General features: G+C 38.1%; 1 long non-coding RNA gene, 1 other non-coding gene and 1 pseudogene across 2 annotated transcripts; 2 read left to right on the top strand and 1 right to left on the bottom strand.

The window, feature by feature from the left end:
• Positions 1-17,442: 17,442 nt before the first annotated feature.
• Positions 17,443-23,176, top strand: LOC132141934 (uncharacterized). The gene is made up of 2 exons (XR_009433972.1): positions 17,443-17,844; positions 22,782-23,176. It is a non-coding gene; the product is annotated as an uncharacterized LOC132141934 (long non-coding RNA).
• Positions 23,177-30,533: 7,357 nt separating this feature from the next.
• trnar-ucu (transfer RNA arginine (anticodon UCU)) lies at positions 30,534-30,625 on the top strand. The gene is given in 2 exon segments: positions 30,534-30,570; positions 30,590-30,625. It is a non-coding gene; the product is annotated as a tRNA-Arg (tRNA).
• A 17,285-nt stretch (positions 30,626-47,910) lies between these two features.
• LOC132142519 (matrix-remodeling-associated protein 5-like) lies at positions 47,911-59,407 on the bottom strand (annotated as a pseudogene).
• Between the last annotated feature and the right edge of the window lie 12,682 nt (positions 59,408-72,089).

The raw sequence follows: 72,089 nt of genomic DNA, 5'->3' as shown, positions 1-72,089 counted from the left end.
CCCTGAACCTACCCCTAAACCTAACCCTACCCCATGCAGTTACCTTGTATTACCAGAACTTTCTTAGATAAATACACTGTAAGTACACTATAAGTACATGTAAGTACACGTACTGTAAAATAAAGTGCAACCGAAGTAATAATAATTAAAATAAAAGGGAAAAAAGAAAAGCAAATATTTTACTTCACATAAATCAAGTTTTCAACACTTTTTAAATACATATAACAGGTTTTCACATTTCAGCATTTAGGCCATTACAATGTGTCCTACTCATTGCAGAGGGGTATGCTGCATACCAAAAGATCTTCTCAGCCATGCCTTCAAAAATGTCAGACCTTTGTTTTGATGGTGGAAGAAGTAGCATTCCACTTTTGTTGAACTCTGTTTTCGCTCTCTGCAGCTGAATTTAAGCAGAACATGAAAATTAGAAAAGACTACAACGAGGCTAAGAACTGTAACCCGAGACAGTCTCAACGCTACTGGAAAACGAGTTATCTAAAAAGTTGACTTCCTGGACTCAATAGCAATAGAAGTAACATCTCCTGTATCAAAAGTTTCAGAGCTACAGGAAGCAGGAAAGTGCAGTCTCTTGCATGCTGGAGTTAGTGTCATCAGTTTGTAGAGGGCATTCTTGTCTAAATGTTTTCAATGTTCCTCCAGTTGTTGGAAATATGTAGGCAACCAGTCACAGAAACATTTTAATTTTAAGTGCTTGAACCTTTGGGGAAAGCTTGCTGCCCACAACTCCAACATCACCAGGCTCATCCTCAGCACCAGCACCTTCTTTGCAAATCACAAAAAGCCCCAGAGTGGTCTCAGAAATGTATTTTTCTGCTTCTTCAGGGTTGCAGTCCTAAGGCAAAAGTAAGTAAATAAATATTAAATAATTTAATAATAATAAATAAATAAATAAAGAACACATTTTCAGTTTCACTGAAATATTTGCAACATACAGGCTGGCAATGTAAGTTAGGTCCTTAAAAAGGGCATACGTATACAAACCTGGAATTCTTTGATGACTGTTGTCACGTCCTCACTGAGGTACACACATAGACTCTGGATGACAATCTCGTTTGATGTGTATGTCACCACACTGAAAATTTGACACAAAATTAAACAATCAGAAATGGCACTATAATAAATACTTATTATAGTTTGATATTTTTTATTGCTTCTTAAGAAATTAAATGCAAACAATATATATATATATATAACAACACTTACTGTAATTGAGTGATTGCCCCAAACTGAAGATAATGTGGAATTATGTCACAATGATGAGGTCTCGGAAATAGTAAAGATGCATATAACTTCAGTTTTGTAATGAAAACTCTGCACTAAAAGAATGCGTGATCAACTCAATGTACAAAATTAGTTTTAAATGGAAATCCTATAAACTTTTACATGTATCTACATATACTCATATAACTTAATGTCTAAAAAAGAGAGAAAAGATCAACACTTTTACAAAGAAATGAAACTAGTACAGTTTACAAAACACATAAACATATTACAAAAAACAAACTATACATACCGTAAGTGAGTGATTGACTTTAATCCGATTCAATGTGGAATTATGTCACAACGAAGTCTCTGGAATATTAAAAACGACATGATTAGATTTTTATAATGAAAGTACAACTCAGCATGAAAAGAATGAATGTTCCACTTCATGGAAATATTTTTTTTTAACAGAACATCTTAAAAAATGTTACATGCAACTTTCATATTATGTCGAGGATGTTTGTACAACGCTTTAGCGTAGTTGCAAAGTATATTTATAGAAAAGCAAAATGGAAGGTTACATAGAGATGGCTAATCTATTATTTTAAAAAAAAGGGAAAAAAAGAAAGAAAAGTCAAGGCAAGTAACGTTAATCTGCCTAAAAAGATGCACACAGTCGACTATATACCTTAAAATGGTTCAATTTGCATGTATTTGATAACATATTTGTTTTTACCCGAGATCCTAACGTTAACAGTCAACTTAACGTACATGTTCTAACATATTTGCAAAGTGAATGTAAATTACGTCTAACGTTAGATGACAGTTAAAAAACATGCCTAATCTGCTTAAGTGCAAAAAATAAAAAGTAAAATAAAATAAAAAAAACAATGTTACGTTAGCCTTAGTAAGCCTACACGACGTTACTAAAACGGTATGGGCCGTAAGGTTTAAAATCATCAAGAAAAAGTTAGCAGGGAAGGCCGAAAATATCTAAAGTTAGTTCATTCACTAAAAAGTGCAGTTGGCAGCTACGGTAAATCAAGATCGATCATATAATACAAAATAGCTTATATGTAAAAGTCTACATCAATTATACATGAAGAAAATATCTTACCTTTTATAATCTCCTCAACCGTTCTTCATTAATCTTCTCACCGCTGAATCACCGTCGTCACGTGCCCTGGTTGAAATCCTGCCTTCAGGGTTTTTTTTTTTATGCGCATGCGCAACATTCGCATTCGCGCTTTACTGCAACGAATTAGGCATGGTTTATGTAACTTGATCAGGTTGGTTTCGGATCCATTACGTTCATGTTGAGAAAGCGTAATTCAGAATAATAAAAATTATTTCATACTTTTTTAAATATACTTTATTTAAATAGTTTACTTCATTTCAATTACTGGCAAGAATCATTTTTTTGAGTGTAGAATCAGCTGCAGGGCGGGATTTGCACCGAAAGCCCTGTACCGAAACGGTCCGGTACGAATACACGTACCGTTACACCCCTAGTTTTTACTGTTGATTTACATCGCATTTTATTGCTTTTACAATATTTGACAATAAATATAATTCTTAATCTGATTATGCATATTGCTCGGAATATTTTAATCTATATTTCACTATGTTTATTTTGGAAATTATGAGTTTAGTAGTTCTCCTGTACATTACTTACCCTGTTAGTAAATGTTCAAATGTTAATGATAAATCCCCTGTTATGTTTGTACTGGCTAATGTATACAGGCCACCAGGGCACCATACGGACTTTATTAAAGAGTTTGGTGATTTTACATCCGAGTTAGTTCTGGCTGCAGATAAAGTTTTAATAGTTGGTGATTTTAATATCCATGTTGATAATGAAAACGATGTATTGGGATCAGCATTTATAGACATTCTGAACTCTATTGGTGTTAGACAACACGTTTCAGGACCTACTCATTGTCGAAATCATACTCTAGATTTAATACTGTCACATGGAATTGATGTTGATGGTGTTGAAATTATTCAGCCAAGTGATGATATCTCAGATCATTATTTAGTTTTTTGCAAAATTCATATAGCCAAAATTGTAAATTCTACTTCTTGTTACAAGTATGGAAGAACCATCACTTCTAACACAAAAGACTGCTTTTTAAGTTATCTTCCTGATGTATCCAAATTCCTTAGCATATCCAAAACCTCAGAACAACTTGATGATGTAACAGAAACTATGGACTCTCTCTTTTCTAGCACTTTAAATAAAGTTGCTCCTTTACGCTTAAGGAAGGTTAAGGAAAACAGTTTGACACCATGGTATAATGAGCATACTCGCACCCTAAAGAGAGCAGCCCGAAAAATGGAGCGCAGTTGGAGGAAAACAAAACTAGAGGTATTTCGTATTGCTTGGCGGGAAAGAAACATATCCTACAGAAAAGCATTAAAAACTGCTAGATCCGATTACTTTTCTTCTCTTTTAGAAGAAAACAAACATAACCCCAGGTATTTATTCAATACAGTGGCTAAATTAACGGAAAATAAAGCCTCAACAAGTGTTGACATTTCCCAACACCACAGCAGTAATGACTTTATGAACTACTTTACTTCTAAAATCGATACTAATAGAGATAAAATTGCAACCATTCGGCCGTCAGCTACAGTATCACATCAGACAGTGCACTATAGACCCCCTGAGGAACAGTTCCACTCATTCTCTACTATAGGAGAGGAAGAATTGTATAAACTTGTTAAATCATCTAAACCAACAACATGTATGTTAGACCCTATACCATCTAAGCTCCTGAAAGAGGTGCTTCCAGAAGTCATAGATCCTCTTCTGACTTTTATTAATTCCTCATTGTCATTAGGACATGTCCCCAAAACCTTCAAACTGGCTGTTATTAAGCCTCTCATCAAAAAACCACAACTTGACCCCAAAGAACTAGTTAATTATAGACCAATCTCGAATCTCCCTTTTCTGTCCAAGATACTAGAAAAGGTGGTATCCACACAATTATATTCCTTCTTAGAGAAAAATGGTATATGTGAGGATTTCCAGTCAGGATTTAGACCGTATCATAGTACTGAGACTGCTCTTCTTAGAGTTACAAATGATCTGCTCTTATCATCTGATCGTGGGTGTATCTCTCTATTAGTTTTATTGGATCTTAGTGCTGCGTTTGACACAATTGACCACAACATTCTTTTGCATAGACTTGAATACTTTGTTGGCATCAGTGGAAGTGCATTAGCATGGTTTAAATCGTACTTATATGACCGCCATCAGTTAGTAGCAGTGAATGAAGATGTATCCTATCGATCACAAGTGCAGTATGGAGTACCTCAAGGCTCAGTACTAGGGCCGCTACTCTTCACGCTTTATATGTTACCCTTGGGAGATATCATCAGGAAACATGGTGTTAGCTTTCACTGTTATGCTGATGATACTCAGCTCTATATTTCTTCGCAGCCCGGTGAAACACACCAATTTGAAAAACTAATGGATTGCATAGTCGATATAAAAAACTGGATGACGAGTAATTTCTTACTGCTAAATTCTGAAAAAACAGAGGTGTTAATTATAGGACCTAAAAACTCTGCTTGTAATAACCTAGAACACTGTCTAAGACTTGATGGTTGCTCTGTCAATTCTTCGTCATCAGTTAGGAACCTAGGTGTGCTATTTGATCGCAATCTTTCCTTAGAAAGCCACGTTTCTAGCATTTGTAAAACTGCATTTTTCCATCTCAAAAATATATCTAAATTACGGCCTATGCTCTCAATGTCAAATGCAGAAATGTTAATCCATGCATTTATGACCTCAAGGTTAGATTATTGTAATGCTTTATTGGGTGGTTGTTCTGCACGCTTAGTAAACAAACTACAGCTAGTCCAAAATGCAGCAGCAAGAGTTCTTACTAGAACCAGGAAGTATGACCATATTAGCCCGGTCCTGTCAACACTGCCTTGGCTCCCTATCAAGCATCGCATAGATTTTAAAATATTGCTTATTACTTATAAAGCCCTGAATGGTTTAGCACCTCAGTATTTGAATGAGCTCCTTTTACATTATAATCCTCTACGTCCGCTACGTTCTCAAAACTCAGGCAATTTTAAAATACCTAGAATATCAAAATCAACTGCAGGCGGCAGATCCTTTTCCTATTTGGTGCCCAAACTCTGGAATAACCTACCTAACATTGTTCGGGAGGCAGACACACTCTTGCAGTTTAAATCTAGATTAAAGACCCATCTCTTTAACCTGGCATACACATAACATACTAATATGCTTTTATTATCCAAATCCGTTAAAGGATTTTTAGGCTGCATTAATTAGGTAAACCGGAACCGGAAACACTTCCCATAACAACCTATGTACTTGCTACATTATTAGAAGAATGCCATCTACGCTAATATTTGTCTGTTTCTCTCTTGTTCCGAGGTCACCGTGGCCACCAGACCCAGTCTGTGTCCAGATCAGAGGGTCACTGCAGTCACCCGGATCCAGTACGTATCCAGACCAGATGGTGGATCAGCACCTAGAAAGGACCTCTACATCCCTGAAAGACAGCGGAGACCAGGACAACTAGAGCCCCAGATACAGATCCCCTGTAAAGACCTTGTCTCAGAGGAGCACCAGGACAAGACCACAGGAAACAGATGATTCTTCTGCACAATCTGACTTTGCTGCAGCCTGGAATTGAACTACTGGTTTCGTCTGGTCAGAGGAGAACTGGCCCCCCAACTGAGCCTGGTTTCTCCCAAGGTTTTTTTCTCCATTCTGTCACCGATGGAGTTTCGGTTCCTTGCCGCTGTCGCCTCTGGTTTGCTTAGTTGGGGACACTTCATCTACAGCGATATCATTGACTTGATTGCAAATAAATGCACACTATTTAACTGAACAGAGATGACATCACTGAATCCAATGATGAACTGCCTTTAACTATCATTTTTGCATTATTGACACTGTTTTCCTAATGAATGTTGTTCAGTTGCTTTGACGCAATGTATTTTGTTTAAAGCGCTATATAAATAAAGGTGACATTGACATTGTTAACTACTCAAAACAATGACTTTAAACTCTAGCAAAATTGCTGAATGATAGTTTTAAAACGTGTTTTAAAACTGTTTCAAAGACATGCCAAACAGTGCAGTGGTCAGAGAGTCAATCCGTTTACTGTGCATGTGCTGATCATGCAAGCAAACAGCCAATCAGGACCCGGCATCAGGTGCGATGATCATACAGGTAGGCAGTTTTATATTGCAGGTCTAAAGTTTATAAAACATATGAAAATATGGATTCAGTACCGTATATAAAAACAATAAAGGCATAATTTGAAATCCCAAACCCTGTGCATTATAGGGAATAATATTCTGAATATTTGACAGTTGGTTTGATTTCTTTATCTCAAATAGTGTCAGAGTTTAATTAATTTAAGTGGGTAAAGTTTATAAAACATATGAAAATATGGATTCAGTACTGTATATTCAGTACTGTACTATACCTTTATCCTTTATCTCAAATAGTGTCAGTTTAATTCATTTAAGCGGATACAGTATATAAAACATATGAAAAACATTGTTTCATCATGTTTTATTATTGTTTTAATAGGGAATAATATTCAGAATATTTTACAGTTGGTTTGATTGCTTTATCTCAAATAGTGTCAGAGTTTAAGTCATTTAATTGGGTAGTATATAAAACATGAAAAACATGAATTCAGTACTGTATATAAAAACAATAAAGGTATAATCTGAAGAAAAAAAACAAGCCTTGTGCATCATAGGGAATAATATTCTGAATATTTAACAGTTGGTTTAATACCTTTAGATCAAATAGTGTTGTCATTTAATGGATGTATATTATTGCATTAAAAGTTCTAAATTATTATAAAACACATAAAATGGTAATTCCCAAAATGGAACTTTGTGCAATAACAGGTATGTTTTTCTGAACATTTTATTATTGTTGAATTAAAAGTATTAAACATCCATCCCAGTTACTTAACATTTTGTGTTATGGAAAATTTTTTTTTGAATGTCCAAAAATGGTACATTGTTTAAGATCTTGGAATAGATTTTTTTTTTTTTCCACATACAAGCTGCTTGACTCACCAACCCATGGGAAGAATGGAAAAATAATTGTAGCACCAATCATGTTTCTATAGCTTGGTATTGCTAACATTATTTTTAAAAGCATGACCAAAAGACGCATGACAAATTAGTGATCTTTCAATGTATTCCCAACTCTATTTAGCTTTATTCACAACTTCATTTAGTTGAAAATACAGCAACATACAGAGTTTACATTTTAATATGCATATTTTGGATGTGATGGTTCCCTTTTTTTTCAATTATACTTATAAAACAAACCATCAGTAGCACACTGTGTACTTATGTTTTTGTTTTGCTCTCGTAGGATTTGATCTTTCAGATGTCTTTGATTTGGGTAAGTCTATTTGGGCTCAGAAATATTCACAAAAACAGTTGAAATGAATTGTGGTCATGTTAGTTTTTCATTTTGAATTACTCAAAATAACAAATAATAGTAATAATAATAATAATGTTGTTCAGAAAACATGGACTAATCTAATTCTGCGGTTGCATGCAGTTGCATTTCTTGCAGTTCAGTAAATTTCTGTTATACCAATTCAAACTCCACCATCCCTTCGTTTTCAGTGTAATAACTAAACTTGAATTACCCAAACCTCAAAATGAGTTTATTTATGACCATTGATTGTTATACACAGACCCGAAAAAAAACTGTAGTGGTTCCCCCCAAATCAGAAGATGGTAAGAGAACATTATACTGAGGTGTTTATGTAATTATGTATAATGTTTGTGGGTTACACTTTTATTTTAAGGTGTCCTTCATGTAGTGTAATCATATACAGAAGTAATATTAATTATAATTAGCAACATAGGTTATTATTAGGGTTAGAGCCCTATCATGTTTTTGCTAGTTTCAGCACGTTGCTATTTTGAGGAACTAAAAAATAAACTGTGATATAGACCAACTCAAACCCGGTCTAAAGTCTGCTTTAATAAAATTTTTCCTTTTTTATTGTATTTTCAGACAAAAATAAACCATCAGGTAAAACATATACTGTATATGGATCAGAATCAGAACCAGATCAGGTTGGATCAGAAAACCAGTAATAAGAGTACATTGAAATTGAGATTTATACGCCATCTGAAAGCTAAATAAATAAAGCTTTCCATTGATGTATGGTTTGTTATGATAGGACAATATACAAAGGCAGAGATACAACTATTTGAATGTTTGGAATTTGAAGGGTGCAAAAAAAAAAAAAAAATGGATAAAATTGCCTTCAAAGTTGTCCAAATTAAGTTCTTAGTAATGCATATTACTAATCAAAAATTAAGTTTGAATATATTTACAGTAGGACATTTTTCAAAATATCTTCATGGAACATTAACTTAATATCCTAATGATTTTTGGCATAAAAGAAAAGCTTTTTATTAATTTTTTCTTCCCCATACAATGTATTTTTGGCTATTGCTAAAAGTATACCTAAGCGACTTAAGACTTTTGTGGTCCAGGGTTACATATGCATACACATCATTGTAGGTAAATTCTGATTCTACTAATCGGGTGTTACATTATTTTTGTACGGTGAGGGAAACAGGTCAATTTAGCTCAAAGGGGATCATTTAAGATTTTAAAGGGAATTTGAACAGAATCACTGTTTCACGGCTGATCACTGAGATGCTCTGCGATTCACTGAACGAGCTGTTTAACATCAAATCTGCGCTGGATATTAATATCCAAAGTATAGTGAAAACACTATCAATTAGCACAGTCACAAGATCAGCAGTTTAAGACATTAACTTGTAAGCACAAAACACAAGTTACTTCTCTTTTCAATATGAATTAGGCTTTATTAGATAAATCTAAGACATATAAACTAATCTAACACATAAGCACACGCACTCACACATTCACACAAGTTACAGGAAGATAGAACGTTAGGGAAGAATGAGTTTAAGAGAATGAAAATGTGAAGTCCCAAGTTTACAGCAATACTTGAAATTGCATAGACATGAACAACCATCAATCACTTAATTAGCCCTCGCATTGAGTTCCTCAATGAGGTTAAAATTATATTAGATACACCAGTATAGATCAGTCTGGAGGTACATTGCCTGTGTAAAGGTGTTCCCTTTGTTGTCGTCGAAAGGGGGAAGTTCAGTAGTCGTTGTAGTGACGTCTTGGAAAGCCCGAGGTTGGGCGTTGGCTGAAGATGCAGAGTTGTGTGGACTGGTTGAAGTTGAACGGGCAGTGGAGGTCAGACACGGCGTTACAAAACTTAACTCAGAACACGAAACTCTCAAACGAAAAAAAAAGAAGTAAAGTTTTGACGAGACTAGGTGGTGTTTCTTCTCATCGTGGCTAAGTAGCAGCAGGCGTGCAAGCCGACGCACGCTGGAACCGCGCTCAAAGAACAGTGATGACTAAAAGCATGGCTAAAAGCTAAAGCTAAGAAGCAAAGCTAAAAGCTAAAAGCAGGCATGACTAATAGCAAAAGCTAAGAAGCAAAGCTAGAAGCTAAAAGCTAGATTTTATGGTGTCCTAAGTATTTAAACTGGCCTGTTGGCCACACCTCAAATGTTGTCTTGACCAATCAGATATTGTCTTGGCTCGGGAGTATCATAAATCATATGTTATCTTATTAAGCACGTGGTCCGAATTTTCCCGCTCTTGCAGGGGATAATTTTGGACATGATTCCTATAACAAGAATATGATACATTTGACAAATAACTGATGGTCAGGAATGTCTCAAGCAAGCAGATTGAAGCACAAACATACTAAACATGGATATGAATCCTTAAGCTATCCAATAGTTATTAAAAGACATACACAATAAGTGATTATAACATGATAGTCAAATGTGTGGGTTGATGGCACAGTTTCTGTGCCATTCTCTGACATAAAGATTTCTGTGGAGACCAGAGGTTAAAATGCCCCCCTTAGGAATTTCAGTCTGGTTCTGCTAGTTGGTGGAAGTCAATCAAAGGATCTTGTTTATTACTCTCATGGGTTTACATGAGATGTCCGGCGTTGCATCTCAATTACTTGCCCCAAATTTGACAATCTCTTCTCGAATTGAAATTGTCAATAATTGTTCTAGTGGTGTTAATGTTGAAAGCTGTTCTGTGAAAGAGCTGGTTGGTTGGTTATCTTGCTTTGGACTTTTGGCACTAGGACTGATTTATGACCTCCTGTTGCCTTCCTGAGGAATTTGGCTCATGTTTCAACCACAGTCCTGATCGACTCTTTAATTTGTCTGGTTCGGGTCAGATACGGTGATCAACTTAACATTGCAAAAATTAACATATTTTCATTTTTAGGTGTCCCCGATCTGTCTGATGCATTTGGTTCAGGTAAAAATGAGAGCTGTACTTTTTTCCTTAACTTCTGCACTGTGTATAGTTCCATCCTTCCTGACTGACAGACTTTATCTGTGGAACACAAAAGAGGATATTTTGAAGAACTATACTTTTAAAAATAATTGATAATAGGTATTAAATGTCATTAAATATTAATGTATCAATTAGTGTGACATCATATACCTACACACAAAATAAGTGAAAAATATATACGGAGTGCAACAGAAAAAATAGTGAAAATGATCTTTATGAACTACAGCATATAAGAATTATTTACATAATATATATTATTATCTATAAAAAGATATTATAAATGATCGATCTGCTGGTTGTACTCTGCGTCGGAATTGATTGTACCGGGACATTGCCTAGTGACGTGAAGACATAAATTCCAGTGCTTTATCTGATATGTACTGCTGTTTCATCCTTGTTTTTGTTTTAATGTCAAAGTAGTCAGTTGTGTGTTTTTCCAGAGAGTACTCATGCAAATGTGTTATTTTGTGTTTGTATTCCTGCACACACAACAGACTTTACTTTCACTTTGCATTTGTTCAAATTTACAATGAAAATCCTAAATGGTGGTTCAAAAGTCCAAAACCTATGTTTATTGGTTGAATATGGGACAGTTTAAACCAATCTGGGCATGGGGGTGGGACTAAGCATCAACAATTGTTCCTGTTTGGCTCAAATGAACAAAATGCATTGGTTTCTTTTGACAAATCAACGTTGTCAAAATGTAATGACATAATCACGTACACTAAGGAGCCTCTGAATATCCAAATAAGATAAAATGAGATATCTCTGAAAATCGGATATTGTCTGCTTTACAACACATTCTAAAGCATTCAGATAGGATTGGCAGTATTAAACATGTAATAACAATAGTTATTTTTATACGCGGGTGGCTGTCTCAGTCTTTGAGGGCTTCAATTTCTGGTCATAATTTGGCAACAATAGTAGTAGTAGTAGCTTTATTTGAACATATCATTGTCACATAAACCACTGTGCCATGGCGCTTATATTTATCACGCAGTAAAAATACCCCTCCTGCACTCAAACCAGTTGTCTATGAATGAGGATCCAAAACAATGACTGGTGGGACGTTGTCCTGCACCACCTCACAGACGCTGAGTGAGAGGAGAGTTTTACAGTAGTGGGACACTCATGTATACAACACTTTATTCAACAGGAAGAACAGCTCGTTCTGTGCATCATATGTCATATGCCATTTCTGAATCATTGCACATGCGCAGTCCTTTCGGTTTTCAATCCAATCGAGTGTTTACATGCACTCTAGATCATATTAGAAAAGGAATAAACCACCCCTTTCAATCTGATCAAATGTAATTCAGATCAAACTCATTCAGATCATTTTAAGGTGTTTACATGAAGGCTTTTCGGTCTGATTGAGCCATCAATCCGATTACTAACTGATTACTAACTAATGATTACTAACATGTAAACATTGCCATCGTGTCTAAGGAGGAGGGAGAGACAGACATTTTGGAGACAGGGGAACGAGTTAAATAGTATATTGCATGAGTACAATTAAACAAACAAATATCACAATAGGATATTGTGTCCTTGTTCTTCCAGAGGGTGGGGGAGCACAGGGTGGTGAGGAAACTCCCAGCCCGGAGTCTGCAGCGGCTGTGGCGTGTCCAAAGGTGCCCAGCACGAGTGCGTCCCGAACGCATGGCACGGGTGGAAGTGGCCGTGTGCTGACTGATGGTGTTCCTGAGACACAGAGGGACACAACTGATGCATTAACAGTCATAGCAGATGAGCTTAAGAAAATAAGGGTTTTGTTGTGTGACATTGGATCTACATTAAAAGACTTTGTTAAAAAATGAACCTTCGCGTTGCTGTCCCTTCACATATGACACATTACTTCCTAACGGACATCATTGGGCATCATTGTACTGCATTTACTCTGCACTCTGATGGTCTGGGAATCTGGGCAGAAGCCAACATCTGAGGGGGTAACTACTGTCACTTTCACAGTATAACAGATTATTTGTACACTAAGCTTGATCTGTTAGGAAACAGACATTGTCATTTTATCTTACCAAGAAGCCAGCCACAGCGCATGGCACCTGGCCCAAGTCTATTCCATACACTGCTGTGTTCTAGAATAAACAAGTCATGTTGATCCAGGCCATCGTGCCATGACATTTGTCAGGATCAAGTTTGGCTCACAAATAACTTGCACATTTATGGAATGCACGTTTTTGATTCACATGAACTCATTCTCATGTGGAGCCTTTATAGCAATATGAGTGCAGTTAATTGCAACGATTACATTTGGGAATATGGGCATTGCTATAAATTGCCTTTTGATATTTGCCTGTTCTCCAACAGTGTAAGAAAACCTTACGTATCAACAAATCCCTTTTAAAACAGAAGGTATCAAGGAACTCAGGGATGGCTGGGAAATCCCAGACCTATGACAAATGGAACAGAATTATGCTTTTCCAAAATAAGCTTTGCACAGAAACAAAATCACATCATGATATTTGTAAACTTACATATCAACTATCTCCCACTGGGTAACTCACGGTTGCCAAAAATCCTGAAACTGAAAGGATTTGGGTTGATTCAAGGACAGGGATGGCATGATTTTGCCTAGTTTGCCTTTGTAATGTTGGGCCCGATTCAGCACACAGATCCAAGATCATGGCTCTAGGGAACCAAAATTTGCTCATTTGCCAGTGATCATCGTGGGCCAGGAATTCTTAATGGTCTCTCCTAAGTCTGCTACTGACATAGTCATCCAGCAATGCCTGTGCAACCATCATGCAATGATATATGCAGAAGTGTCACTGCACCAGTTATATTTTTACAGCGATCAGATAATTCTTTACACCAGCAGTTCCCAATCCCAGTCCTCGTGCCCCCCTGCTCTGCATATTTTGCATGTCTCCTAATTAACACACCTGGCTCAGATAACAAACTTGTTAGGAGCTTTGTTCTAATTGATATGATCCCTACAGTGTTCATTGCTCCCTATTCCCTGAGTTGGGAAAATCAGAGTTTTCTTCTCTTTGGAACAATAATTAATGGATATGCACTGTGCAGCTGCCTACAGTGTCTTCACACACAGATGAGTGTGACATCATATACCTCTTTAAATAGATAAACTTTTTATTTTAAATTTACGTTTATTTTAATATGTAAGGTAATGCATTACATTACTTTTGTGTTACTTTTTTTAAATATGAGCAGGGCTTGATTGTTTTTAATATAAGAAGTTCTATTTATAGCAAATGTAAAAGCCCTTTCACACCAAAAAGTTTAATGAATAAACCTCTGACTGTAGGAAAAGTAAATTCACGTCTGTACAGTAGAACACAGGAGAAGAAGGTTCAACACTCTTCAGCAATAAAATGACAATGAAGCACAATTGTTAGTTTATCTAAAGTCATTTTTGCTCATTAGTATGGTTGAACTGGATCATCAAATGTCAGCAGCAAAGATATTAGTTAATAAAATGGGATTAGATACGTTTGTGTTATTTAAAATAATTATTGCAGGTTTGCGTCATAATTCTGAGTTTTAATTCATTTTGATGGATACTTAATGTTTTTTTTTTTGGGAGTGGGATGAATTAATGCACATTCACATTTAGTCTAGAACTACATCATGTTCACACAGCGCACACAATGCTTCTGTACTTCCGATTTCTCCCAATATGGGGACTTGAGACTTGTCAGTCAATAAATACGAAAACAAAGTAACTAGTGTTACTGTTTTGAAAATATATTTTCTTGTCAATTAAAAATTGTTGTTACTTTACTAGTTACTTGAAAAACGTAATCTGATTATGTAACTCACGTTACTTGTAATGTGTTACCCTTTTATCTGCTGTTAAAAACAAACCATGTAGGAGTGTGGTTATTATGTGCAAACAGAGAGATAAATATATTATCTATATATTATCTATATCTATATTATCTATCACTTTTCACTTTCACTATTTGTGCAGTGTGCTCATGTCAAAAAAAAATCTAATCCGATTTGAAGCTTGTGACATATAAACACGCACATCAACCAGACAGCAACATAGTGTTGGCCCAGATCAGGCCCACATCTGGCCCATGTGAAATCCATGTTGGCCAGATGTGGGCCAGATCTGGGCCAAAACTGTTTGCTGTCTGATCACTTTATTTAGCGTTTATGTAAACACTACATTCCGATTCATCAACTGTAATGAATTGAGTCCATTTGAACCAAATTGTGCATATAAATGTAGCCAGTGAGCGGTAAACCCATACATCTTGAGATCATTAGAAAATGATAGTTGAGGAAATCCAATTGATGTACTTTTATTATTTATTGCATTTTATTTATTTAAATTGGCATTGTGAACATGCATGTAGTTATGATTAGGATGCATAATGAGGATTAAAAGTGATTTGTCGGTTTATGGTAATAGGGATCTATAAACAACTTCTCAAGTTTAATGCGTTTCATTTCCATCATCTTCTGTCAGTCCCTCTACTCACCATGTCACCAAACTGCTCTATGTCTCCAAAAAGTCTGTACACATGGGTCAGAGTTTTCATGCAGGTTCACAAATTTTCCTGTCAAGTTAGTTTTTATAAATCCCACCTTGTGCTAGGAAGTAATGTTAGCCTCTTTCAAGGCAGGATTTGTGCATAAGCAATGGTATTAAATAGTGTTGTCAAAAGACCCGGTACTTCGGTACCAAGTCGGTACTAAAAAAATGTAAATGTGACGGTACCAGGTTTCTTTAAGTACCGGTAGTACCGAGGACCCGTTCAAACCCGGTTCAGCGCTATGATTTCCGCGAAGCAGAAAATGAGGACGGAATCTCAAAATCCAGTCATGAAAATGAAACTTACATTTTAATATGGACAGTCATAGAATTTTTCAAAGTTAGCATAAATTAATCAAATCTCCATATGGACCAGTATCTGTAAATGTTAAGCCGCAAATGTTGCTTGAAATATGAATACAGGTTCTGCACGTCTCTGTGTGAATTAATGAATGGCAGAGACGTGCGGGTTTGTTTACTACATAGATTGAAGCGCATAATGCTTGTATTAATTTCAGCATCTGAGCTTCAGAGTTCTCTCTCCATCAAGCGATCTTTTCAGTTTCTCACACATGCAAAAGAGAGAGAGAGCGAGAGACTTACCACGCTGAATCGACACGCTATATGTAAACTATTCTTTGTTGTCTTTTCCTGTAATGGAGTTCATTTAGAATTATTCATATTCATTTTTGAACAAGCAGAAGACATACCGGTTTCTCCGTTAGTGGACGGAGCTAATGCGCAAATGGCAATTTCATTGGCTGGACGCTGATTTAGTACCGTCCCTGTTTTGATTTCAGCAAATCAGTTTGACCGAACGCAGACAAGGTGATTAATATTCATGAACCCAGCAGCTCATCAATTCATAGTGCATTGGATATACATTAGTATGATAGTAGAATTAGTAGTAGTATTATGTTTTAATAATAATTAATATGAATAATAATTAATATGATCTATTACTATTTTTTTTACAGAAACTATCAATGACCAAAAATATCTTAAGCATCACCACCAGTTTTAAGTTCAGTTAAAATGACAAATATGCATTCATTAGGCCTAAAAGTTCATTTTTACATGAAGGCATTGTGCTAGAAATATTACTATTATTTAGTAAAATGTATGTGATACTGCTACTACTGTTGAAAAAATTTATAAAACTTTATTTTTTAAAGAAATAAATCACAATATTTCTTACATGTTTTAATTTTAACAGAAAATCCCCTTTATTTACCAGAAATAAAATGTGTTTAAATTTCATAAATTAAAAGACAAATTAAATTTGGGTGAAACTGGTTTACTGTTTTTCATAATTATATAACTTGTAGAAAAACTTGAAACACAATTGTAAATAAGTATAAAGAATGGCATTGGTTTTATTTTTAGTGCTAAAAGGGTTTTTTTTAATTAGCATATTTTTGTGTTTTGCTTTGGTACCGAAATTGGTACCGAGAACCGTGGATTTTCACTGGTATCGGTACCGCATACTGAAATTTTGGTACCGTGACAACACTAGTATTAAATGAGACCCCTGGCCTGAAGACATCTGCATGCTCATATTCAGTTATAATTTATTATAATTTAATTTATACCACCTGTTGGCAACAAGACATTTCTTGTTTTAGACTAACTAAAAACATACAGTGTCCATCTGCCATAAATTTAGTTTGATTAGAGTCCTGGTCCAAAGACAACTAAAGGCCAATATTCAGTTATAATGATAGCGCCATCTGTTAACAACATGATATTTCATCTATTACACTAACTACATACCATATTTGATCTGGACCAAACTCCACATTTGATAAAAGTCCTGGCTTGAAGACATCTGCATGTAAATATTCAGTTATAGTCATAGCACCATCAACTGGAAACAGGAACTTTGGCACATATAAATAACTTATTATTTATTCCTCCTATATTTACCACTTTAAATGCATAATGCCCACAGTTCACTGTTTTCCTAAGGTCACCAGGTGGAGGTGGATTCCGGTGCATGCAGCTTTAATATGAAACCGCAAACAGTAAACATTTTTAGCAATAATTATGATGTTTAGCTTGAAACACATGTAATTTATGTTGGTGATGATACTGGTGTTTTCTCCTCTTTTGTCTACTCTTCAGTGCTCTTTATAATGCAAAGGCTGACTAACCTTTTGAGATTTTCGATCTCCAATGGAAAGCATATTTACATTGTGAATTGTTCTGTATTCTGTGCATTCTCTGTTCTCTATAGTGCACGGTTCTGTTTAAAAATTCTGAATTAATAAATATAATAACTAGGGATGGGCATTCGATTAAATTTTCTTAGTCGATCGTCGGGAGAATTAACGATCAACTATCGATTAATCATTAATATTTTTAAAATATAATTAATTATTTAATTTTTATAATTAAAAAATGCAATGAATACAAAAATACAGCGCGTTTTTCTTCGGTGAGACCTTTATTACAAGATCAACTTGTGGCAGAAAGTTAAACTACGTTCAGGCAAACCGAACATATATGCGCGTGCATATGCGGTGCTCTAAAGCAGCGGAACCTGCAGCTGCGAGCTGGCGTTCACAAACAGAGACCTCATTTGTCCCAAAATAATAATAATAATAAAAGAATCATGTTAAACAATAACATAAAAAACATAATAATACTTAGATCTGACAGGTTTTGTCAAAATGTAACGTCTCGGTTACGTATGGTAACCCTCGTTCCCTGAAGGAGGGAACGCAGATGTATGGTAATATGGGATATCGCTTCGATAGACCAATCTACTTTGAGTGTAAACTAAACGAGCCAATGCACATTGGCATGCAATTATTGCATCCAGCTGCCGCTGATCACTGCGTGAGTATAAGAGAGCAGCAGGTGCAATGCATACCAGTTTTTCGCTGAGGAGCCGAGCCAGGACCCGGCAGCTCAGCGGCGGTACAGCAACCATGGCGACGGGACGTAGCGTCTCCGTTCCCTCCTTCAGGGAACGAGGGTTACCATACGTAACCGAGACGTTCCCTTTCAGTCGGTCACTCTCGACGCCACGTCGGTGACCGACGAATATGGGATACCTATCAAAGCGCCATGGGTGCTGCCCCTTCCAGTGCCCTGTGCGAGCCGCCTGCGCCACCTATTAGGTGTAGGCCGGGGCTCAGAACAAGTAGCTCCACTCACCATTGTCAAAGCACTACCTCACTGGGTGAGATTGGATAACACTGGGAAAACGTACCCGGTCCGCTGGGAGCCGGGACGCTGCGGAAGCCCCATCCTTCCCGAAGGAGGTCTCGGAGGCAAATACACATATAGCATCCGTTTAGGAGTATACGGAGAAATTTGAGGTGATTAAAACCCTCTTGGGAAGGCAGAAGTCTGCCGGGGAAACACGGGCTCTAAGGCTATACCGTGGACTATACACATATGAGTACCGCTTAGGTCTCAATATGGAACCCACCCTTCCATGGTTCTCACGGATTCATCATGAAGGTCTGGCGCCGGATGTTCCGCCGCGTCCAGCTACTTAGGGTGATGGGGGATCTCAACAGGGTCTACAATACGGACACTCTGAAGCAGTCTAAGCAAGCCGACACTAACCGGGGCCTCTCAGTGCCACTACCCGTTTGAGGTGAGAACACAGGAGGATACCGGCTCTACACGAAGGCTATAGAACCTAGCGAACGCGTTAGAGGTCGCCCAGCCCGTAGCTCTACAAATATCTGTCAGCGAGGCGCCACGAGCCAGCGCCCAGGAGGATGCAACACTTCTAGTTGAGTGAGCTCGCAACCTGAACGGGCAGGGCACACCCTGAGCCTGATAAGCCAGGGTTATGGCATCCACAATCCAGTGGGCCATCCTCTGCTTAGAGACGACACTCCCCTTCTGCCGGCCTCCGTAACAGACAAAGAGCTGGTCTGAGGTCCTGAAGCTTTGTGTCCGGTCTACGTAGCATCTTAATGCTCGGACGGGACAAAGCAAAGCCAGGGCTGGGTCTGCCTCCTCCAGGGGCAGCGCTTGCAGGTTCACCACTTGGTCTTTGAAGGGTGTAGTGGGAACCTTGGGCACGTAGCCAGGCCGGGGCCTCAGGATTACCTGGGAGTCAGCCGGCCCGAACTGTAGGCACGAATCGTCGTCCGAAAATGCATGCAGGTCCCCTACCCTCTTGATGGAGGCCAGTGCAAGCAGGAGCAGAGTTTTCAATGAAAGAAACTTTAGCTCAACTGAATGCAAAGGCTCAAATGGGCCCTGCTGTAGTGATTTAAGCAGTAGAGACAGGTCCCAAGAGGGTATACAGGGGGGCCGGGAAGGATTTAACCTCCTGGCCCCTCTAAGGAACCTGACGATGAGGTCATGCTTACCCAGAGACTTCCCATTCACGGGGTCATGATACGCAGCAATAGCGGCAACCTGGACTTTGAGGGTGGAGGGAGACAGCCTTCGCTCCAACCCTTGCTGCAGAAAGGATAGCACGACCGCAATCGGGCATCTTCGGGGGTCTTCTCGGCGAGAAGAACACCACTCAACGAACAGGTTCCACTTCAAGGCGTAAGCGTGTCTCGTAGACGGCGCTCTCGCCGAAGTGATGGTGTTCACTACCTCTTGGGGTAGGTCACCTAGAACCTCCGCGTCCCGTCCAGGGACCAGACATGGAGTTTCCAGAGGTCTGGACGCGGGTGCCAGATGGTGCCCCGTCTCTGAATCAGTAAATCCCTCCTCAGAGGAACCGGCCAAGGAGGGGCTGTCGAGAGGAGCACTAGTTCGGGGAACCAGGTCCGAGTAGGCCAGTATGGCGCTACTAGCAAGACTTGCTCCTCGTCCTCCCGGAATTTGCACAATGTCTGTGCGAGAAGGCTCACTGGGGGAAACGCATACTTGCGTAGGTCCCGCGGCCAGCTGTGTGCCAGTGCGTCCGTGCCGAGAGTTCCCTCGGTCAGGGAGTAGAACAACTGGCAGTGAGAGGTCTCTGGAGAAGCAAACAGGTCGACCTGAGCGACTCCGAACCGTCTCCAAATCAGCTGGACCGTCAGGGGATGGAGTCGCCATTCTCCCGGGAGCATTGCTCGAGACAGCTCGTCGGCTGTACGATTGAGCAGGCCTGGAATGTGAATGGCACGAAGTGACCTCAGAACCTTCTGACTCCAAAGGAGGAGGTGGCGAGCGAGTTGCGACATGCGACGGGAGCGCAGACCACCTTGTCGGTTGATGTACGCAACGGTCGCAGTGTTGTCCGTTCGGACCAGCACATGCTTGCCTCGTAAGAGACCTTTGAGACGGTTCAAGGCAAGTTGTACTGCTAGCAACTCTAGGCAATTGATGTGCCAATGCAGCTGCGGGCCCGTCCAAACCCCTCAGACTGCATGCCCGTTGTACGTGGCCCCCCAGCCGGTGGTGGAGACATCCGTGTAAACCACAGCATGCCTGGAGATCTGCTCTAGTTGCACCCCCGCCCGGAGAAATGCAAGATCTGACCACGGGCTGAGGGTTTGGCGACAGGCCGGTGTAACTTGGACCCGGTGAGTGCCACGCTTCCACGCCCACCTCGGGACTCGGCCATAAAGCCAGTGCTGGAGCGGTCTCATATGTAACAGGCCGAGCGGTGTAAGTGCCGCCACGGCCGCCATATGCCCCAGGAGCCTCTGAAAAAGTTTCAGTGGAACCGCTGTCCTGCCCTTGAACGTATTCAAGCAGGCTAGCACCAACCGCGCATGTTCCTCTGTGAGGCGTGCTGTCTGTTCGACCGAATCCAACTCCATACCAAGAAAAGAGATCCTCTGCCTCGGCGAGAGTTTGCTCTTCTCCCAGTTGACCCGAAAGCCCAGCAGGCTCAGGTGCCGGAGCACCACATCCCTGTGCTCGCACAACTGATCTCGAGACTGTGCTAGTATCAGCCAATCATCTAAGTAGTTGAGTATGCGAACACCTTGCTCTCTGAGGGAACGAGAGCTGCCTCCGTGATCTTCGTAAAGACACGGGGAGACAGGGACAGCCCAAAGGGCAGGACCTTCTACTGATATGCCCGTCCTTCGAACGCAAACCGCAGAAAAGGTCTGTGGCGCGGAAGGATGGACACATGAAAGTACGCGTCCTTCAGGTCGATCGCTGCAAACCAATCTCGGGGACGGACGCACCCGAAAATGCGTTTCTGTGTCAACATTTTGAACGGTAGCCGATGGAGGGCCCGATTCAAAACTCGCAGATCCGAGATCGGTCGTAACCCACCGCCTTTCTTGGGTACAATGAAGTAGGGGCTGTAAAACCCTGTCATCATATCGGCTGGAGGGACCGGCTCTATTGCGTCCTTCGCCAGTAGGACTGCGATCTCTTCCCACAAGACAGGGGCATCGGACGCTTTCACTGCAGTGAAGCGGATACCACGGAACTTGGGGGGACGCCGGGCGAACTGAATCGCATAGCCGAGGCTGATGGTTCGTAGAAGCCAGCGAGACGGGCTGGGTAGCGCTGACCAGGCGCTTAGAAACCGTACAAGCGGGACCAGCGGAACCACAGCCGTACCCGCGGTGGGGCAGCGAGGTGGAACACAGGGACCCAACTCGGGCGGCTTGTGAGCAGGCCGGAGTGTGGTGCGAGTGTGGGGTGCAGGGCTCACCTGGTTCCACGGGTTGGCAGAGGGAGCGTGAGTAGGGCCTTTGTTGACGCTCTTGAACCGCCCGCTGCTGCCATCTGGCGAAGGAGGATGAGTGGGGTCCGGAGCTTGGTCGTCCGCAACTCTCCGTGCCCCCCTGGGACCCAGAGATAAGGGAAATTGCTATTTTATCGAGTATTTGGGTACCGTCGGCCGTGAGGCCAACGGCGGGAATAAATGAAACAAAAGATTCTCCACCCGGCCCTCCACCCCGAGAAACCAATCATCCAGCCGCGAGGGCTCGGGACGCGGTGGAGGATTCCACTCGAGCCCTACCCTCTCGGCGGCCCGGGAAAGCATAGCTGACATTTCGGGGTCAACTAACCCTCTGGGGAGCCTGGTTCGCAACTCCGAGATGGTCATCTTCCGGCAATGGGAACAGGACTCATCCACGAAAGCCACCTCAGCATGCTTGACGCCCAGACACGTGAGGCAGCGATCATGCCCATCACCCGGTGCCAGGAAACGACCGCACCCAGAAACGCACAGGTGAAACGGCATCCTTAAAAGGACGACCCGTCGTCTTTAAAAAGACGCACCCGTGAAGCTCTTTTAGAGAAAATTTGCTCTTTTAGGAAAATGCTCTTTCAGTGCTGAGGCGCACAGGGGAGATGGCCGCTTGCCACACGACAGGGGATAGTGCAGCCTGAAGTGTGCAACCCACTCGATACTGGAACGACCGCCACTGTAGCGCCGTCCCGCCAACACAGGAAGCTTCCCAGAGCATGCTGAACTCGCAGTTCACCGTAGACACAGTTCAAGGTAAGCAGAACGACACTGTCGCTCGGCTTCGAAGCGAAAAGCTGGTATGCATTGCACCTGCTGCTCTCTTATACTCACGCAGTGATCAGCGGCAGCTGGATGCAATAATTGCATGCCAATGTGCATTGGCTCGTTTAGTTTACACTCAAAGTAGATTGGTCTATCGAAGCGATATCCCACATTCGTCGGTCACCGACGTGCTGTCGAGAGTGACCGACTGAAAGGGAACTCAAAACTATCCAAGCCAGAAGAAAAGGCCAGATATTAGCCTTCCTAACAATTACGCTAACTTAACAAATTATGCTACTTAAAGCCTAGTGAAAAATAACTAACTTTAGTAACTAGCATACAACTTCTGCACGAGTCTACGGATTTTTGTTGAGAAATATAAGCATGTTGACATGATTTGGGGTCAGACGCGACTGCAACCTGGTGTCCATCAGCCGCCGAAAACACCCGCTCTGAGGGAACTGACGTTGCCAAGATGCACAGGTACATCATTTGAGTCGTGGCCATGTTGTACTTATACACGGCATCGCAATGTTTGCAGTTAACTATTTCGCTTTTTAAATCAAAATGGTCCCACGCCACACTTCGCCGTGACCTCTTCATGATTATTCTTTTGAAATCAAAACAGAAGATCACAGATAACCGAGTAGGGTGTCAAATATTGCACCCTGGTGGTAAAATATTTAATTGCTGCCACACAGTGAAATTCATTTAATTGCTTCAAGACTCACACTACGCAACTCAACCTGCATTAGATAAAAAAAATGCATTAGATAAAAAAAATGCATTCGATTAATCGATAACAAATTAATGTGATCGAAGAAATTCTTAACGATCAATTATCGATCGTTGATTAATCATGCCCATCCCTAATAATAACATGTGACTGATTTTAGACAAGAACATGGCACTTGGGATTTTAGAGAGCTATTAATTGGACAAAAATTCTGACATGAAGCACAATTATGCATATACAAGAATGCATATCCTCATAAAGTCAAATTTAAAAGCATACTAGCTTACAGCTAAACTTTAACACATTCATCCTAAAACCCACAAATTAAACATGATTTTTATGGTTTTTATTGAAAAAAAAAACATGGATTATGTACACATTTTATCAGTCATTTTCAAATTCAGTGAAGTCCATCAAGAAAGAATTGTGTAAATTAAAAACAGTATATTATTTACACTTTAAAAAGTCAGAGGGCCTGAGAGATGAAGAGAGAAGAATGATCACTGAACCTAATCTGATTCTTATGTGTATTACACATTAAAGGGGCGGTCACACTAGCCTTTGAACGTGCAAAACTATTTTGGATGCCGCTGCGAATATGGGCAGGAGCAATATATAATGGTTTCCCCTCAGTTATCACAACATGGATTAATCTGTGCTTGTACGGTGTCTTTTGTGACGGCATCGAATAGGGTCTTATTATATTGTACTCTCTGTCTCTCTCTCTCTATAAATATATACACACTAAACAATAAAAAACTTATAGAACATGTCCTCATTCAAATGTACCATCTGTTCATGTTTCCATTGACACTGCGAACCATGCAGCTTCTTTTTTTTATTATCTTTAATATGTATCTAAATATGTATTATATAAAATAGGATGCTGCGCTACGGCTAAAATTAGCACTTCCTTCATTTTTTAATTTCTGTACAGAGAGGTCACGCAGTGACGTATCGATCATCTACTGGTCACACGACTTCACGTGATGCGAATTCGTAGGTCAGATTTCACCAAACTTGAACTTTCGAACGCAAAAACTTTTCGCATGAGCCTGCGCTTCTGGTCTGACGCATTGGCATGCGTATGAATGGAAGTCAATGGAACGGAAAGTGCAGTGTGACCGCCCCTTAAGGTGGTTGAACTTCTGATGACAAAGACCTATTTGATGTAAACGAAGGGGGTGAATACAAGCCCGATGGAGGCCGAAGTGGAGGTTTGTTTCATAATTTTTCTTAGTTTTGGGTTTTCTCAGGTTTTTATAACTAAAATATAGCAATGTTTCATGTCCAACGCGTACGCAAGCCCCGAATGCAATCACAATTGCCTAAACTTGAAAGCATTTATTTAATGTGCTTTCTATGACGTACATCAGTGTTGTGAATGAATCTGACTGTGGACGTTTGTTCTGGTCTAAGGGCGAGGAGCAGACATTCCTGATTATGATCAAAATGGTAATTATTTCCTTACAATATACTTGCCAATACTTGCTATTTGGTTCATAACTTTTAATTTGTATGTAGTAATCTTGAATAGTAAAATATTTCTTTGTTTTTCCTGTAGTTAATTTGTTTGTTTCTCATTAGGTGGTGCCTCTGAACAACCTCATGGTGAATATTCATAAATTTAATTCAAATTGTACTATTACTGTAAGTTTTTCACTCAATCGATCTGTAATTGTTTTGGAAAAAGTCACATGGCCACATAGTGTGGATTATTATGGAATCCAATGAAATAGAACGTTGTTCACAAACGCAGACATGAATGAGTGCCTCTGGGAAGTGTCTTTGCTTTAGCTCTCCGTTTCTGACTCTCTGTTCCTCACTTCACTTCTAGCTGTTTGACCTTTTTGAAGCTCGGTTTACTTGCCAGCGTTGACTTTCCCAGTGGAATTAGCCTGTCCTCTTTCAGATTATTTTTAAATCAAGAATATGACAGTTAAAGAGTCTGACCACAAAGCTAAAACTTCTTAGCCTAAATACTGTGCGAGACCATGGAAACTGCACTAGACTGCTGACTGACTGTCACACAGTTCTATAAGGAAAGGGCAGTTCACCAGAAAAATAAATAAATAAATAAATAAAAAACAATTATTGTGGGTAGGACATGTTGAGGTTTTCCACCAACAGATGTTTTCTTCTGTGTTGGAATAGTAAATAGTTGGTGAATAGTCATACGCTGTATTTTTAGTGTATCTGAAGACTGATTGTTTTGACTGTCCGTTCTGCCAGTGGCTGTGCCCTAAATCTCTGCTTGGATTGCCTGTTGTTGCAGATCTAAACCAGCAGTGGCTCTAGATTATCAAGATGCTAATTAATAATATACCAGAAAGCCTCAGTGTTTGGATCTCCCAGTTTAATCAAGTAGTAGAGCCCCTGTTAGAGCAGATATGGGAGTTTCTGAATGTAACGGGGGGAAAGGCAGAGCCCTAACTGTTCTGGATAGCTACCTTCTTTGCTTGTATCTGTTTTTTAAAAGGTTTTAACCATTGTTTACATGGTTTGAAAGTTATACTTGGTTGTAAGTCTGTAACTGCTGGTGTTTATGGTCTTTTGGGGATGAGATGCATGTTTGGTAATGATCAAGTGATAAGTGATCGTATTGATTAATTTGGTAGTGAGGAATTAATCTCATTGTATTACTGACTGGTTTTACTGGTTTATTTGTGTGTTGGTAAAGATTATTATAAGCCTATACACCTTATGTTAAAATGTTTGGGGTTGGTAATGTTTGTAAAAGCATTTTGAAAGATATTGCTACTTTTTAATTGATCAAAAAATACAGTGACTGATTAGTGTTGTTAAAGATTTCTATTACTTGCTGTTCTTTTGAAATTTCTAGTAATCAAATAATACTAAGAAAAATTTCCAAAAAATATTCATAATATGGAAATATTGGCGTTGATAAATAGCGATGTTGAGCTTCAAATCAGTATATTACAATGATTTCTGAAGGGTCACACATTTTAAAATATATAAAGATGGAAATTTGTTTTAAATTGTAATAACATTTCATAATGCAACCCCATTTGTACTTTTTTTTTTGCTAATAAATTCAGACTTCATATAACATTGAAGAACTAAAAAAAAATAATAACCTTACCAGCTTATATATACCAACAATATATTTTTATATATATTCTATATAATAAAACAGTAGGTGGAAGCCATACTGTGTAATGTATCTGATAAAGTATACAAATGAATGACGATTATGGCTGTGAACTTAAAAGGGGGAGTTCACCCAAAAATTTAAATTCGATGTTTATCTGCTTACCCCCAGGACATCCAAGCAGAGGTGGGTAGAGTTCCCAAAAACTGTACTCAAGTAAAAGTAAAAGTACTTCTAGAAATATTTACTCAAGTAAAAGTAAAAGTACTAGTCTTGAATAGTTACTTGAGTAAGAGTAAAAGAGTATCGGATAAAAAATCTACTCAAGTAGTTAGTTACTAGTTACTTTGGGTCATATATACTGTACTGAGCCTATTTTTATTTAGATATATAGATAAAATGTATGTAATGTATGTGTGCGTGTATAAATGTATATATTTCATCAGCCTTTACTCCAATTTATGTAATTTATTATAAAACCCTGTCTGTTTACTTAAGTAACAGATATAGGTGTCATGCCATAACATATTTTTAATACGACTGACTTTATATTAAATGTGAATTTAACATTGAAAGTTAATGTGATATAAATATTGCTACTAATCTTTCATTGTTCAGAAAGAGAGCAAATAACATTTACATTATTAAAGATCATTTTCACTGACAGTCTACATTTCAATCACTCTCAGAAACTCCCATTAAAATCACTGAAACTGTTAACACTGTGAAATCAATATCTTAATTAAAGATTCGTACACACATCTGCACTTTGTTGTTCCTGCGAGAGAATTCGCCAGAAAGAGGTATCCAGTCAGCGAGCGATTGAAGGAAGCACCGGCATTTCAGCGATGACTCATCTGAACGCCTCTGATTGGCCAATGCTTTAATAAGCTCAAAAGAATCATGTGTGATTTGTTATTGTGCGCAGCGCTGTATAAACGCATCTATCTCTGGCTAAGCGCCAGCAAGCAATCACAGATCTGAATTTAGCAGCTGATAATATGACTCGCTGAACGTACTTGCACCAGTGTGATTGTATTAAAATTAATAAAATCTTAATCGGCTATTTTTTGTCTTTTGGAAGCTGCATTCAACTTGACTCCCCTCTGTTATAAGCCACACACGTACAACAAACTAATGTCACAGTGGTATCGTGTACTGTAATCGAATGTAGCCCAAGTTAAACAGTAGACGGCACACGCGGTGTTCATCTAATAAGGATCTCCATCGCTAGCAAATAATAGCCTTTGCAGATTTCAATTCAGTGCAGTTCCAGCCACGTTTTCAATGCTCTTTCTGTTCTTAAACGTTACAACTCCGAGTGAACCACTTCAGACGCTCAGCGCGTGCGGCAGGGAACTGAACGACTCATTCAAACTGATTCATGAACCAATTCACTCGTTTGCCAATTGGTATGATCAAGCCTTTGAACAGAATTGACTCAAAAGAATGAATCATTTGCGAATGTGCATCGCTCATTGCCCAGAGAAAAGTAGACGGCGCGTTTGGAATAAACTGAATCATTATAACATTTATTGCATTAAGATAAAGTAACGAGAGGAGCGTCGCCCACAGTAACGAAGTAAAAGTACAGATTTTTCCCCAAAGATTTACTCAAGTAAGAGTATAAAGTACCCATCTTTAAAGTGAGTGAGTGAGTGAGTGAAGTGACATTCAGCCAAGTATGGTGACCCATACTCAGAATTTGTGCTCTGCATTTAACCCATCCGAAATGCACACACACAGAGCAGTGAACACACACACACACACTGTGAGCACACACCCGGAGCAGTGGGCAGCCATTTATGCTGCGGCGCCCGGGGAGCAGTTTGGGGTTCGATGCCTTGCTCAAGGGCACCTAAGTCGTGGTATTGAGGGTGGTATTAAATATACTCCGAAAAGTATTCGTTACCTCAAAAAATTACTCAAGTAAATGTAACGAAGTAAATGTAACTCGTTACTACCCACCTCTGCATCCAAGATGTAGGTGACTGTGTTTCTTCAGTAGAACACAAACAGAGATCAAAAAAATGTTGCAGTCTGTAAGTCATATAATGAATAAGAATCACGGCTAAAACATACAAAAAAAAAACATAAACATAAACAAAACCAAATTAAACCCTGCGGCTCATGACAATACATTGATGGGTAAAGACAAAAAACGATCCCTCTGTGTAAGAAACTGAACAGTATAATTATACTTTTATCCCTCTGAAAAAAACACAGCCTGCGATGAGTCTTCTTCTTCTGCTTTACGGCAGATCACAGACTTATAAGTGCATTTACCGCCCCCTATCTCTCAATTGGACCATTGACATTCCTAAATGAGATTGTAGATAGAGTGTCAATGGTTCACTTGAGAGATAGGTTTTGTTCAGTTTCTTGCACAGTGCATGACCGATTCTGTCGAGTCATGGTGCAGAACTCCTCTGTTGCATAAGAAAATGCAATGGTTGGAGACTGGGATATATTGTGATGTTTTGTGCAGCCTGCTTTGGCTTTGTTTGAATACTGTATGAATACTTCTTGCATTTCTGTCACCAGTTGTGATGTTGTCAATGTGTGTTCCATTAAGACTATTTGAAATCCTATTTAAGCAGACAGAGCAACCAAGCTTTTTTTTTTTTTTTTGCTGTCCATCCATTCATAAACCTGGATATGCAAAAAAAATAAACATTTCTGACCATCTGAACAAAAGCCATATATCCTTTCCATCGATCATAATGTTCTTTATAGTGGTACAAGGTTCATAAAATTTTCTTAATGTTCTTCATACTATTGTTTACTGGGGAATCCAGTTGGAAGCAAATAGTATTTTGCATATACCATTGTTAATCTTTTGAATATTTCCATGATGGCTGGTTTTGTTTTTAATCAAAAAGACTCTTTAATTGTCAGCAATTATCACTGTGTAAATACCATCAACAATGGCACAGTGAGAATGTATTGAGCATGTTAAAGAGCACTGGCCTGCTAGCTAATTAGCAGTTGCCTCTTATCTAGCCACCTAAAGTTTATGGAGGTAAATCTGCGTAGCTTCAGATCTAAAATTATTTTGCAGGAGATTTTCTGAAGTCATTAGTTTATATAAGTACTTTGAAAGCTTTTTAGTCAGGTGACTTCCTGCATGTGTAGTTGGATACAAAAAAATGGGTTTAGCAGGTAACGCCAAGCATGTTTTCACTGAATAACATGCACCAGTGGTATCACAGCAACTTAGTTTAGTAATCTGCACAATGTCAAATATGTAGTGACTCACTTTTAGTATTATGGATCTCTCTCTTTCTGGCCTATAGTACAATTAAATCATTTCATTTAGTGACTAGATGATTTAGAATGAGGCAATACCATAAATAATTCTGCATGCATGCTTTAAACTGTACTTGTCACTATATCTGCTCAGTTAAAAACAGGTCTAATTGAAGAACAATATGTACAGTAATATTTGCCAAGTTTTCTGTGGAAAATAGGAAACTCCTGTAGCACCCCCTAATGGCAAAAACTATTACTATTTGCTTGCCTTCCTGTTATATTGCCATGTTACTGTAGTTTTGCTATCAAGATGTAATTAGTAACTGATGAAGCCTTTTAAGAACACACTAGCACAAACACTAACAAACTAGTCCTTGTCCTTCTTTTTTTCTTGTGTGTTCTGTCCCTTTAATTGTGTCCCACAGGCGGAGCCCTGGCTGCCATCATCAGTTCCGTGGGTGTTGCTGTCCTCAAGTTACTTTGCTTACCAGAAAAAGAAACTCTGTTTCAAAATACAAGGAGGTGAGTTCCATACTTTGTCCAGTGAAAGGAACACAATCCTTACATAAGCGCTACCTTGGTTTTGGAATATGAAAGTTGCTTACTTTTTTGAGCAGTTCAGATTGGAGAAAAAGAAAACCCCTCTTTAGAGTTCTCCAGCTTTTGTTATTCTTTAGTCTTACAGCCTTTTAATAATTTGCTCAACAACTCTTTATAAAACTTGTGGGAGCCACAGTACTTGGTTTATTGTAAAAGTAGCTCAACTAATGCAGCAGCTCTTGTAGAGGAAGTGGGGGTTGGGCGCATGACGTGTCGGGGGTTAAACTGCTTTGGTTGTATTACAAAGCCCTGGGGTTCTCAACAGGTGGCTCTGTGGCGCAATGGATAGCGCATTGGACTTCTAAGCTACACTTGGAGAAGTGATTCAAAGGTTGTGGGTTCGAGTCCCACCAGAGTCGTATTTTTTCAGAGTGTTTTAAAAAAAGGCTAACAACACAAATAGTACAGTGTTGTTCAAGTGTAAGTTATGTTATCATATAACTATAGAAAGAGGATTTATGAAAATGGCTTTAACAAAAATAAGTCACGAGATAAGCTAAATATACTCTTTTTGGGGGGGGGGGGGATGCAGAGAGTGACAAAAACCATGGTTCTCAGTCTGATCCTCAAGGTAATCTTTTAAATTTCAAGGCTGCATTCTAAAATGCAGATTTGCTGCTCAAGAAACATTCCTTATCATCAACGATGAAAATGGCTGTTCTGCTTAATATTTTTTATGGATATTTTGATATTTTTCATGGTTTTTAAAAAATAGAAAGTTCAAAAGAACAGCATTTAATTGAAATAAAAATCTTTTTTGACAATTATAATTGTTTTTACTGTTACTTTTGGTCAATTTAATGCATTGTTGTTTTTTGGGTGGTGTATTCGAGTTGAGTTTAGTTTAAATTAAATATTGAGAGAAGTTTATTTGACCAATTTTATTTTATGTGGATTATATGCTTTCTGATACAATTTCTAAAGTCTCACCTAGTAGAAAACATAATTTACTATTTTCTCTCCCAAAGTTCTCAGCAAGCTGCTCCGTTCATCATAACTGCATTGGATCTGCACATTGAAAGAATATATGCATACTGAGCATGTACAGCCCTATGAGAAACATCAGTTACATGAAAGACAAAATGAAAACAAAATCAAAAGTGTGTTTTTGTTTTATTTTCAGTTTTTTATTTGGATAATCTAAGTTGTATTGACACTGATCTTTATTATAAGGATGTATTTTTTTCTGTATTCTATATTTTTTTTTAACTAATTGTTCATCTTTAGAGGAAGTAGAGTAATATGTCCCTAAATGGCTTAGAGTTCTTTAAGTTTTTCAAATGGTGCCAATGTAAGATACTGCACTTAAAAATGACATTTTTACTATTTTTGTAGAAGTACAGCAGTTATGCTTTTGTACATTTTTGCATTACTCACAATCTGAATTAGAGACTGCCTTCTGTCCAAATCAAACAGAAGACTATGAGGAAGAATAGGATGATGTTGCTGATCATGTATGTTGTTGAGAATGAGCTACAAGTGGCAAAATGTGACATTAATAAAATAAAAATAACATGGAATGAGTTTAAAGTTATGGGATATCAACTCACACACACATTTTAAATAGAATGGAATAGTTTGAAAAAATAAAATGAGTCTTGATAAATGTATATATCTGACCATAATACACACACAAGGCAAATGCACTGAATGTGGGTGCAATGCACCTCTTGAATCATGAGCCACAGAAATTATGATTGATGATTTATTGTATGTATTTTCTTCACAAAATAAATCGATTGTCCACTCCTGAATTAAGAACATTATTGGTCAATTGTGATGATGCTGAAATGCAACGAAATACAGCGCAGCAAATGTTTTCCTTTTTCCAGTGTAAACAGTAGTCACTTGTCAGTTAGCATTGAGCCTGCTACTATTTCAAGATAGTACGACTATCGTTTTGTTGACTTACTTGCCATTTATTTTAAACCCTGCTGTTTACTTTAGGCTATACTATACTGTATACAGGGCTGGACTGGGACAAAAAAAGGGCCCCGGCATTTTTGCTCAGACCAGCCCACCACAATCGGTCGGACATAACCAACCAGTACCGCATCCTTGCGGTCCCTGTAGATATGCATATCTACCGTTCCATTCCCAAAACCCCCCACAAAGCTGAGAACTAAGTGCCATGGACCAGTGTCCCAGTGCAAGTGGACCAGTGTACTCACTCTCTCTTGACTGGCCATCTGACTTGACTCCCTGGTGATCAAATATGCTCTCCTCCACTGCTAACTCATCCTGGCTTGACTATACATAAGGACAGAGAGAGAGAGAGATGATTAAAATTATTTGGAAGAGTTATTAAAAGTACACTTAGTAAGGATCCATTCTGGATCATGGATCAATAATTAAAATAATCAAATGGCATCATTTTAAGTTTTTCTAGAGAAGGGCCGTACAGCCATAATGGGTTTTAAAGGGTTAACATTAGAGTAGTCAGCCTAAGTTGCAATGAATAAGTTAACTCTGCTAACCTAGCTACAAAAACAATGCAAAATAAATAGCTTATGCTGTGTTATTTGACTTTAGCTAACTGAGTGGCTAGTGCAGTAGGTGACAATCTGACAGACTTTATAATAGCGACAACTATTATGTTGTCTTATTATAATATTCATTAATTTAGGTAACGTTAAATCATCACACTATACTCCTGCAACCGCCCTGATTAACACTCCCTCCCTGTTAATCATGTAGCTACCATGCTTACCGTTTCTATTACACTCTCCTGCTCACTCTGTCCCTCTTTGACTTCACTATCAGACACCTGCTCATCTGCCTGGGTGCCGCCATGGCTAACTTAGTCACCTCTCCTCCATGTGCTATGTTCACCTGTTTTTCCAAAATGTCGTCAGCTACGCTTGGAAACTGAAGCTACAGCACTAAACATGTCGGTTATTTTTGCACATGTTGAGGCATCAACATCTAGAATTTTAATTTGTTTTGGCCCGCAACCCTTTTGCGCGTTTGTTTCTCCATCCTAAATCCACAGACTGCATCTGACACGAGAAACAGAGGGGGAGGGGTGGAGCATGTTAAGAGTTGATTGGGCCAGCCCAGTGTCAGTATGGAAAATAAACCAATGGGCCGCTGTCCCTGCTTTATGGGCCGGTCGTTGGCCAATTAAAAAATAATTATAATAAAAAATAAAAAATGTATTTTATATCGACCGGCCCCCAAGGGCTTCGGCCCACCCGGAATTTGAACTTGTCCGGTATGCCAGATTACCAGTCCAGCCCTGGGCTATAGCACTTGTTCCATACGGACATCCCTCAGAAGAGTGATATATAAATAAGACTGAGGTGTCGGGTAAGTTCACCCTTTTTACAGTAGGCTAACGTTGTCGTCCAAATGTAAAAAAAAAACAAAACAAATATAATCAAACACTCTTAAATTATTGACTGGGTAGGACGGTGTGATGGGTTTTCACCTATTCCAGCTAATGTAAATGAGTTATTTGAATGAAAGTAGCATTTTGAAAGAAATTCTTTATTCCATGTGCTGTCAACAAGTATAAGTAAGCACTCTGTTTGCATAAAGCCTATTGATTCATTTCCAAGTTCAAACACTGGCCATCCAGTCAAGTGTCATTGTGCCACCTGCTTCCTTTGTCTGCAAATGAAAGGGGGTCAGAAAGACAACTGCGCTTGTGTATATTGGTAACCAGTGCACATTGGTGGATGAATGTGAAGGGTCATTGAGTTAAACTTGAGACCTTGTGTGCAATGTATTTTGAAACTTATCTCGATAATACAAGTCAAAAATTGGACAAAATTATATATATTTTTTTAAACTGTTAGATAATGTTTCATTACTAATGCATTAACATGAGCAATATACTTGTTATAATATTGATTAATCTTTGTTAAAAAATGAATACAAATAAGAGTATCGTTAGTTCATATTAGTGCTGGTCCATTAAATAATATTAACAACAATACATTTTATTGTTATTATTTAGTAATGTACTAGTAAATGTTGAAATGAACCTTAAAAAAGTTAAAAGGGGCATGCACTGAGAAATCAAAATTCCATTGATCTTTTGACATATTAGAAAGAGGTCATACTATAAAAACATCCTGTAATTTTCAGAACTCAAAACGTTCTTGTTAGTCTAAAAACAGCTTATTTTTAAGTCTGCCAAAATTAGCCCCGCCCACCGATTCGCACACGTAGTGTAAATAACGAGAGAGACAAATACAGGTCTGTGGAGAAACCAAACGATACAGATTACTCCAAAGACAAGCAGATGCAGTGCCAAGTTGTGGGAAAAAACAGGCTTTGCATTGCCTTCCTCCTGCAACCTAACATTAGGAAAGAGTGGATGAACTTTATTTTTAATGAAGCTCCAGACCGTGTCAGTAAGAACTTGGTCCTTTGTTCACTTAATTTTACCGTGGATTCATTTACAAACAAGGCACAATTTAGCACAGGATTTTCAGAAGGATTGAATCTAAAGGACGATGCTATGCGACTATATTGGATCCGACAGTAATGTCACACCACACATGTGAGATTAACTGTTTTTTTTTTTATTATTATTACGTGGTCACTATTGCTTTTTTCTGTTATCACAGATATGTACTGAGTATTTACATGTTTTTAACCTAAATCACAGCAGTGTCCATCTATGAAGGATGTAGGCTGTCAAAGATAAAAAACCAATGTAGCCAATCATAGCAGTGGGTGTTTACTTCTGAGTCTACAATTTGCCACGCCTCTTCAAACAGAGCGTTCTGATAAGAGAGTCAAAACAGGACAGAACATAGCATATTGCTTCTAAATTATGTTTTTCTTTTTCTTTTTTTTGATGGAAAAATCTTATAAACATTATAATTGGACTTCAACAGTGCAAAATAATAAAAAGGCAGTTCCCCTTTAAGTAATGCAGTTAACTAATGTTAATTGGCTGCTTTTCATTCACTATCTTCTATTTTGTCTACAAAATTAATTTAATGCATTTAAGCATTGTGCTCTGTTTTTACCATTTCTGGTATTTTGTCTGTCTCTTTCCCTCAGAGGCTCAGGTCTTTGTGACTCTGGCCATTTTTTAATAAAAGATGACTTTCAATAAATAACCAAAGTTTCATGTGAGCCATTCTGATACAGATATGACACAGATACTACAGATGAAGATCAATGCCCCTCTGTGCAGAATTATTCATATTGATGTCACAAAAAAAACTTGTGAAATCGGAGTGGAAAACAGAAAAAAATTTTGATCCAACAACAAAAAACATAGCACGTGGAAGGTCAAATAATCCTTATTGGATTCGATTATGACTTTGAAACAGCTTATGGCAGCACTGTTTACTTCATGGTACATATCTACCAAATCGTGACACACAGCAGAGGTAATGACAAATTTTGAGAGTGCTAAACTGTTCAAACGAGGCATAGTGAAAGACTTTTTGTCCAGAGACACACGTTGATGGATGTAAAAAATATATGGTTTGTATAAATGTCAGCAATCACTTAAGCCATGATTGAAATGGCAACATGTTCACCTACTGTATTGCATGATTAAAAGATTTTTGTTCAAATAAACAGCTCAAGGAAGGAAATGCTAGCTGCTCTCTCTCCCTCACTGTTGGAGCAAGTGGGAATGCAAAAGTGATATATAAAAATGTATTCTGCCAAGCATTCACAAACCAAACCTTGGTATGTGAAAACGGCTGCTGTATTGTGAAAACGTTTACTGGCATCCACTAGCAGTTTCTTAGTTAGAATATTGTTTAATTAAAAACTAATATCATATTTACATATTAATAAAAAAATCTGAAAATATTATTAATGGTAATGATAATGAAAATCCATATTAATGAAAAAAAGGCATAGTTCACCAAAAATCTATGAATAAATGCATTTATAAATAAACTAATAAATAATATAATAAATAAAAAGTGAGAGAAAAAAATCTTTCTACAGCTACTTTTTATAATGTCTATACTTTTGTAATGTGCATTTTTTATGCAATACAACAATGGCTTTAAATGATTTTATTGTCAATTTCCCAGTCAAATTTGATGCACAGATTTTAAAGTTTAAAGGCTTTCTATTTGGCAAATGTTTATGTGAAAGGACTAGGGAATCAAACATGCATATTCAATTTAAATAAATATTGAAAATGCTCAAAAGCAATAATAAAGAGAATACCCACCACGGAATAACCACATCCAAATATTGGAACAATCCGCAGAGCACGGCAGCTTTGATGGTGAATCACACGGTTATATTTAGCTGATATTACATTCAAATATTTTCAGTTCAGTCTAAATTTGAATGAGCTCAAAGCCTGTTGGAACTTGAATTAGCCTCAAATGCCGTTTTGTCACATTTGTATTTTTTAATCTTTAAAAGCAAGAACACCACACATTACCATTCAAAAGTTTCACTAAGATTTCATTTGCAAGCATTAAATACTTTTATTCAGTAAGCAGGTATTAAATTGATCAAAAGTGACAGTAAAGACATTTATACTATTTTAAAAGGTTTCAAATAAATGCTGTTCTTTAGAACTCTCTATTCATAGAGATTACTATGTCATGTCTTGTCAAGTTTAGGAGGAGACCAGGGTGTTTTAAACAATTTCTGTATTTGTGTACTGTTTAGTAACTAATCCCATATCACATTAAACACATATAGCCTACATGTGTGACAGAGGCATTCTGGTTTTGTACAGGTATGGCCACCATGCAAAAATTGTCCACTTCTTGGGTGAGACCAAGCCCTGGCACCTTATATGACCTTCATATGACCCACAAGCTGCCAATGAGTCATCTTTTAGGGATTCCATCAAGAACGTTCAGCAGTTTATACTTTTATGCTGGGTGGAGTTCTACAGTCAAAGACAGATAACAGTTAAAAAGGATGACAAGAATGAAGACTATAAGACTGCACTCACATCAGATATCTGGTTTTCATTTTGTGCATATGCTACCTACTGTACATGGCCCAATTGACTGAATATATTTATGCATTTTGCATACTGTACACTTTTATCAAAAGTGACCTAGGATGTTTTCAAGGAATACATTTGATCAGTTTATTCATTCCTGGGAATCACTTACCAAAGTTATTGCAAATAATCATTAGCATAATTATCTAATTTAATGGACCTATTTTATTTAAACTACCAGTAATCTCTAATCTTTCTCTTGGTTTGTAGTCAGTACAGCATTTGGTTTCTCCGCAGACACATAAGACTCCAGCACAAAGCCAAAAGAGCAGCACTGAAGCCCACCACAGAGAGATGAAGAGCATGTTTCTTAAATATCTGCAAACACTTTATGGTATTTTTATGTTTTAGAAGTTAAATCTTACATACCTTTAAATTGAGCCAGAACCTTTTGATTTAAGTAAGGGGTAAAACTGTTGTCAGTTTGTTGTCCGTTCAATAAATGCATTTCCTGTATACTCAAGTGCAGATTTTGTTTGATCCAGTATACACATTCCATTGCCTCGCGTGCGTGTACATGCTTAATGAATTCAAATTCATTACATTAAGTATTTATACTGGATTTATGCTTGTTTGATTTCCAACTCATTTTTATGAATAAATGGACACAACAACAACAAAACAATACCAAGTTACCTTCAGCTGAAGCAAAGTTAACAAGCTAAAATTTATTTCATATCTTGCCCTCCAAATCTTAGTCCCCTCCCCCCACTTCAAATCCAGATTTTCTATTGATAATTTAATGCATATATGGGAAGTGAATGTGCATGTATTCTGTATTTTGTTTTTACTTCATATCATCTTAGAATATTGTCTTTGATGTCCTGTCTGGTGGGGAGACTGGAGAGACCCCTGTAGTCAGCCCTCCATCTGAGAACCAGAGACTGTCGCAGCCACCGGAGAAGCTGTATGTAGAAAAATATTGCTTATAGGGAAACTGACTGATTTTGTTGTTGTACAAACAAAATGTAATGTTGTGCTCATTACATATTTCCAATATACTTTAGTATCTGAGTTTCTTAAAAAAAACAAAAAAAACAAAAACAAATCAGCTTTACTAGAACTAAAACTAGACAAATACCTGTGTGAAGTTTAAATAAAAAACTTTAATTGAAGTAAAATATAAAAATACTTGCAATTATATTATTTCAGCTAGTTAGGCAACATATCATTTAGTTAAACTTGATTTACCAAATACAAATGACTAAAAAATAACAACAAAATTCAAATATAAAACTAAATTATAAATATAAAATGCAAAAAAATAAATAAAAACGAATTAAAATACATATATTTATATATACTGCGTCACAAAATGAAGATTGAGATTGGTCTGTTTTTGCAAATAGTGCCATCTAATGGGGGCTCATTAATGTTTTTTTAGACTTTAATTTGCAGGCAGGAATCTCGGCAGTCATGAATCCAACAGTGGATTTTTTTAGCAATATTGTAACTAAAGTTAGATTTTGTGATAATAGTCCCTTAAATTGCAGGCAGCTGCTGAGACAGCCGTGTTCGACCAGGAGCATCGACGCATGTGGGAGGAGGTCCCGTTGATTATATGGGCAAAGACGCTTTTAACAACATCATGAGGAAACTTGACCTGTTCATTGATTAATTTGTGTGTATGTGCTGGATGTGTTTATGAGATTATGGTTATATATTGTTCCGTTTATACTGTATGTCCATCATCATCTCAACTGTTATATTTTCACCTCCTCAGATATGTCACTAGAGGTCAGGCTATAAACACTTTCTAGCTTTCACACCCCCCACAAACTCCACTGGTAGAGGCAAAATTGTCATCTATCAAAAGATAATAGAAGGTATTAGTCCTCTGAGTTTAAGAAAACATATTTATCTCTCTCCAAAGATGCTTAACAAAACCCTGTCTCCAAATCTTATCTGCCAGACACAACAAACTTTTAAGGTAAGCAAACTTAGTGGCCAGACAAAGTCAAAGTCAGCATGTTCTATGATGGAACCTTATTTTTTTAACACTTGTTTCCCATCTTTTAATATTAGATCTATTTATTTACCTTCTGGATCTGCCCTGTTAACATGACAGCTTTTTGAAGTCATTAACTATTTAAACTTATGTTACTCGGTCAATTAGAGAGCATATTTCATTTCATTTAATAAATCATCCCAGTCACACTGAGGTCTTCCCTACTGAATGATCTTTTTCTCTTCATATGTTCTCAGCTGAACACAAGAGAGATCTGATTGCATTCTGATTGACTGTAAATATATGTATTTTAACCATTACTGTAGTAAAACAATATCAACAAAAATAATAATATCATATATAAATTATGTATAAGTTCACAATACAGCAGCCGTTTTCACATACCAAAGTTTGGTTTGTGAATGCATGGCAGAATACATTTTTATATATCACTTTTGCATTCCCACTTGCTCCAACAGTGAGGGAGAGAGAGAGCAGCTAGCATTTCCGTCCTTGAGCTGTTTATTTGAACAAAAATCTTTTAATCATGCAATAGGTGAACATGTTGCCATTTCAATCATGGCTTAAGTTATTGCTGACATTTATACAAACCATATGTTTTTACATCCATCAACGTGTGTCTCTGGACAAAAAGTCTTTCACTATGCCTCGTTTGAACAGTTTAGCACTCTCAAAATTTGTCATTACCTCTGCTGTTTGTCACGATTTGGTAGATATGTACCATGAAGTAAACAGTGCTGCCATAAGCTGTTTCAAAGTCATAATCGAATCCAATAAGGATTATTTGACCTTCCACGTGCTATGTTTTTTGTTGTTGGATCAAAGTTTTTTTTGTTTTCCACTCCGATTTATCTTCTTTTTTTTTTTGTGACATCAATATGAATAATTCTGCTGTGGTAAGTAAGTGTGAATTTAAGGATTTTAAGCTATGCATGGTAACAAATGAAGGTGTACTACACAGTGTGACCATGACAGATGTAATTTGTAAAAAAGTTTTCAGTTACAAATGTTCATCCACAGAGAACATGTATACAGAGGACATTTAGTGACTAGCTTCTCAAAATATGCAGAGGTGGGTAGAGTACCCAAAAACTGTACTCAAGTAAAAGTAAAAGTACTTCTAGAAATATTTACTCAAGTAAAAGTAAAAGTACTAGTCTTGAATAGTTACTTGAGTAAGAGTAAAAGAGTATCGGATAAAAAATCTACTCAAGTAGTTAGTTACTAGTTACTTTGGGTCATATATACTGAGCCTATTTTTATTTAGATATATAGATAAAATGTATGTAATGTATGTGTGCGTGTATAAATGTATATATTTCATCAGCCTTTACTCCAATTTATGTAATTTATTATAAAACCCTGTCTGTTTACTTAAGTAACAGATATAGGTGTCATGCCATAACATATTTTTAATACGACTGACTTTATATTAAATGTGAATTTAACATTGAAAGTTAATGTGATATAAATATTGCTACTAATCTTTCATTGTTCAGAAAGAGAGCAAATAACATTTACATTATTAAAGATAATTTTCACAGACAGTCTAGATTTCAATCACTCTCAGAAACTCCCATTAAAATCACTGAAACTGTTAACAATGTGAAATCAATATTTAATTAAAGATTCGTACAAACATCTGCACTTTGTTGTTTCTGACGAGAGAATTCACCAGAAAGAGGTCTCCAGTCAGTGAGCGAGTGAAGGAAGAACCGGAATTTTAGCGATGACTCATCGGAACACCTCTGATTGGCCAATGCTTTAATAAGCTCAAAAGAATCATGTGTGATTGGTTATAATGCGCAGCGCTGCATGAACGCATCTATCTCTGGCTCAGCGCCAGCAAGAAATCACAGATCTGAATTTAGCAGCTGATTATATGACTTGCTGAACGTACTCACGCCGGTGTGATTGTATTAAAATTAATAAAATCTTAATCGGCTATTTTTTGTCTTTTGGAAGCTGCATTCAACTTGACTCCCCTCTGTTATAAGCCACACACGTACAACAAACTAATGTCAGTGGTATCGTGTACTGTAATCGAATGTAGCCCAAGTTATTACCTGTTAAACAGTAGACAGCACACGCGGTGTTCATCTAATAAGGATCTCCATCGCTAGCAAATAATAGCCTTTGCAGATTTCAATTCAGTGCAGTTCCAGCCACGTTTTCAACGCTCTTTCTGTTCTTAAACGTTACAACTCCGAGTGAACCACTTCAGACGCTCAGCGCGTGCGGCAGGGAACTGAACGACTCATTCAAACTGATTCATGAACCAATTCACTCGTTTGCCAATTGGTTTGATCAAGCCTTTGAACAGAATTGACTCAAAAGAATGAATCATTCGCGAAAGGGCATCGCTCATTGCCCAGAGAAAAGTAGACGGCGCGTTTGGAATAAACTGAAGCACCTAACATTTATTGCATTAAGATAAAGTAACGACCCAGATAGCAAACAGTCATTGAAACTATGCTGAATCAACATTCCGTTGTCAACATTAAGTAATTGAATCAACATCTAACTCTGATGTTGATTCAACATCATTTTGCACCCTGATTTAATATTGAAACAATGTTGAAATTCTGTCCATAGATCAACGGAATTTCAATGGTATTTCAATTATCAGGAATATTGAAACAATTTTGAAATTTCAACTGAACTAAGGATCAACGTGATTTCAATGGAATATCAATCGTTTTTAAATGTTAATTTTAAATGTAATGCCATAAATTAAATAGCCTGCTTTATCTACAGCCAGGATGTTAAAAAGTAATGGAACATTTGAAATCTTGTATAAAACACAGAACACACCACACTATTTAAAATCAAATTCATGTTTATTAGCCTCTCTGCTCTTTATTTACACTTCATTGTCATCTGATGCCTGCATAAGTTGTCGTCCAGTTTCTCCTGCCCGGTCTGGCGCATAGCGCAGCCACTTTTGCACAGCTTGTGCAAAAGAAAATTGGGTGATGGTGCTGTCCCCATCTGCTGAGTAAGAGCATCTAAAACAGAAGATAAAATCACAATGCAAAATAGCATTTAAGTTAAACAGAACATATATTTGAACACTTGGAACAAATTTAGTAGCCTAGGCCTATGATTTTTCAATGATCGGATAAGGCAATAAGTCCTCGTGTTGTAGGCTAGATCATATCTCCCCTATATTCAAAGCACTTTTCAAAACTGCCTGTTCATGGATGTATTCGATTTAAAGGAGGCAAAAGGATTAGCTTGCAGTGACCTCTTTCATAAGGAAAATGTATGAGGCCAAGTGACTCTAAAAATTTTATGTTTATTATTTTATTAGTTCAGAAGTAGTTGTTAACTCCACAAATGTAATAAAAATAACTGGATACTAATTAAATAGTTAATGTAGATTAGAGTTACCATAGACAAAAGATGTTTTGACAAAATAAGCATGGACAAAAACCGTTGCATTCAGTTTTTGACGAGGTTTTGGCCTGGAAAACCTTGCTGGCATCTGGCAACCCTGCGATGTCGACAGCTGACATTAGGGCTGCTTCACGATTGACACACCTCTCTGGCTACCAACCAAAGGTAAGTTAACGTTACTGTTATATATAACGTTACACATTAGACATTATATTGCTAACGTCACTTGGACTGTAAGATTTTGCTGTGGTCTAGTTCCCAAATTTTCTAAATAATAATAATAAAAACCAATATGGTAAGGTAGGCAACACATGCTCCAATTCCTGTCAGAAAATGCACGTTGGCTACCTAACCATAATGCTGACCTATCGCAGGGTGGTAGTTTGTATGGTATTATTTATACCTTTGGGATGAAAATATTAACATGATTAACACGTGCAGGCGTGGCGTTTCAGCTGCGTCGCGTGCCTGACGCGTATCACTTTCTTTTCCTGTCAAATGTCAAGAGCGCATTATTGTAGCGCGAAAGTACATTGCACTGAACACGTTTTAAGTGCAGGCATATACTCTGAGCGAGCCCAGAGACAATTCTTACAAGAGCAGCGTGTATCTGAGAGCGCGCGCCCAGTTCCAGTGCGCAAGCAGAGATGTTCGCGCTTGGCACTTTAAATTCCACGCGTGAGCAGAGAGATTCGCACTCGCGCATTACAATAATGCGCTCTCTACATTTGAAAGGAAAATAACGCCATAGACGCTGTGCTACTGCTGTTAGGTCAGAGCCAGAGGGAGGGCCGCCAATAGACAAGTCTACATTTGGATTAGCGGTGTGTTGCTCTTATCTTTACGGCAACATTTCAACTGTTTCTCATTTTGAGGTGAACTAATCCTTTAACAATTATAGATCACTGTTACAAGTCACTGAATGCTGAGGTTTATTTTTGGATTATTGTGTTAACTTCGTGCTAAGATTCCTGGTGCTGCATGGGGTGAGTTGGGGTGTGCATTAAGGCCCTTTGGCTTGCAGCCTAGGATTGATAATATAATGGTGATTGAAAATGGAGCAGGACTTACCAAACAAAGATCGGCAGAGTGCCAACTCTTTAAAGGGACGTTTTTATTTGGTAGGCTCCTTGTTCTTTTTTCCAGCCCAGTTCAGTCTTGAAGCCAGTTCATTCGACAACTGGTGTGCCATCATACGGCGGACCCTCACCTCTAGGGTAGTCCCTCCAATGGTGGCGAGATGAGCAGTCTAGCAAAGTATTACAAATTTGAAGCGTTAAAGGGATACTCCACTTTTTTAGGCTCATTTTACAACTCCCCCAAAGTTAAACAGTTGAGTTTTATCGTTTTCGAATCCATTCAGCGGATCTCTTAATCCTTCTTTAGAAGAATGTCAGTAACCAGACAGTTTCTGGTCCCATTGACTTCCATAGTATAGATTTTTTCCTACTATGGAAGTCAATGGGACCAAAAACTGTCTGTTTACTGACATTCTTCTTCTTCCTCACCAATCTCGTATATTTTAGCAGTAAACGCAATGTATTTGTCCCTTAATGTCTGTCCCTCCCCTGCCACAGCGTACTCTCCCGTCATCTACAGACTGTAGCTGGATGGTTAAAGCATGCAAAAATAAGGCATCAGGAGACCAAAAAGTATTTGTTGATCACGGCAAATATGTATTGCCATTACTGTCAACAGCTCATAATATCTCAGATGTAGGCTAATGCACAATCTGCTTATGACTCCCTTTCTTATAGTCATGTAGCACAGCCATAGGAAATGAATGGTGTTGGCATTCAACAGTGCAAAGCTAGCTACAGTGACCTTATGTATCTCCCGAGTAAAAACAGCTCAAGGTCTTGGATTTCTTGATTCCGCTTTGGTGAAACACCCCTCTATACAGTGCTTCAAGATCGAACATAATTTTCAGCCAATTTGGTCTGTGCAGAATTATTTTTTTCAGTCTGAATGTAACTTGGATTGATAAAGGCATACTGAAAAAACAGCAGTTTTAAGGAGATATTGAAATGTGAAATGTGAAATTAACCCATGAGTCTACTGTCATAAAGGTCAGGCAGTTTAAGGAAGTTGTGCATATCAGTGAAGTTCTCTGACAGAATAATGATGTAACTAAAACTACCATTGCCTGTCGGTTTGTGCCATTTAACAGTGTCTCTTCTGCATGGTCCAGGGCCTCCATGGTGTGGAAGGGCAGCTCCAAGGGCTCCGACAGTGGCTGTACCACAGACTCCAATTGTCCACACCTGCAGGACTGGCGGAATTGCCTAAACTCCTCCCGCAGGTCCTTCACCTCCTTGGACAGCTATTGCAAGTGGTGCAAGTTGTTTGCAGAAATAAAATAAAATGAAATAAAAAATGTTGTTTTGCTTACTTTGTGTGCAATAGTGTTCTGTAAAAGAACAGAAAAGTCAAAAATCTCTGTTAAAAACAGCAATTAAAATTCACAATCATACAGTGAAACTGTACTTTATACATATGTACTCAGGTAACCAATCTGTTATTAAAAATATAAAAACAAAGAAAGTTTCATATAAACAACATAATATACAATTTAAATATACAGTGGTTTATTTTTTTCAGCTACAGTTAATGTAATAGTAGCATTCAAGAAATAAATGTAAAATATAAAAAACGAAATAAACTTTAATGTAGGCCAATAAAATATACAATTCTCATTAAAGCTAATGAATTACGCCTCATTAACTGGACTCCCCCGCCCCCTCAGATCACCATAAATGTTAAAGGGATTTTAATGCTAAAATATGCTATTTTTTTATGCTGCACTTTCTTCCTATAGTGAATATCAAGCTACAATATATCTGTCAGCCCAAATGTTTCAGTGGTAACTTTTGCCTATAGCGTGTCAGAGGTCCGGGTTTGGGTTTTAACCCACACTCGTATGTTTTTTTTTTTTTTTTTTTTTATCAAAACTTATGTTTATCAGTTGTTGTATATCAGACAGGGATACGTTTGTGTATATTTATGTTTAGTAATTTCACCGGAACGAATAGACCTCTCCACAACGGATTGAAGCGCGTGTCCGAGTGCAGACCTGATACAGTGCAGACTGTACACAGCATCCGGGCCACTGATCGCAGCGACAACAAACACGTTGATCACTTGATAAAAATAATAAAAAATAAAACATTTCAACTCTAGATCGCCTCTTATTAAATTAAACTTATTGTATTAACGTACAATTGACGCTCAGCTAAATAACTGGAGATGTTATATTTATTTGTATTGGTACATTCGTGCCGCAAGATGTTTCTATTATGAAGTACCGGTATGTGGACTATGCCAAAAATCTATTTCAGTGACTGCAGCACTGCGTCGGTTACTACACTAACCATCAAGTTAAAAATCAGCCTAGTATTTGATTTGGTACGATTTATTAATATCGAATATTAAGCAAGCTTACCTGTACGCTTGTGCCAAGGGTCCAGAAATGAGCTGTGTCCGGTGCAGTACGTTGGGTATACTACCCGTTGATCTCCCGGTCAACCAAAAATCGATGGATTTTCAATCATATTTCCCGGTCAACTATATTTCGATGCATTTTCTATCATATTTCCCGGTCAACTATATTTCGATGCATTTTCAATCATATTTCCCGGTCAACTATATTTCGATGCATTTTCAATCATATTTCCCGGTCAACTATATTTCGATGACTTTTCAACAACCGCGTCGTTTCTCTGTCCACTATAAATCAATGACTTTTCAAAACATTCAGGGATCACCTGGTAACCAAATGTCAATGCTTAATCAATCATAAAGATAACTATCGATCAATGTTGTTCCAATATTGTTGCCCTCAACATTAATAACATCAGGTTTTCATCGATATTGTAATGGTGATTCAACATTTATTTTGCATTGACATTTCAATATCAACCATAATGATGATTCAGATGGAAAAACAATGTTTATTCAATGTTGGCTTGCTGTCTGGGGAGAGGAGCGTCGCCCAAAGTAACGAAGTAAAAGTACAGATTTCCCCCCAAAAATTTACTCAAGTAAGAGTATAAAGTACCCATCTTTAAATATACTCCGAAAAGTATTCGTTACCCCAAAAAATTACTCAAGTAAATGTAACGAAGTAAATGTAACTCGTTACTACCCACCTCTGAAAATGTGTTGTTAAAATCTAAAAACCATAAATCACATGGTAGCTCAGTTTAGTCTGTGCTTTCATCGTGTTTGGGAAAACCTCAATTACATTATAGTTTCCAAAATGCCTATTTTAATGAACTGCTCTTATTTACTGGTTAGGAAAGGTTTATAAAGTCATGTTAATAGATACCATCATGCTGCTTAATATTGTTGGGCATAAAGTTTGTATTTGAAGAATATACATATATTTATATTTTATAGTAGATTGTTGTCTAAAATGATTGGAGGTCTTTGTTCACTCAGATTGTTAAGTTCATCGTAATGTGCTACATTTTTATAGGACTTCCACCCAGAGGAAGGATTATGAACCAAGATGGTAAATATAGAATCTAAAAAGCAGTCCCCCTCTTGATTCCCTGATGTTTCATTTCTTTGTAACACATTCTCATGACAGTTTAGTAAGTCCCCTAAAGAAAATTCTCTTTAAAGCACAGAGGGGCATTGATCTTCATCTGTAGTATCTGTGTCATCTGCATCAGAATGGCTGACATGAAACTTTGGTTATTTATTGAAAGTCATCTTTATTAAAAATGTGCAAAATAGAAATACATTAGTTTTCAAAAAACAAATAATTTATGAATGTTACAACTGGACAAGTAGGTATGAATTTTTTTTAAAACAGACCTATGCAGGTACAAAAATCATACGAGAAAGCTATTGTAGGAAATTTTGTACCCGATATTGAGAACGGAATGAGAATATGTGATTGTAAAACTGCAAAAAAAAGTACTTTTTGTAACATGATTTATTAAAAAAAAAAAAAAAAAAAGCAGAAAACATCTACTTACATTTGATTGTTTTGAATAATTAGATGTTTTTCTTTTACTTCTTTATTTGATGCATTGTTAAAATAATTGTACCCCTGATTTGTGAAATATTCTGAATTATCGGCTTTGAAAGTCAGAATATATCATACATATTTTTCATCATGGCTACATATATATATGTATATATATATATGTGTATATATATATTTAATCAATACATTTAGACATAAACTGTCATTGTCAAAAAGAAAAAGTAGAAAGATGCCTTGTAATATCAGTAGGTTGGTTACATTACACAAATCGCATACCAAGCTTTTGAAGAATAGTACCTTTTTACATTTCACAATGTTTCACTTGCAAACTTAAATAAAATGCAATAATGGACTGATTCCTTTCTATATTTCACATTGAGAAATGCTATTGCTATTAAGCTGTGTTCCAGCTCAACGTCACAGTTCTTTGGGCATATGAATATTTGTTGTCCTGTATTTCTTAGTACACATAAAGGTATGTACTTTTTGAGTCAACCCCGACCACATTTCTGGCTGTGCATCTGTATAATCCAGAATCTCTTATTGTAGGATTCTGGATGATTAAGGAACCTTGAGGATGGAGGTACTTGTTCCCAATCAGCCGTGGCTGGGGGTTGACAATAAGCTGTGTTCGATCTGGGGTCTCCCATGCAACTTCTGCTTTGGGGATCCCTATGGCCACACAGTTAAGTTGTACTGCTACTCCTCTTTTAGCATAGGTGGCAGGAGCTGGACCGCTAGTGACGCGGGGTGGATATGCAATTATGGTGACTGGGACAGTTAGCAAGGAGCTTCCATATTCATTTGAGGCCCTGCAGGTGTATGAGCCTCTATCATGGAGAGAGGCCTGTTGGATTGAGAGGGTTCCATTGGGAAGAACAGCATAACGGCCTGCCCTTTGAGGTCGGGTTAAGACCATCCCGCTCGGCAGGGTCCAGCCGAGGTGGACAGAGTCAGTGTTTGACAAGCAGTGCAGATGTAAACTCTGCCCATTCATGATACTAATAGGTGAGCTATACCTGGTATTCATCTCTGGCTTGTGCCCTGGCATTAATGTAACAGTTCTTTCAACCATTCCAGCAGCATTGCGTCCCAAACAACGATATGTGCCTGCCTCCGAGAGAGCAGGGTTACTAATGACCAAAGTGCCATCTGACTTGTGGAGGAATTTATTGAATTGTGCACCACTAAACAGAGGGGATCCATTTAGAAGGATCCAAGTCAGCTGTGGGGTAGGTGACCCCTCAAATGAACAGTTAAGGTTAATGGTCCTGCCTACAGTCAGTAAGAGCGACTCCGTTTTAGGACTCTTAAGTTTTGGCTTCTGTAAAATATCTGTTACATCAAGCTGGACAACAAGCTTTGTTTCACCTCCCTCATTACGAGCAATGCAGGCTAACTGGCCTGCATCGGTCATTCTCACTGAACGAATATCCAAAGTGCCATTGCGATGTACTGTCATTCGACTGCCATAATATGGTGCAGGGAGTACAATATTTTCTGGAAGAACCCATGTGACACGTGGAACAGGGGTACCAGTAGTTTCACAGTCAATCAGTTTCTGCTGATCTCTCACACTAGACACCCTCATTGAGTTTGTGGTGCCTATGAGGCCATTAATCGTAGGTGGAGAGACAAGGATTTCTATTCTGGTCACTTTGCGATCCTGCCCTGCACTGTTCCTGGCAAGGCATATATAGTTCCCACCATCGAATCGCTGAACTTTCTGAATTACTAGAGTCCCATTATCATGTATAAAATACTTGTCTGAACCTGAAGTTATGGCTCTATTAGTGGGTGAAAACCACAATATAAGAGGCTCACCCTTAGCACTGCATTGCAGAGAGACGGATTCTCCATACAGGACCCTGATGACATTATTTGTCTTATTCACAATCACAGGAACATCTGCAACTACTTTTACATGCACTTTCATCTCATCTTTTCCAACTTGGTTCTCAGCATAACAAGTATAGTCACCCTCTTCATGCATCCCTACTTCATTGAAGAAGAGGGTTCCATTGTCAAAGACAACATACCTGCGAATTCGACTGCCAACATTACGTTCAGACTTCATTACACTGTTGATCATGGTGCCATCAGGCAGTGCCCACTGGATTTTAGGGTCAGGTAGTCCAAATGCCACACAGTCAACTTTTAAGTTTCCTCCGTACATCACCTTCCTATTTGCCTCTGTCTTCTGCTTAATTTTAGCAGGTTTTGCCATGATGCTGACCTTAAAGGGCACAAAATCATCCCCGATTTTGTTGCAGACAACACAGAGATATTCACCATCATCTTTCTCTGTCACAGAGACGATGGATAGCGTACCATTGGCAGACACTTCGATCATTTGATCATAACTGAAATATAAAATGTTATTATTATTATTATTATTATTATTAGTATTGCTCTGCATTTCTTTTAGAGGAGCAGTTAATGTTTGCATGCACATGATAACATGGCTCATCAGTCAAAACAGGATACAAAGTTATGAAAACAGAAATTCTAGCCACATGCTTTAAGTAGCAAGAGAAATTCAAGGGAAAAAAAGGAAGACAGTAGCTAAGTGCACATTGTTTTGAAGTGTATAAACCCAGACTGTAATTTCCTGCAAAGGAGATGTGCTTCAGTGAAGTGTTTATATTACCTGTAGTGAGCATCCACAAGCTTTTTGGATGGGGTCCTCCAGATGATCCTGGGCTCTGGATTCCCTGATGCAATACAGTCCAGGTGCAACCTGCTCCCATAGACCACATCTGTTTTTTGAGGCGAAGAAAATGTAATCTTGGCTCTTGAGTATATTACGGACTTCCTTACAGTCAAAATAATGGCCCTCCATGCAGTGCCAACCACATTGGTTACTGAGCATTCATACCTCCCTGCATCTGTCGGAGAGAGACTACGAACGTAGAGTGTCCCATTAGGGAATACAAACAAGTTACGTCCATTAATAAACTGTGAGGGACGGAGCTGCATTCCATCAGGGGTAATCCAGCCAATGGCAGTGGGAGGGACACCCCTGGCAGTGCAATTCAAGTATGCAGTGCTTCCTTCTGGAAGAGTGATATTCTCATTTCTTGGTTGCTGAATGATGGGTGGCAAGGCCGCAGTAGTCAATCTAACAGATATGGTATCAGCACCAGCTGCAATGCTAGCAATGCATTTATAAATTCCTTGATCCATGTGACTGACCGATTTCACGTGAAGTGTGCCATTGGGTAAGATTGAGACCTTGTTCTCAGGATTGCCATGAGTAGGTCCACTAGAATGTACCAATTCCCTATCAGGTAGGACCCAGGTGATCCGAGGCTGAGGATGCCCTGGGACTGACACTTAAATTGAACAGTTTCTCCAAGGTATGCTGTGACTTCACTGAAGCGAGGTTGCATCACTCTGGGCTTTTCAGCCAGAACAATCAAATTAACTAAAATTTTATCCTCTCCATACAGGTTTTGGACACTGCAGAGGTACTGGCCCCGGTCCAGAGGAACCACATTATGGATTATGAGTGTACCATTAGAGGACACCTCAAATCTTTGAACCCTGGTGTTCTGTGCAACACTTGCACCTGCAGGAAAAAAGTGACAATTTAAGTACAGTATAAACAGGATATATTTCAACATGCATGTGTCAACAATGTATTGAAAAATAAATTGTAATATTGTTAAATAATTATAAACCATATCTGTCCTACCTGTGGATACTTTAGTCCATGAAAGGAAGGGACTGGGCTTCCCCACAGCCACACAAGGTAAATAGGCATTAGTCTCAGCATGTGCTGTTACTGATCTAATGTCTGTGCTGGTGATCTGATGTTTACCTCTACCATCAGGCACTGCTGTTGGTCTTTGTTGAGGTCCTCCTGATGTGGCATAATGTACCAAAGAGCTTCCTCTACCCTGAACACCTGGCCTACCTGGAAGTTTTTGTTTGGGTGAAGATATTGTTGAGTGAAGTGGTTGAGTCATGAATGTTTTTTTAGTGGTCTTTTTATAGATGTTTTTCTCTAATTCTTGAGACCCAGTTTCCTCAGAAATGCTAGCTAACTGATAAGGAAATTGTGTGATTGGAAGTTCTATTTTACTAATGTATTTGTCACTGTCAGGAATGTGATTTGCATTGTCTAGTTCACTTAGCATACTTGCAGAAGTGGGTGTTTTTGGATAAAACATATGACTATATAGTGTAAGAGATTTCACAGCTGTTGTGGTTGTTGTTGTGGCAAGAATGTTTTCTTTTGTTACTGGAGCCACATCAGTATTTTCTGATGGAGCCAAAGGTTTCATGGATAAAGAAGAATCTTCTCTGTTGTGAATGCTACCAGTTGGAAGTCTGCTTGGTTTTGTTGTTGAAACCACTAATACTGGAGAGCTTTTGGGGCTGCCTGTTGGAACCTGTGAACTTTGTTGTGCCCCCTCAAAAACTGTAGTGGCTGCTGTTGCTGAACCATATCGGATTTCCAAATCATTTTTGAGGATTTCATTCTGGGTGCTTAGGGAAGATGAAGAGAATTGCCTCACAGGAAACATTCCTTCAAGCTCTTTGTATGACAGAATGGTTACAGTCTCTGTGGGGTTATGTTGGTTGTTTGTTTTATCTGGGCTTGCACCTGGAAGTTCTTCTAATTTTACATTAGAGTTGTCTGGTGTTGGGATCAAGCTGGGGTCTCTAGTATTTTTTTCCTGTTGAGTCTCTTTAAACGTTTTAGCTGCAGGGACATGAATGCTTGTAAACCACTCATGAATGTCGGCCTTCTCAGGATGATTTGGAATATGGGGGGAGAAGGTGAATTTTTTTTCTTTCTGTATAGATGCTTTTTCTTGTTCTCTTCCAAAATTACTAAATGTTGATGGGGACACTGGTATTATTTTAAGTTCTTGATCTGGCTTAAAATCAAACGAGTGTCTATACTTTGCCATAGATACTTTTTCTTGAGATTTGGATTTATGGGTTTTGTTATTCCTTCCACTGAATAAAAGATATGTGTTCCCTTCATGAGTCATTTTGCCTAGTAACGGTGGTTGTCTGTCAGTTAATGGACTAGTAGTATTCATCTTGGCTCCTGCACTTTTGGCCAATGAAGATGTTTCTATTTTAGTTTGAGAAGAGGCAGTTGTCTTAGTGACTGAAAACCCATTTGTAACCTCCACAATTGAAGCTGAAGTGGGCTGTGGGGTGACATTGGTGACATATACTGATGATTTAGAACTGTTTGTCTGTGTTCTAATTCGATTAGGCTTTCTTCGTCTTCCACCATTCCTCTTCCTCAAACTGGATGAGTTCCTAGCATGTGAGGAAAAGGCATTAAGCGAATTAATGAAGGTTGTTTTATGTCCTGAAGTGGGTTTGGTGGTTGCTGTCACAGTAAGAAGCGGTGGAATTTTTGAAACATTATGTTTCTGCTGAGTTATGTGCTTTTGGAGGGTATGTAGTCCTTCCTTAATTGTAGTAAGAAATTCAGTAAAAGAGTGCACAGCAGTTTCTGTATTTGGTTCTCAGAAGGTTTTTGCTGTGGTCAATGCAAAGCTGTGATCCATCCTTCCCTGATAAACTTCTCTCACATCCTCAGGGTTTTGTAAAACCATGTGTTCTTCCTCATCTTTGCCATCAGACTTTGGAATTGCTTCAATTATTATGCCACCATCCATTGTGTGACTTTTGTTTTCCTGTAAATGGGTTCCATATGATGCTGTGCTCCACAAAGTGCTCACTGCAACTCCTTCTTCAACCTCTGAATCTCCTAAAGTAAAATGGGTCATCTGTGGTCCAACTGTGGGTTGTGTGATATATGTGGTAACTGTAAACAAATCTAAATTTGGATCTGTTTCAGGAGCAACTATCTGGTATTTAGCATGTCTTGTGTCTTCAGAATTCAGAGCTCTCATATCCTCAGTAGCCTCAATGGGCATCTGTGACATTGTGACGGAGTACAACACATCCTTTACTGGTGCCCTGCTTACCTCTTTTGTTGTACCTTCTGCAGACGATCCTTCAATCTTGTTAGCAATTTCTGACTGCTTTGTGTAGGCAGCCTCTGAATCCTGTATTTTGTTTGTACTGATCTGAACAAAGTTTGGAGTAGTTGCTTTTAAACTTGTTCCACCACTGTGAACTTTTGACAAAATGCTAGCCCAGTGCTTTGGGTCTATTTGGTTGTTTGACACGTTAATTTTTCTTCTTGACTCTACAGTGTTAACTCTTTCCACTACTGGGGTACCAACCCTCCTCTTTAGAGTAGCAGGGCGTCTCCAGGAATTCCTGAATGGATGGCCTCCTCTTATTCCCATGCTCGGGACCCGCCGTCGATTGGGTAAATCCACTTTCCTGGTAAGCACTTTCTCTAAAAACTCTTCTGGTTCTTTATCCCCAGATGACTCCATGTTGTTTGTCACAAGGACTTTGGTTGAAACTCCCTTAGCAGGTTGAGGGCTACTTGAGTACTTCTGTAATGGGAGTAAACCTGGTGGCCTTGATATTATTACATTTGTGACCAAAGAATCCATCCCATACTGGTTTCCTGCTATACACTTATAGTATCCATTGTCTGAAAGCTGACTGTGTCGAATAATCAGAGTTCCATTTGAAGCAACGGATATCCTTGAAGTGTTTAGGCACTTGTTTACAATGCTACTATCAGGGAGAATCCAGTGTATATAAGCATCAGGGGATCCGGTGGCAACACATGGAAGGAAAAAAGCTCCACCTGTGAATCCTGTAACTGGTTCAGTTACTCCTTTACCTCCAGGAGGTGGACTGGAGGACTCCTCCACTGATAGGCGAAAAGGAAAAATAGTAAGGTCACCTGAAGCCTGTGCAATACAGTAGTATAATCCTGAATCAGAATGAGCCACAGATTTAATTTCAAGAAGACCAGCACTTGATGCTGAAAGCCTGTTATCATCATTGCTAAAAGGTGTTTTTAAAGTAGAGCCATCAGGTAGCATCCATTTAACTGACTCGTTCCCTGAGCTATGTATGGAACAGTTTATCTCAGCAGGACTTCCCACGACAGCAGCCTGCATTGTTCTAGTGTCATTCTTGTACTCAATTATAGTCCAGCCCCTACTCTGCTGTCTTATAGATTCCTTTTCCATTACTTCAGTCATATACATGGTGAGAATTAGTCGAACACTTTTACTTGTAGACTGAAGTCTGTTTAGCTGAAGGTCCATTGATGACTGCAGTATCCAGGGTGGGTCAGCGGCTATGCTAGCTTTTACTCCTGTATAGTAAAGCGCATTCCTTTCAACATCTTGCTGATACCTGAAGCTTGTGTAAGGATCCTTACTCAACATAATTTCCCTGCGAAGGTGAACTGGAACATCACTGTAATATGCAATCAATCTCCACAACTTCTCATAACTGGACCTGTCAATTGCACACTTTATATCTAATGTCAGAGTCACATTTGCTAATATTTGATACTGGTTAACATAGTCCCAGCCTATGCTAGACAGCTCTCTTGGCTCAGTGACAAGACATTCCAGGTCTACTTGATGTCCGTGTTCATCTGACAGACCCAGGGAAATGTTTCCAAGGGGTTGACGAAATTCATCGACCATCAAGAGGTCACTTTCTGTGTCCTCTTGGGAAATGGCTCTGTGAGCCGTGCTGATGATGGGACTGTTGCAAGTGGGTTTCTCCAACTCCTGGAGTTGTTTCTTCTTTACTTGTTTTGGAGAGAAACACATAGCGCATAGCTGGCCATCTGGATAGGCTTTGTCCTTCTTACATTTCAACACACCTGAAAACAAAAAAACAAAAAAAAACAGGCGGGAAACAGTTCTTCAACTACAACCCGAATTCCGGAAAAGTTGGGACGTTTTTTAAATTTTAATAAAATGAAAACTAAAGGAATTTCAAATCACATGAGCCAATATTTTATTCACAATAGAACATAGATAACGTAGCAAATGTTTAAACTGAGAAATTTTACACTTTTATCCACTTAATTAGCTCATTTAAAATTTAATGCCTGCTACAGGTCTCAAAAAAGTTGGCACGGGGGCAACAAATGGCTAAAAAAGCAAGCAGTTTTGAAAAGATTCAGCTGGGAGAACATCAAGTGATTAATTAAGTTAATTGATATCAGGTCTGTAACATGATTAGCTATAAAAGCTTTGTCTTAGAGAAGCAGAGTCTCTCAGAAGTAAAGATGGGCAGAGGCTCTCCAATCTGTGAAAGACTGCGTAAAAAAATTGTGGAAAACTTTAAAATCAATGTTCCTCAACGTCAAATTGCAAAGGCTTTGCAAATCTCATCATCTACAGTGCATAACATCATCAAAAGATTCAGAGAAACTGGAGAAATCTCTGTGCGTAAGGGACAAGGCCGGAGACCTTTATTGGATGCCCGTGGTCTTCGGGCTCTCAGACGACACTGCATCACTCATCGGCATGATTGTGTCAATGACATTACTAAATGGGCCCAGGAATACTTTCAGAAACCACTGTCGGTAAACACAATCCGCCGTGCCATCAGCAGATGCCAACTAAAGCTCTATCATGCAAAAAGGAAGCCATATGTGAACATGGTCCAGAAGCGCCGTCGTGTCCTGTGGGCCAAGGCTCATTTAAAATGGACTATTTCAAAGTGGAATAGTGTTTTATGGTCAGACGAGTCCAAATTTGACATTCTTGTTGGAAATCACGGACGCCGTGTCCTCCGGGCTAAAGAGGAGGGAGACCTTCCAGCATGTTATCAGCGTTCAGTTCAAAAGCCAGCATCTCTGATGGTATGGGGGTGCATAAGTGCATACGGTATGGGCAGCTTGCATGTTTTGGAAGGCTCTGTGAATGCTGAAAGGTATATAAAGGTTTTAGAGCAACATATGCTTCCCTCCAAACAACGTCTATTTCAGGGAAGGCCTTGTTTATTTCAGCAGGACAATGCAAAACCACATACTGCAGCTATAACAACAGCATGGCTTCGTCGTAGAAGAGTCCGGGTGCTAACCTGGCCTGCCTGCAGTCCAGATCTTTCACCTATAGAGAACATTTGGCGCATCATTAAACGAAAAATACGTCAAAGACGACCACGAACTCTTCAGCAGCTGGAAATCTATATAAGGCAAGAATGGGACCAAATTCCAACAGCAAAACTCCAGCAACTCATAGCCTCAATGCCCAGACGTCTTCACACTGTTTTGAAAAGAAAAGGAGATGCTACACCATGGTAAACATGCCCCGTCCCAACTATTTTGAGACCTGTAGCAGAAATCAAAATTGAAATGAGCTCATTTTGTTCATAAAATTGTAAACTTTCTCAGTTTAAACATTTGCTATGTTATCTATGTTCTATTGTGAATAAAATATTGGCTCATGTGATTTGAAAGTCTTTTAGTTTTCATTTTATTAAAATTTAAAAAACGTCCCAACTTTTCCGGAATTCGGGTTGTAATTGAGTACAGTATAATTAATAATAATAAAAAAACATTATATAATCATATGCGGATCATTATGAGATGATACTTACAGTTCATGATTTCTATTACTTTTCCCTTTAATCTGAATAGAACATTCTATTTTTATTTTAACGGCAACATGATTGTCAATCATGATGATAAATACCTGGTGAATTTTTATTCCACTCTTTGAACCACCTAATGTGACAGTCACAGGTCCAGGGGTTCCCATGCAGGGAAAGATTCTCCAGGTAGGGCATGCTTGCTAGCATCGTCTGTGACAAAGTGCTCAGTAAATTATCAGACAGGTACAGGTGCTTCAGGCTGGAAACTGGGAAGTGTCCAAGAATAGAGAAAGTTGAGAAGGTGGCTGGGTGGAGCTGCTGAAGTTGATTGCCTTCCAGTTGGAGAAAACGAAGAGAAGTGAGGCCTTGGAATGCATCAGCATGGATGAACTCAAGTCTGTTGTGATCCAGGTGCAACCTAGTGAGACTCCAGAGACCCATAAGGGTCTGTCTACTAATTACCTTCAGTTTATTATAGCTTAGTTTCAGCATCTGGGGAAAAATATGCATTAAACTGTATATATATATTTATTTAATTTATTTATATTAGTTACAGTTTTAACTCAATGTCATCTTATTGCAAAATTGTTATAAATAAATACATAAATAATGATTTCTCAAAGGAAAAAGTTGACAGTACCTGCAGGGATATGAGGTCACGGAATGTTCCATCAGGAATATGATGCACATCATTGCCATGCATTAAAAGAAGCTCCAGTTTTCGTAACCCAGCGAAAGAGCTGTAAGTTATTCTATGTATAGTATTAAACCTGGAAGAAGAAGGATCATAAGAAGGGGTCAATAAGATGGTAAACTATGCAGTGATGTTGCAGATTTACACACACACACACACACACACACACACACACACACACACACACACACACACACACACAAAAAGGATCAATTGAATTCATTTTAAATTAGGGAGACCAAATCTAGTTTTAATTTTCAAAAGACTACATATGGTTTGAATTGAAAGTCTAATTACATATCTATTTTCTCCATCAAGGAGTTTGGTTTCACATGCCTAGTTATTGTTTTTAATTAATTTAAATAATTAAGTGAATTCTGTCATCATAGTGAATATCATCTTATTTTTGTAATTGCCATTGGATAATCAAGTGAAAACAATACACAGGTCTAAGCAGACTATAACTGAAATGTAGATTTTTTTTTTTTTTTTGCCAGGACAATTTTTCGTACATTTGAGGTCAGGGCAAGTTGTCTTATGTGTTTTTGTGTTACATATTGTTTCGACAACGGCATACAGAATCAGAGCATTTATTTTCATCAAGAGTTTCATTCATTTTTCGCCGAGATCTTGTAATGACAATGGGAAAGTCAAACCACTCTGTAAAGTCGACTTCAGCACATCCTGAAGACTCTGTGGTGGCTAGTTCATACAAGAAAATGATTCCTCAAACTCACTGAACCACTATTTAACAAAACTGAGCCTGGTGAATCTTGCCATTGTCAACCTGGAATAGGTTATGTACATGGGTATGTCTTCCAACATGGTTGTTTGAGAAATAAAAAGCTATGCACTGCTTCAGATAGGGTTAAAATAATTGTTGCAAAATATATAACATGCCAGAAACATGTAAATCACCTCAACAATGAACCAATCCTGAACTCCTCAATATTTGCATATTTAAATCCACATGATGACTTTATTATAAACATTTTGATGTTTATTGATATAATTGTATTAAAAGAACTCATGACAGATTGCATTGTGTCAGCTATACAGTGAACTGCATCTGCAGACTAATATAAACATAGACTGAGAAATATTCACTGGAGAGAAAATGTGACAACTAGCCCCTGTCTTCCCAATTAAACTATAATCTCAAATCCTTCCAGGGAGAGTCCTAAACAACCTGTGGATTTTTAAGGTCACCTGTAAAATGGTCGAAATATCTCTGCCATTTATTAGCACCATTAAGGGAAATTCCCACTAACCTACAGATGAGCCCACTTGGATTAAATGTCTTAAAACAGTTTCATTATGTTACGATGATGACCTGAATGATAATCTTCACAAGATAAATCATTTTTGGAAGTTGGTGTGCTGAAGTGCTTTTTTAAGAAAGCTGATATCAGAAAACAAAGTAAAAAGCAGTTTCTAAGAATAATAAATTAATGACACGGTCATTCCTACCCCAAATTCATCCGCTCCACCTGTTTGGGCATGCCAGCAGGCAACTCAAGTAAGGAGCGGAATGTGCAGTGCACCTCTGTGGGCTGGTGGCAGACACATGGCCGTGGGCAACACCGTACCACTACAGGCAGTGCTACCATCACCAGCATAATCACAACCTGAGCATAAAAGCGACCCATCTTGATCTCCACAGCAGAGCAGCAAACACCTTAAACTGCAGAGAGACACAACAGCCGAAACAGCACTATTATTTTTATTTTCCACGTGATTTCTAATACACAAAGTTAACACATTATTAGTGAATCTATATTTACCGAAACGTGAAATATAGGTGTTAAATGTCACGATTATGATTCAGCTAAAAAAAATAATCATTCCTGAACTCAGACTTCATCAAAGAGCGTTAAGAACAAACCGTATGTTAACTTTGTTAACAGGAGATTATTCCAATAACAATCCGGCATGATTTTGATTCACAGCTCCCTTCAAAACTGCATTTCCAAGGATCATGTGATAGTCCATTTACTTTAGCAGTAAATTCTCCACTGATGATGAAAAGTTTCCAAATGTTTTCATTCAGTTTTCAAGTTTTTTATTTCTTGTCGTTTTTCTTCTTAATCCAAAATGAATCCTATTGGTTGTCGCTGAGGGGAAACGTAAAACACTATAAATGAGTGAAATCTTAGAGAAACGTTGTGTCTGAGAGGCGCAATCCAGCTGTGAAGCTGCGCCTATGTTGGAAACGTGAGAATGGAACTTCCAGCTGGCTGTGGCGCGCGTGGACGCGTCCTCGCACGGAATACAGGCTCGGGGGAGTGAAAGACTGTGAGCCTTTTACATGCGTTCTTAAATTTAGTGTTTTGGACTCAGTGTTGGGAAGGTTACTTTGGAAATGTAATAGGTTACAGATTACAAGTTACCCTGTTTAAAATGTAATAGTAGTGTAACTTTTTCAATTACTTTATTAAAGTAATGTAACTTATTACTTTTGAGTACTTTTTGATTACTTTTCTAAATTTGTGAAAATTAAAGAATAATAAATAAAAGCATATACATCAACTTAAATACAGTTATCTAATAAGCATGTGACGTATTCTGTGTAATAAACTCCTGAAACATTGTTTTTTTTTTAAAGTGCTGTCTCTGTATATGATGATAGTTTTCTCAAAATAAGTAAAATGCACATGAAGTGACACAGAGCAGTTCTAGAAATTATGTTTATGTGCTCGTGTACTCCTATATTGAGGCGGCAGAGGTTGAAAACACTGTGAGCTTCAGTAGGCCTATATATGTGTAGTAAATGAAACAATGTCTTTGCCATTAATTTACAGGAGGGGCGGACTGGGAAAAAAAATCAGACTGGAAAATTCAAACTCATACAAACAAATTCATGGACAAAACTATTTTTTGTATGTACCTGACATAAAAAAGGTTTAAATCTTTAATTTGGGGACATGCAAAATAATTAAAAGTTCTCTCCTGAACTGCACCTTCACTTCCATTTTTCTCTTCAGTCTCTTTATTTTGCCCTGATATCCATCTCTCTCGTGACTTTAATACTCAAGATTGAACAAAACTATACTTTACAATACAATACTCTACAATACTACAATATCTTTATAGAAAAATCCTAATACTGTACACGAGTCATGTTTTTCCCTTACAAAAAATTACCATGCTTTTATTAGCCTATATAAAAGTAAAATAACCTTTTTTTTTTTTTTTGCAAATGGATTTGTATTTATTTTTAAATAAATACATTTGTAAAATAATTTTACATTTTTGGTTATCACAGTTAAACAATAGTAACCATTTTCTCTGGATTTATAGTTAAATATTAAAATGTTAATTTTCGTAAGGGTTGTGTTGCTGTCTGTCGTAGCTCCCCCTAAACCTATAAAAAAAAAATCGGAATTTTTTTTCAGCTAAATTACTACTGTAACATTACAACAGATAATAATGATGTCCTTTATATAGTATTTTGAGTGATGACTGATGAGCAACGTGCTGCTGCTTGATTAAATTAATAAAAAAAACAAAGACAAAAAAAAGCATCTTTACAGATGAAACTGACCTGAAACCCTGAACAGTATAGTTCTGCTTCTCTGCTCCAGCAGTCCACTCTATTCTCTCTCTCTCTATTCTCTCTATTCTCTCTCTCTCTCTCTCTCTCTCTCTCTCTCTCGCATTGATTACTCTGAGTCTGATCCAAACCGTTTGGCGGAGGCGCGGAGAGCGCGCGAGTCATGACTAACACTTCATGACTTATTAGAGATTTAATTATCAAATGGCGGATTCGCAAATGATCGCTTTAGTACATTCGGCAGGCAATTATACAATAATGATATTAAATAGTGGGGCAAAATCGGCTGCCAGGCCACCGGGAATTGTCCCTGTTCTCCCGGTGTCCAGTCCACGCCTGATTTCCACAGACACACAGAATGTGCAATTCATATATTGCATTTTTGGGGCTCCATATTCACGGACACTAGTCGATGTCATGTTTTGATTCAAGTGTACTGACCTACTTTTGATTTAGTCATCCAAAATGTGGCATATTCCGTCAGCGTTAGGCATTCCGTTTTTATGACTGGATTCTACGAACCAGACTGTATTTCCGCATCCCGGAAATTATTAGGGCGTATGTCTCAGAATAGTCAGTGCAATTTGGGAAAGAAATCAGTAAAATTTGTATGTGGATGTGTGTAAATATTCAAATGTAATCCCCTTTGTAATCGTAAAAAATTTCATAAGTAACTGTAATTTAATTACTCATTTTTTCTTAGTAACTGTAACTAATTACAGTTACAATAATTTTGTAATTAAATTACGTAACGCCGTTACATGTAACTAGTTACTCCCCAACACTGTTTGGACTACACGAAGAGCTGCTAAAAAGCTCACCGTCCAGGCAAAAGGTTGTGCATTAATCATGTTAGAGGGAGAGAGTAAATAAATGCTTGTTAATTAGCATTAGGGTTGGAATAAACATCTTATGACTTTGCTTACACTGTCATTTGACTGACTATTCTCATTATTATATATTATTATACATTTATTATAAAATAAATTCATATTAAAATAAAATATAAAATTGTTTAAATCTAGATTAAAAACACATCTTTCGCCAAACATTCGAATAATGCATCTCATAATTTGTGACTGCAGTTGTATCTGATCAAATGCGCAGAAGCTTGTTTGTTTATTTGAACATGTAAATAAAATTATTTTTTATATATATATATATATATATATATATATATATACAGACATGCATACATGTATAAATTAATATAAAATAACAGCCAAATTAAGTCATGTACTTCTCAGCACAATCTTTAAATATTATTGTAAATAATTCAAATTAGAAAATTGAATTTGAGCTTGGGTTAAACTAATTAATTTTACTTTGTTGGAACAGCAGCTATGCTAATGATGTCTCTATTTGTTTCTATGTTTTGCCACGGGATTAACATCCTGTGGTAACTAGGATTTGCACAAGCTCCAGTCTGGATCCAGAACACCTGAGAAGAGATGATGCTGACCCCCTCAGAGGATCCCAGATGATGCTAACCCTGAATCAACAAACAGAACTAACAAATATTGCTACAAGTGTGACCGCATCATATAATAATTGCTGTTAATAATGTTCACCGTCTGCCTGACTACGTCTTGTATTATTTTTTCTGAAAAATCCTGTCATATGCACATAAACTGATCACCACTTATAAGCTACTACTAAATATTGTAGAAAGTTAATTTTCTGTAAAGTTGCTTTGTAATGATTTGTATTGTAAAAAGCGCTATACAAATAAACTTCAATTGAATTGAATTATCAAATATTAGATGCAGTCTTTTTATCACCTTGATGATCTGAGCTTATGCTTCTCAATTTTTGAGTGAACATTACCAAAATTATCCACACACGTGTACATATATATATACACTCAAAAACTGTGGGCATAAAGTCAGAAAATTTACAACCTATTAGTTCCAAAAGGAAATGATGGTGATAATATAGCATAATGAGAGATTTACAAACAAATTTTACAAGGGCAGTCATGTTAGACCAAGAACACTAAACTAGGTGAAGGATTTTCAGCACAGCACAAGGGTTGATGTCAATTCTGTGCTTAAATCCTGGCCAGTATCTACAAACATGAACATGTTGTTTATGGTAGTTTTGAAATTACTGCATCCTCCCACTGTGCTTTTTTTCATGAGGTTTTAAAGAGTCTGGCTCTACGTAAGTAAAGGTTACACTGAGTTCAAAGCCTTGTTATTTCCCTCCTAGAGGGTCCTCCATTATCTCTCTCTCTCTCTTTATTTTTATACCAGTTTTACAAATGAGGACATTCCTAAAGGGAGGTTTTTGGAGATTTTGTCAGGTTTAGCTCACTTTTGGGTACAAATTTGTAAAATATGGTTAAGTAGATACACACACACACACACACACACGTTTGTTTTTGTGAAAAGTGGGGACATCCCATAGGCGTAATGGTTTTTATACTGTACAACTTTGTGCATTTTTACTTTCTCAAAAAAACTCATTCTGTATGATTTATAAGCGTTTTGAAAAATGGGGACATGGGTTATGTCCTCATAAGTCACCCTCTCCTTGTAATACCTGTGTCATACCCATGTCATTATACAGAGTTGTGTCCTGATATGTTGCAAAAACAACAAGAGCACACACACACACACACACACACACACTGTGCAAACTCTAAACTGATTCATGAAGTCCCAGAAGGCACCCTTCAGAAGGCACCCTGAAGCATTTAGAGAAAATCCAGGGGGCTGACAAGGGCAAAGGTCATAAGCTCCTGCCCATGTTAATGACCACTTGGGAGATTCCATACACCACATCATGTCATTTCAAGCAGAAAGCACACCTGTTTGAAAATGATATGTAGTCATCTTCAGTGATGAAAAAAGAAAGAAAAAAAAGGTATTGAGCATACACATACTGTGATTATAAGACAATAATCCAAAACAAAATGCCATCAACATCTTCAAGAGAAGTAATATTAACACAGTTTATTTCTCATTCTTTTGTTTTTGGAGGTTTTATCCACATAAAATCATTGATATTATTAGTACTAGGAAAAAAAATACTATAAAATATTAAACTAATGAATGACTAAAATTAAATAAACATTTTTATTGAGCAAGAATGAATTACTGTTTTAACTGTATTTCTTTGTGAGCACAAGAGATTTATCTTACTGACCTCAAAAGTTTCAACAATAGTGTAAATGTAAATTACATATAAATTAAATGAAATGCAATTATTATTATTATTTTTTTTTGTCAAACACAATAAGACTATCAACATATTTTTCCAAAGTGCTGTACAATCAAAAAAGTAAAAAAAGTAAAAAAAAAAAATTCACATGAAAAAAATAACAAAGAATAACACTAACCAAATACATAAAAACAGCCCTCAAACGGAGTTAAATGCCAGAGCATAAAACTAAGTTTTAAGACTGGATTTAAAAACAGCAAGTGTTAGCGCCTGCCTAACATTTAGAGGCAAGTTATTCCAAGGCTTTGGGGCTGCAACAGCAAAAGCCTGGTCACCCTTGCTTTTCAGTCTTGTTCGAGGTACAACCAAAAGCAAATGGTCAGCGGACTTAAGTGCTCTCAATGGATTCCATTTAATGACTTATAAACTAAAACTAAAATCAATTCTAAAACAAACAGGAAGCCAATGAAGAGAAGCCAATTTTGGTTTTGTGCTTGCACGTATGAGCAGCAGCATTTTGTAGCATCTGTAAATGTTTAAGAGAGGCCTGATTAATACCTACATAAAGGCTATTACAATAGTCAAGGCTGGTTGAGATAAAAGCATGTATGACCCTTTTAAAATCAGTAAAAGACAAAAAAGAATTGACTTTTGATAATTGCTAAAAAAAAAAAAAAAAAGCATTTTTTTGTACAAGGATTAGCTAAATGTCTAAATTGGCAAGTTTGCAATTCAAATTGAAGGTTTATTTAATTTTGTTGTTATGTATGTGTATGCATTTAATGCCCAATAACACTTTATTTACTATGTTTGTTGTAAATGTGTTATGTCTGAGACATTATTAAAGGTTGTGAGGTCAAATGTGCTTTGATAATATTATAATCAAAGTCTTTTGTTGGAATGATTTAAAATTAACAAAGGGGTTGCACACACTTTAGCAACAAATTTTGGTGTACAGGGAGGCATCAAAGCTTGCACCTGTTCTTCCAGACACTGTTTTAAAAGCAAACGTAGCAACCATTCAACAATGAATCTAGAGTATGCAATGCAGGCCCATCCACCTGGTAAGCACATGTTACCAGTGGTCCCTGAGCTCCTTTGACATGGAAGTAACCTAAAAACCTTGCATGCATGATGTCCTTTAAAAATACCTTTCAGGTGTTGTAAAAGCATTTCAGGCAATTGAGATCTTCATGATACTTGTATGAAAACAATATTCATTCAGCATCCATATAGTTTTACTTTTTAAAAATCTGTACTTTCTTTCTTTCTTTTCTTTTAAACGCCATACCAGCTTCTAACACTATATTCATGGCGAGAATAAAGTGCAATCAATCAAAAAACTGTACTAAAGCAAATTGCCAAGCTGTACATTTACATAAAAATACTGATAATAAATTCAAAAGGATCATTAATTTTTAGTGAGTATAGGCAATTATTTTAGATTTTATTACACAATTTGTATTTATTTATTTATGTTTTAATGTTACGTTAACCTGACTAATTATATAACTTGATTTGTTAAAAGGTAACATTTCTATATTCATTTATATATATTCAGTGTTATACCCACAGCACATGACACCTACTTTCTCTATCCTCAGTGATTTCATTTAAGAATTTACCAGCTTCTCCTCTTTTTGTAATATTTAGACACTGAAATGTGTTTTTCATTCCCCCATCATTAATCAAAGTGTCAGTTGCAGATCAGTTTTTTTGTCTTTTTTTAATTTAAAAGGAAACAGTAAACCTGGTCCTGGATCAGTAAATGATCTATACTAACCAGACTTTCCTGTTTGACCATATGGCCGAAGACTTACTAGTAAAATAGAACTAATAATAAACAACATTCCCTATACAATGGAGTCTACTTTCACTGGTGGTCTGACCACATATGTTAAAATAATAATAAAAATAACTGTGTTAGAAGTGATCCTATAATGGGTAAAGTATATTTTATTTACACTGTCATGATTCTAATAAAGGAATATGTTATTACATACATTTTTGTCAAAACATAAAAAACTAACTTTGAGTCCTGAAATGAACAGCTGATCACATCGGTTATTGCCATGATTGAAATATATCCAACCATATCTCAGCTTAAATGAAAAAAAAAAAAAAATGTGCAATTTTTGTTGGTCTCTCTGTATTTGCTTTTGGCACTTTACTGTAGAGCAGACTATGCAGTGTCAGTATTAAACTGTAGCACTCAAGTTTATAGGCCATTTCCATGAATTATCACATAGCTTTTGTCTTGCTGTTTTGGCCTAGATCCTCAGAGCAACCACATGGACAGGACTGTATAATAAACAGCCTCCCAACTGGACTATTGCTAGAATCCAGACAAAGCTTGAAAAACCACTTTTTTTGTGTTGACACATCAACACAAAGATCATTACTTTATACTAGAGCCTATAAAGAAATAGCAAAAAAGTTTAAAGATGAGATGTCCAATTTTTGCACCAGTAATTATGGAAGCCTTTATTTGTTTATTTACTCACTACCTCCACTCTCTCTCAGTGCTCACAATCTTAATTCAAATTTCATTATCACTAACTAAAAATTATTAATGCTCCACAACTTTTCCCTTTCAGCAATCCTGCATCTAAGAAAAAAATTAAAATAAATTAAAAAAAAACGTATAACTGTATCACTACAAAAGAGACATTTACCAGTTCACTCATTGCCTGGTCCCCGTTTCGTCACTGATTGTTACCGCTGCATACTCACCTCTTTGGGTATTGCATCGATTATGTTGACTTGATTGCACAGATACTGAAGTGAGCTGGATGGTTCCTTAAATGCCTCTATAATGCATTTCACCTGAGTCAATATTTATACCGCTAAACTGTAGGAAACAGCTTGAAAACACTACTTAGCTAAGTCGCATAATCAAGCTTTACACAAATGATTCAACGACAAATGCACAGCATTTTTTAGTGTGCACACTTAACTGTTAATACAGAGCTGATTTGAGAAATATTCAACATACCTTTGATATTAATACTGTTTATCTCATCCAGAATAAAATAAATAAATAAATAAATCTTAAATGGAAAGAGCACATGCAGTCTTTCTGCAAACAAGGTAAGATTATCTCCTTGTTGACATCTGTCTTTAGCATGCAGGAAGGAAAGAACTTCTGTACCACACTAGAACTTTATAACCGCATTGTAATCTTTATATGAGTGTAACGATCAGTCCACTGAAGGCGAGTGTAGATGAACCCAAGTGCAGTTTATTTACAGTGAAAACCAAAACATCCAAACCAGAAACAAAGACTTGACGAAAACAGACTTGACATGACTAGACTTGACTTGACTCACCGACCGCAGGTTACATACGTTAATACACGACAAGGCACAAGGATTGATTCCACAGACTGGCAGATGTTTCAAGATGCAGCAGGAGACAACATACAGGAATACACAGACTCTGTGATAGGCTTCAGAAGTCAGAAGTCAGAATATCATGGCTCTGAGCCCCAAAGCATGTGGAGCAGTCTACGCTACATCACAGACTACAAAGGAAGGAAAAGCAGTGGTGTGTCTTTGTCTGCCTCTTTACCAGATGAGCTCAATACATTCTATGCTCGTTTTGAGGCAGGCAATACATTTCCTGCTGTGAAAATACCTGCTGACACCGACACCTGCCCCTTGGTTCGAACCACACACGAAGTGAGTAAGGCCTTCAAGAGAGTCAACGGCCACAAAGCTCCAGGTCCAGATGGCATACACGGACCTGTCGTGAGGGCCTGTGCTGTCCAGTTAACAGATGTCTTCACCAACATCTTCAACCTCTCCTTGAGGCTTACAGTGATCCCCACATGCTTCAAGCAAACCACCATCATCCCTGTTCTCAAGAAAACAACTCTGTCTCCTGCCTGAACGACTACCGCCCTGTAGCACTGTCATCAGTCATCATGAAGTGCTTCGAATGGCTAGTCAAATCCCACATCTGCTCCTCTCTGCCTGACACCTTGGACCAATTACAATTTGCTTACCATTCTAACAGATCCTCTGATGACGCCATTGCAATGGCCATACACTCTGGGCTAGAACACTTGGAGGGAAGAGACACCTATATGCCGATGCTGTTTGTTGATTACAGCTCTGCATTTAACACCATCATCCCTACCAAACGTATAGCCAAACTGAAAAATCTGGGTCTTAACAGTCACTTTTGTAACTGGGTCCTGGACTTCCTGACTGGAAGACCCCAGGTGGTCAGAATTGGCAATCACACATACTCCTCACTTATACTCAGCACTGGTGCCCCACAGGGATGTGTACTCAGTCCTCTCTTGTACTCCCTGTTCACTTATGACTGCTCTGCTAAGCATAGCTCCAACATCATCATCAAATTTGCTGACGATACTACTACTACTACTAGGACTCATCACTAATGGTGATGAGACATCCTACAGAGATGAGGTTAATGCACTCACAGCATGGTGTGCTGATAACAATCTCTCTCTAAACGTCAGCAAGACCAAGGAGATGATTGTGGACTACAGGAAGTCACAGAGAGAGGCTCATGTTCCCCTTCATATCAACAGAGAGATAGTAGAGACAGTTAAGAGCTACAAGTTCCTTGGCATTCACATCTCTGAGGATCTTTCCTGGAGCCTTCACTCAGAGACCATAATGAGAACAGCACGTCAGCGTCTCTACTTCCTGCGGAGACTGAAGAGGTTTGGCATCTCCTCTAACATAATGTCAAACTTCTACCGCTGCACTATTGAGAGCATTCTGACCAGCTGCATCACTGTATGGTACGGCAAGTGCTCTTCTTTGGACCGCAAAGCTCTTCAGCGAGTGGTGAGAACAGCAGAGCTCATCATTGGACATAAACTCCCAGCCTTACAGGACATCTATCACACTCGCTGCTTGAGAAAGGCTCCCAGCATCATTAAGGACCGCACTCACCCTGCTCATCACCTGTTTGCCACACTGCCATCTGGCAGAAGTTTCCGATCCATCCGATCACAGACAACCAGACTTAAGAACAGCTTCTATCTTCAAGCCATAAGACTACTTAACAATCAGCTGTCCTCCATCTAAAAAAAAAAAAAACACCGAAATACATGCTGCTCTTATGTTTACTTTCATTGTACTTGTGTGGCGGGGCGGTGTAATTTTTGAAACACAAGAGCAAGTTTTTATTCCCTAATAAAGAAAGTCCGACTACACCACCCTAGGGATTAGCCCCAGGGAAAATACTCAAACAATGAGCACAGCACACAGGTTCGGTTCCATCATAGAATTAGGCAAGAGACGTGAGTAATACAAAAATACAAATGTTTATTAATAGAAAAATACTTTAAAATGTTGGACACTGAAACCCACTTTAAACTAAATACGAAAAACTAAAATAAGAAAAACATGCAGAAGCCGAAACTAAATACCGGCAGGCCTGAGGCTCCCAACGGCATGAAGCAACGTGGAGTTTGATTTTACAGAGCACACTTCCACACGCACACACACACCCCGTGTCACTTAATCACACAAAAATGACACACTCAACAGTGTACACTGCACACGATAAAGGACCACCACCAGGAGGAGGAAGAGCAATCCACCCGTGGGACCCCAGTGCCTGCAAAATAAAGATAAGAAACTATAACAATGTTCATAAAAAAATGACCAGATGGACATCAATAAAGCAAATCCTCACAACAATAAATGTAAATGACAAAAATAAAGAAAAAAAAACCATTCAAGCGAAGGAAAGTCAATTTGTTGGTCACCTAAATAATACAAGACAATTTTAGCTCAGTAGAGGTTCACACACACAAACAGAATTGTACTTATAGATGGTTGATCACATGAACCAAGCAATTAAATGAAACATTAAATATTACACAGAGTTTAAATGGCTTTACATAAATAATAATGAAATAAAAATGAAATAAAAATCAAGTTAACCAAACAAACTATACTTCCAAAAAATTTGAAGTTAACAGAAAATAAACAAAAAGAGGTTTCAAATCAAACAAAGACACAAAGGGCAGCTAGCTCCCCTACAAGTGGAAGGAACCAACTAGTCCCCCACACAATCCAGGGTCAAATATAACGCCACGATAAGAACCAAATGAGCAGTCCCCGTCTCTTTAGTGATGATCGCGTCAGCGCGGCCGTATTAACCGCAGCACTTTAATAGTGTGAAGACAGTAGCAACAATCACGGCACAGAACGAGAAGGAGAATCCTATAACAAACAAACGGAGATGTTACCAAACGTAATACTATCCCCACTCCCAGTCATGGTAACGTATAAACACTAACCATCAGGAGATCACGCTAGATAGCACGCTTAATAGACACGGATTGGTCAGTCATGCCCACCGGTTACACAATGGAATACATAGAATCACGCCTATTTGATATCCGAAAGAATGTTAAACCCACACAGCCATTTCAGCACCATATCACGAGCTCTTAACAATAAACATTACCTGTGAGGTGAACAGTCATCAGACCCACCAAGCAGCACGGAGGGCACCGCACCAAAGCTGCACTAATTGATAACAATGATTTAAAAAGTTATACATAGGAAAACTCCAGAAAGGATCACCCATTAAAACACAGCTCGCTTACCTACAACCACCGTCGACGCTAGCAAAACAAACGGGGAAATCGGACGTGACGCATCCCAGGTAACAGCCAATCAGACTTAAATGCAAGGTACTACTTGCTGATTAGAATGACACTGCTGTCAATCACCTGATACCATTACATTCGCACTGCCACTTTTTTTTTTTTAAATATTCCTTCATGTTACTCTGTGACACTCCACAATGACTTTTGGACATTGCTCCACTCAGGAATACATCTGAATGTGTGCTGCTCTTAAGGTTATTTATTGCATCTGCACTGCCACTTTAATTTTCCTCCATGTAGCTCTACGTCACTCTACAAAGACATTTTAGACACCGTTCTACCCCAGTAATCTTAATATTAGCTCAGGACTTCTTATGTACACTATAACTCTAAACACTGATTACCTTTATTGTACCTGTTACTTCCACTTATTTGTATAAAATGCTCTGTCCATGTCTTTCTGTCTATGAGCACTGTAGTCACTCAAGAACCTCAGTGCTCTCCATGTACGTCTATGTCTTATGTCTTGTGAAAGTGAAGTGAAGTGACATTCGGCCAAGTATGGTGACCCATACTCAGAATTTGTGCTCTGCATTTAACCCATCCGAAATGCACACACACAGAGCAGTGAACACACACACACACTGTGAGCACACACCCGGAGCAGTGGGCAGCCATTTATGCTGCGGCGCCCGGGGAGCAGTTGGGGGTTCGGTGCCTTGCTCAAGGGCACCTCAGTCGTGGTATTGAGGGTGGTGAGAGAACTGTACATGCACTCCCCCCACCCACAATTCCTGCCGGCCCGGGACTCGAATCCACAACCCTTCGATTGGGAGTCTGATTCTCTAACCACCAGGCCACGACTTCCCACTTCCCCTGTTATTGTCACTGTATGTCTGAGCCTCGTCACAAGCATTTCAATGCCCAGTTTTCCCCAGTGTTAACTATGCATATGACAAATAAATGCCTCTTGACAAAAACCTGACTACTTATAGCAGACAAAGAAGGACACAT

Source organism: Carassius carassius, chromosome 6 (assembly GCF_963082965.1).
Source record: "Carassius carassius chromosome 6, fCarCar2.1, whole genome shotgun sequence".
Classification (NCBI taxonomy): domain Eukaryota; kingdom Metazoa; phylum Chordata; class Actinopteri; order Cypriniformes; family Cyprinidae; genus Carassius; species Carassius carassius.
The sequence above is the reverse complement of the archived record's forward strand: the minus strand, read 5'-3'. Positions and strand labels throughout refer to the sequence as shown.